General features: G+C 42.7%; 4 protein-coding genes across 10 annotated transcripts in view; all 4 read right to left on the bottom strand.

Annotated features, from left to right (window-relative positions):
• Window positions 1-9,678: 9,678 nt before the first annotated feature.
• LOC101938338 (acetylserotonin O-methyltransferase-like) lies at window positions 9,679-28,849 on the bottom strand. Of its 6 annotated transcripts, none has more exons than XM_065580753.1 (9): window positions 28,710-28,849; window positions 27,787-27,920; window positions 27,514-27,688; window positions 19,567-19,696; window positions 18,092-18,160; window positions 17,403-17,521; window positions 14,609-14,749; window positions 12,513-12,635; window positions 9,679-11,767 (listed from the first exon to the last, which is right to left on the bottom strand). In XM_065580753.1, the coding sequence occupies exons 2-9, from the start codon at window positions 27,856-27,858 to the stop codon at window positions 11,556-11,558; spliced, it is 1,041 nt and encodes a 346-aa protein (XP_065436825.1). In that variant the 5' UTR covers window positions 27,859-27,920; window positions 28,710-28,849; the 3' UTR covers window positions 9,679-11,555. The 6 variants fall into 6 exon arrangements, with proteins under 6 accessions (XP_065436825.1, XP_065436827.1, XP_065436824.1 ...); XM_065580755.1 differs by having other exon boundaries at window positions 28,715-28,846; XM_065580752.1 differs by having other exon boundaries at window positions 27,787-28,043; window positions 28,710-28,846.
• A 631-nt stretch (window positions 28,850-29,480) lies between these two features.
• On the bottom strand, window positions 29,481-41,909 carry LOC135980763 (acetylserotonin O-methyltransferase-like). 2 transcript variants are annotated; one of them, XM_065580750.1, is made up of 8 exons: window positions 40,724-41,909; window positions 38,941-39,115; window positions 36,612-36,741; window positions 35,385-35,453; window positions 34,706-34,824; window positions 32,194-32,334; window positions 30,844-30,966; window positions 29,481-30,199 (listed from the first exon to the last, which is right to left on the bottom strand). In XM_065580750.1, exons 1-8 carry the CDS (start codon window positions 40,835-40,837, stop codon window positions 29,988-29,990), a joined length of 1,083 nt encoding a protein of 360 aa, XP_065436822.1. In that variant the 5' UTR covers window positions 40,838-41,909; the 3' UTR covers window positions 29,481-29,987. The 2 variants fall into 2 exon arrangements, with proteins under 2 accessions (XP_065436822.1, XP_065436823.1); XM_065580751.1 differs by lacking the exon at window positions 35,385-35,453 and having other exon boundaries at window positions 40,724-41,908.
• Window positions 41,910-55,819: 13,910 nt separating this feature from the next.
• LOC135980764 (A-kinase anchor protein 17A-like) lies at window positions 55,820-59,828 on the bottom strand. The gene is made up of 2 exons (XM_065580759.1): window positions 59,549-59,828; window positions 55,820-57,832 (listed from the first exon to the last, which is right to left on the bottom strand). The coding sequence occupies exons 1-2, from the start codon at window positions 59,811-59,813 to the stop codon at window positions 56,919-56,921; spliced, it is 1,179 nt and encodes a 392-aa protein (XP_065436831.1). The 5' UTR covers window positions 59,814-59,828; the 3' UTR covers window positions 55,820-56,918.
• An 8,316-nt stretch (window positions 59,829-68,144) lies between these two features.
• The window catches only part of LOC135983961 (acetylserotonin O-methyltransferase-like), a 7,796-nt gene continuing 5,058 nt past the window's right edge, over window positions 68,145-70,882 (bottom strand). The window contains exon 3 of the mRNA XM_065597937.1: window positions 68,145-68,324. Within this exon, the coding sequence (XP_065454009.1) occupies window positions 68,191-68,324 (134 nt within the window). The 3' untranslated portion in view covers window positions 68,145-68,190. The remainder of the gene's footprint in view (window positions 68,325-70,882) is intronic.

The following is a 70,882-nucleotide window of genomic DNA, read 5'->3' on the forward strand; positions in this document are numbered from 1 at the left end:
CAGCTGCCAGCACCCAGATCGCCGATGAAGGCTACCAGTCTACTGCACCGTCTACCGCCAAAAGGCAGATAGACATATGGTGACGGTGAGCTGAGCGGGCTCCATGCTTGCCGTGGTATGTTGTCTGCACAGGTAACCCAGGTAAAAAGGCGCGAATCTATTGTCTGCCGTTGCTGTGACGGAGGGGGAGGGGCCTGACGACATGTACCCAGAACCTCCCGCGACACTGTTTTGCATCATCCGGGCATTGGGATCTCAACCCAGAATTCCAGTGGGCGGCGGAGACTGCGGGAACTGTGGGATAGCTGTGGGATAGCTACCCATAGTGCAATGCTCCGGAAGTCGACGCTAGCCTCGGTACTGTGGACGCGGTCCGCCGACTAGAGCACTTAGAGCATTTTATGTGGGGATACACACAATCGGCTGTATACAACCGATTTCTATAAAACCGGCTTCTATAAATTCGAACTAATTTCGTAGTGTAGACATACCCTTAGATTCCCTTACAGCTGCTTAGACTCAAATTCCCTTACACATGGGTAATTACTATTGCTTGTGAATTTGATCCAATGAGTTAAAGAGGTTATTAGGAGGGGTAGAAGTATGACTATGTATCTGTTTTACTCTCTTACTCACGTTCAGTTTTTGTAAATCTGCTGTTTTGAGATTTCTCAAACCACATTGTACCTCTTCCCTCATTCTGGCATTTTTGCTTGAAGTATTATAACTCCATCTCACACATACTCTTTAACGAGGCCTTAAAACCAACAGTGATTTAATTGTTAGTCTTCTCCCTTCCCAACAACATTACCTCCTTCACTTTTCATTTCAACTCCCAGGAGCTTTAATCCCACACAGGCATCAAGCAACCGTTCCATTCCGCTGATGCTGGTGCCCAACCGTTCAGCAATGGCATCTGAAGACAGGGGCCCTTCTGACTCCAGCAATAGATCAAACACTCCCAATTCACAGGCAGTAAACATAATCTGAAAGCAAATGGCGGTGGGGCAGTGCTGTAAGAGAAAGTGTCGATGCCCCCTGATGAGTTTTAATATAATTTCCAGGCATTATTTGTAATCTTACCTTTGAGACTAAAAACCCATTCTTGTATTGAAATAAGAGCTGAGGATAGTCAAGGTCTTGTGTGGAGCTCATTTTCCTTCAGCGCACTGTGAGAGATCCTCTTGCCTTTCTTGTTCAAATATGCTTTGTTTCTACTAGACACAGATCACACTGGGTAGTTCACTTAATCTGATTGGTAAGGCGTGTCCCTAGCCTCTTCCCCAGGGGGGTTGGGATGAGGTGTGTTGTTCTGTCCCATCTAGTGGCACAGAGAGCACTTAGAGGGAGAGAGAAAAATAGTCTCCTCTACAGCCTTAGCTATTAGGCAGTTGGCTTTTAACTCATGCACTACAGGCTCATGCACTAAACTCTAGAGGTCCCAGGTTCGATCCCATCTGCCAAAGACCGGGTTCTGTCAGCATTACATTCGGACAGTGCCAAATTATTGTTATGAATTACTGTGATTGATATGAATGAATGTGGTGAGCATGAGTTTGGTATGGCTTGGTACGTCTGAATTTGCTAGAGGATTCTGGGAGCAGGGTTCTCTTGGCATCAGACAGTTGGTACTGAAATTTACTGAGAGTGCTGAAATTGGTTAATCAGAGGCTCTATCCGTGTGTGTGTTTCAACTTGAAACTTTGGTCATATCAGCTGCTGGGCAGCTCGCAACCTAAAGAAAACGCAAAAGCTACGCAATCAGTGAGCTTGGAACATAATGAGCTGGATCAAAACAACCCTTTTGGATGGCACCACACTAATAGCTCAAATGAGTGATTGATGAGAGGGTAACCGTCAACTGACCTTTGGTCTCTGTCTGTTTTGCTGTCCCTTCTACGATATAATTAGAAATACCAGTAATGAAATGCCCACAGTGCATATTTCTGGGATGTGAGTCTTTTGAGAGCAAGGGACATAAGTACTAAGAATATCATACCTACAGCATTAGTTGCTTAGCTAGTTAGTTCCACAATTAAATCTGCAGAGGTCAGTGATGCTGTAAGACAGAGAGCCTTGGCGTAGCCAAAACCCTGCTTCAGGGGACATTTAACAAGACCAAGTACTTGAGAAGGAAAGAGAAGAGAAGAAAAAAAGTCTCCATCCAGGACTTGGAGCTATACCTGCTTTGTTTGCCAATCAGGATACTGTGTAAGGCCAACATAGTTACTGAGGGTTTATGCTTGGGGAATTGATGCTTATTAGGAAGAGGTATTGTTAGGGCCTTATCAAATTCACGGCCATGAAAAATGTGTCACAGACCATGAAATCTGCTCTCCCTGCATTAAATCTGATCTTTTGTGTGCTTTTACCCTATACTATTCAGATTTCACAGGCGAGACCAGCGTTTCTCAAATTGGGGGTGGCAATACCATAATATGCCATTCTTACTTCTGCACTGTTGACTTCAGAGCTGGGTGGCTGGAGAGTGGCAGCTGCTGACCGAGGACCCAGCTCTGTAGGCAGCAGTGCAGAAGTAAAGGTGGCAATACCATATCATGCTGCAACACCCCCACAATAACCTCGCGACCCTCCCCCCTACAAGCAGTGTTCCCTCTAATTTTTGATGTCCATTTGCAGAATGAATTTTGTTATGTGCACCAATATGGAGGTGATGGGTGACACAAAATGGGGGTGATGACTCTGGCTGGGGGTGTGATCTCTGGGATGGGGCTGGGGATGAGGGCTTTGGGGTGCAGGAGGAGTGCAGACAAAAAACTTGACTTGGGGCTCTCAGCACTATACAATATATACTTTTTAAATCATAAAATTAGCAATCAGGAAAGTCCATCTAAAATTTATGATTCAATGTGTATATGTATAAAACACATGCAGCCCATAGTTGTATAGAGATAATTATACTGAAGTTCTCTATTCCAGCATACAACATGCTGTCCTCAGAGCAGCACCTGGAGTCTTACGAGGACTCTTCCCAGCAACACCTAGATACCTTACTGAGGACCCTGCTCTATTGCAGAGTCTCCCACACCATGGTCCATGGAAAGTTTGCTGGTAGAAGAGTCAGCGCTATTTAACTTTATTTCCAGCTGCTTAATCACCTTAAGACAGTTCAGAGTAAATGAAATGCTTTTCCATTGTAAGCAACTGCTACAGTAGCCACAGGAGTGTTACATGATCACAAATGAGAAAGAGAATGGGGCATGTGATTCTGAATGAGAAGGGTCCACAAAACAACCTGTGAATTAAAAAGTGGCCTACACTGTGAAAGAGTTTAGGAACGCCTGGCTCACGCTTTTTGCAAAGTTCATTGAAATGTGCTTTTATAGTGGTGTATGTCAGCTGCTTTTGTAGTATTTGTATATCAGTCTAAAAAGGATCTGAGATAAGATACTTAATTAGGCTCCAGTCCTTCAAAGAGCTCTGCACAGGCATTATCAGAGCTTTAATTACAATCCTGATGTAGTGGTATGTAGTATAATACCCTGCTTTCAAGAAGACTCCATGTCATACTGAAATTACATACAAAAAGCTACATTAAGAAAATGGCAGGATTGCAAATCAAGTACTCAAAAGCTAGGAAATGCCAGAATTAAGGGGTTTTGTACTTCAGAGGAAGATCTAAGAAAACCTGCAGTAAGCATATATCAGAGACTTACCCAGGCCAGTGCCACTCTACTGCCCCAGTTTCCCCTCTTAACAGATATCAACATGCTTGTCGGCTGATGTGGGGTTCTTACGCACAACCATCACTGAGGCGACTTAGCCCTCCAGCTAAGACACAGAGCTCACTGCACTTCTGGAGTTAAATTAAATTCTAAAGGAAACAAGATGAGTTTTCTATCACAGACTCATTCTTGGCATAGCCCTTCTTCCCAGGACCTGCCATATTTGTCCTTCAGCCCTTTAACTCAGCTTTCCCACTTGGGCTCTTAACAATCCCGTCTTCCTTTTATAATAAGGAAGATTACACCATCTCAACAGGTAGTGAGAGGGGAAGGACAATTTGCACCCACCTTCTACTATCCGTCCAGCCACTGGACCCTACAAAATTGGGCTGATTGCCTCAAAACCCAAACTACCCTGACTTTTCTTCTTGGGACCTCTTCATATGCAACCAACCTAGACCACCTCCTTATTAGCCCTTTCCTGGCTAGGTCTTACTCATTAATGAAACACTTAGGCCCACGGCGAGTTTCTCTGCAATCTCTCTCTTGACTAAACCCAGCAGACCTGGTTCTTAGTCACATGATCCCCAACACATGACTTCTGTACTCATTGCCTTCATCTGAGGAGGCAGACTAAAGTGCCAAACCCCACCCCGACCCACCCCACCCCACCCCACCCAAAAGGGTTAACTCAGCCCAGGCCAAGATATTTGAGGGATGACATCCTTCCAGAAAAATTATCTTCCTAACTTCCAATACTCAGAGATCAGTTGATACTCAGCTGGAATAAGAGCTTTTGCGAACAGGGGAGTTTCGCAAGGGAGTTTGGAAGGGGAGCAGGAAGGGAGCGAGGGTCGCTTGCTGGTTCTATCTTATACCCTTTATTCCCCTTAAAACCTATAGCCCAAACTACATTCAAAACTTCTTGCTTTAAACAACCCCTTCATTAACTAGGAGAAAATGCAGGCAGAAGCCCAGCTGCAGAGTGGGGGCTATCCAGTTTATTGCACTGAGTGTAGCATGTATGATTACCTGCCCTGTGGGCGGGTGGCGTATGTGTGCATTCGGTGCAAGGAGCTCCTGGCCCTCGGAGACCACGTACAGACTCTAGAGGCAAGGGTGGCAGAACTGGAGGAGCTAAGGGAGGCAGAGAGGTATGTTGATGAGGCTTTCCGGGACACTGTAGAATTGTCCCACCTCCGGTCAGACAGCCCCTGTGCTGTTGAGGAGGATGAAAGGCCCAGGGAAGCAGAGCAGTCAACGGGAGCAGAGGGAAACCTTCCCATAGTTGGGACCCTCCTTCCAGACGGTGCTGGGGTTGCCTCTCGCACTGAGGTTACCTCTCTGTGGGAGGGAACTCCAGTTGCTAGGAAAAGGCAGGTATTAGTATTGGGAGATTCGATCATTAGAAACATAGATAGCTGGGTTTGTGATGACCGGGAGAACCGTATGGTGACTTGCCTGCCTGGTGCGAAGGTTGCGGATCTCTCAAGGCATCTAGACAGACTTATGTGTAGTGCTGGGGAGGAGCCGGTGGTCGTGGTACATGTAGGTACCAATGACCTAGGGAAGGGTAGGAGAGATGTCCTGGAGGCCAAATTTTGGCTGTTAGGGAAGAGACTGAAATCCAGGACCTCTATGGTGGCATTCTCAGAAATGCTCCCAGTTCCGCGCGCAGGGCCAGGTAGGCAGGCAGAGCTTCAGAGACTCAATGCGTGGATGAGATGATGGTGTAGAGAGGAGGGGTTTACATTCATTAGGAACTGGGGAAACTTCTGGAATGGGGGGAGCCTATACAGGAAGGATGGGCTCCACTTAAACCAAAGTGGATCCAGACTGCTGGCACTAAACATTAAAAAGGTTGCAGAGCAGTTTTTAAACTAGGCGATGGGGGAAAGCTGACTGCTGCAGAGGAGCATGTGGCTCGGACAGAGACTTCTCTTAGGGGAGAGTCTAATGATAGAGAATCTCCAGGTTATAGTCAGGAGCAGAGGATGGAAGAGGATAAAAAAGAATCTGATACATCAGAAAAGGGCAGACAAATAAACAGTGACAAGTTTTTAAAGTGCTTGTACACAAATGCTAGAAGTCTAAATAATAAGATGGGTGAACTAGAGTGCCTTGTGATAAAGGAGGATATTGATATAATAGGCATCACAGAAACCTGGTGGACTGAGAGCAATCAATGGGACACAATCATTCCGGGGTACAAAATATATCGGAAGGACAGAACAGGTCGTGCAGGGGGGGGAGTGGCACTATATGTGAAAGAAAATGTACAATCAAATGAAGTAAAAATCTTAAGCAAATCCACATGTTCCATAGAATCTCTATGGATAGAAATTTCATGCTCTAATAAGAATATAACATTAGGGATCTATTAACGACCACCTGACCAGGACGGTGATAGTGATGATGAAGTGCTAAGGGAAATTAGAACGGCTATCAAAATTAAGAACTCAATAATAGTGGGGGATTTCAATTATCCCCATATTGACTGGGAACATTTCACTTCAGGACGAAATGCAGAGATAAAATTTCTCGATACTTTAAATGACTGCTTCATGGAGCAGCTGGTACGGGAACCCACAAGGGGAGAGGCAACTCTAGATTTAGTCCTGAGTGGAGCGCAGGAGCTGGTCCAAGAGGTAACTATAGCAGGACCGCTTGGAAATAGTGACCATAATACAATATCGTTCAACATCCCTGTGGTGGGAAGAACATCTCAACAGCCCAACACTGTGGCATTTAATTTCAAAAGGGGGAACTATGCAAAAATGAGGGGGTTAGTTAAACAGAAGTTAAAAGGTACAGTGACTAAAGTGAAATCCCTGCAAGCTACATGGGCGCTTTTTAAAGACTCCATAATAGAGGCCCAACTTCAATGTATACCCCAAATTAAGAAACACAGTAAAAGAACTAAAAAAGAGCCACCGTGGCTTAACAACCATGTAAAAGAAGCAGTGAGAGATAAAAAGACTTCCTTTAAAAAGTGGAAGTCAAATCCTAGTGAGGCAAATAGAAAGGAGCATAAACGCTGCCAAATTAAGTGCAAGAATGTAATAAGAAAAGCCAAAGAGGAGTTTGAAGAACGGCTAGCCAAAAACTCCAAAGGTAATAACAAAATGTTTTTTAAGTACATCAGAAGCAGGAAGCCTGCTAAACAACCAGTGGGGCCCCTTGATGATCGAGATACAAAAGGAGCGCTTAAAGACGATAAAGTCATTGCGGAGAAACTAAATGGATTCTTTGCTTCAGTCTTCATGGCTGAGGATGTTAGGGAGATTCCCAAACCTGAGCTGGCTTTTGTAGGTGACAAATCTGAGGAACTGTCACGGATTGAAGTGTCACGAGAGGAGGTTTTGGAATTAATTGATAAACTTAACATTAACAAGTCACCGGGACCAGATGGCATTCACCCAAGAGTTCTGAAAGAACTCAAATGTGAAGTTGCGGAACTGTTAACTAAGGTTTGTAACCTGTCCTTTAAATCGGCTTCTGTACCCAATGACTGGAAGTTAGCTAATGTAACGCCAATATTTAAAAAGGACTCTAGAGGTGATCCCGGCAATTACAGACCGGTAAGTCTAACGTCTGTACCGGGCAAATTAGTCGAAACAATAGTTAAGAATAAAATTGTCCAACACATAGAAAAACATAAACTGTTGAGCAATAGTCAACATGGTTTCTGTAAAGGGAAATCGTGTCTTACTAATCTATTAGAATTCTTTGAAGGGGTCAACAAACATGTGGACAAGGGGGATCCAGTGGACATAGTGTACTTAGATTTCCAGAAAGCCTTTGACAAGGTCCCTCACCAAAGGCTCTTGTGTAAATTAGGCTGCCATGGGATAAAAGGTAAGGTCCTTTCATGGATTGAGAACTGGTTAAAAGACAGGGAACAAAGGGTAGGAATAAATGGTAAATTCTCAGAATGGAGAGGGGTAACTAGTGATGTTCCCCAAGGGTCAGTCCTCGGACCGATCCTATTCAACTTATTCATAAATGATCTGGAGAAAGGGGTAAACAGTGAGGTGGCAAAGTTTGCAGATGATACTAAACTGCTAAAGATAGTTAAGTCCAAAGCAGACTGTGAAGAACTTCAGAAAGATCTCACAAAACTAAGTGATTGGGCAACAAAATGGCAAATGAAATTTAATGTGGATAAATGTAAAGTAATGCACATTGGAAAAAATAACCCCAACTATACATACAATCTGATGGGGGCTAATTTAGCTACAACAAGTCAGGAAAAAGATCTTGGAGTCATCGTGGATAGTTCTCTGAAAATGTCCACGCAGTGTGCAGAGGTGGTCAAAAAAGCAAACAGGATGTTAGGAATCATTAAAAAGGGGATAGAGAATAAGACTGAGAATATATTATTGCCCTTATATAAATCGATGGTACGCCCTCATCTCAAATACTGCGTACAGATGTGGTCTCCTCATCTCAAAAAAGATATACTGGCACTAGAAAAGGTTCAGAAAAGGGCAACTAAAATGATTAGGGGTTTGGAACGGGTCCCATATGAGGAGAGATTAAAGAGGCTAGACTCTTCAGCTTGGAAAAGAGGAGACTAAGGGGGGATATGATAGAGGTATATAAAATCATGAGTGATGTGGAGAAAGTGGATAAGGAAAAGTTATTTACTTATTCCCATAACACAAGAACTAGGGGTCATCAAATGAAATTAATAGGCAGCAGGTTTAAAACAAATAAAAGGAAGTTGTTCTTCACGCAGCGCACAGTCAACTTGTGGAACTCCTTACCTGAGAAGGTTGTGAAGGCTAGGACTATAACAGAGTTTAAAAGAGAACTGGATAAATTCATGGTGGTTAAGTCCATTAATGGCTATTAGCCAGGATGGGTAAGGAATGGTGTCCCTAGCCTCTGTCTGTCAGAGGATGGAGATGGATGGCAGGAGAGAGATCACTTGATCATTGCCTGTTAGGTTCACTCCCTCTGGGGCACCTGGCATTGGCCACTGTTGGTAGACAGGATACTGGGCTAGATGGACCTTTGGTCTGACCCGGTACGTCCTTTCTTATGTTCTTATTTCTTCCAAAACTCCTTCCCCCCCCCCCTTGTTAATGCTTACTACAGCAACTTTGGTTAGTATAATGATCAGTCCTGACAGCACCTCCACCAACATATGGTGCTGCATTTCTGTTTTAGGGTGAAGCTGTAGTCTTGTATGTTATGTGTTGTGTCTGATCGGGGGGGTTAATGGGCAGTCAAGTCCTGCCTGTATGTGCTAGAGTTGTTACTTTCAGTGTTCCAGGAATTCCTTTGCTTTGTATAAGTGAGTATTACAATACTCTTATCTATATAAAAGTCGACTCCTTTTCTGGATCCTGCTAAGCTCCTGGCCTCAGTGGTATCCTGTAGCAATGAGTCCCACAGGCAGTGTGGGGGAAAGTACTTCAGGTGATTAGTTTTGAATTTGATACCTTTCGTTATACTGACTGTCTTCTTGTTGCTGTGGTTTGAGACTGAATTAAGAAACATTTGAAGAAACTGAAAGATGGCAAATCCTGACATGAGAGTTCACTTCCTTTACACTGTAGAAACTTTCATAGAATCACAGTGCATCCAACGGTGATGTGCAGTTTATATTTGCAAGAAGAAAGCTGAGTACAAACCAGGCCAGTCAGACGTTATGTTAAACATGCAAAGTAAGCGGGGGAATGGTCCCACTATTGTGGGGAACTTTCCTGACTTCTGCACTACCCCGGTGAGGTGGGCTAGCGAAAGGATCTGAGTCCTCGCTCCCACTCCCTTTACCCAGAGGCCTCCCTGCCCTTGAGCACTCACCTTCCACTCTCCTGTCTGGCTGAGTCCTCGTAACCCCAACAAGGCTGGGCCCAGGATTCCTGGGGGGCTCGACCCCCAACCCTGCTGTGGTCACCTAGGACAGGGGCTAGGGTGTCCCCACTCCGGGGTACTCTCTCTGCACTGGGCACCTCCCTGACCCACTGATTATTCCATACAATTTAAAGCAAATACAAGTTGTTTAATTAACAATTAATCTAAAGAAAAGAACAAGGAAAAATGGGAAAGGTTAAAGGAAAACACATCACCCCGCTCTGTGGCAGGGAACATCACAAACAGTGTCTCTGGAACATCAGGGCAGGTCACAGTCTGCTCCTTGTAGGTCCCAGGCCTCCTTCTCAGGCCCTGGCTGTGCTGCAGAGACGCTGCGGGTTGGACACTTGCAATGGTGGTGGCCACACACCTCCGGGCTTTGAGTGGTGGGACCCTTCTTCCCAGCATCAGCCCCCCATAGGGTTAAGGTCCCCCTCCCGGTCTGGCCTGTAAGGGCCCTTGTCTGGGGGTGTCTTTCTGTGCTGGGCCCTTTGCCCAAGGTCCCCCCTTGGCTGGCCCCACTTTCTCACCACACCTGGCTCTGTGGCTGCAGCTCTGCTCCCAGCACAGGATCTGCTCTCCCTCGGCTGCGTCTCTGGCTCTGTGGCTGCGCCTCTGGCCCCTCTGGATCTGGCACGGTTCTGCTCTTCAGCTCAGCTTGGGTCCCTGCTCTCTCCTTAGCTTGGCCCCACTCAGTCTGACCCAGGTAATTCCAACTCACACGGAGGACGGGACCCACCCTGGCCTCCTGTCATGCTGATTAGCCTGCCCGCCCTGTCAATCAAGCTTACCTGGAGCATTGGCCTCTCGCCATTGTTCCTGGGGACTGTCAGTCTCATGGTCCTGATTTCCCATCGACCCCTCCCCTTTTAGTGCTGGGAGCTAGCCAACCAAAACACCCCCACTGAATTTTAGTAAGGGGGCAACAGTCCCCTTACACAAAGAATGGAAAAGTACAAAGTCTGACAGCATAGAAACAATGTATAATGCAAGGAGTATAAGATTTCCACATGCTATTTCTTGTGAAACGTGTGTTAATTACTTTAGTCCCCCATTTAGAGTCAAGAGCCAAACAAGAGTCACATTCAAACTAGCAGATCGTCAGTCCCTGCAGCAGTCGTGGTCCCTGCAGCAAACGTACTGACCCTCTGAGCCACATAACACAATCTTCAGAAGTTCGAGAGCCAGGGTTCACCAGCCGAGCCTTGGAGCTTCAGCCCTGTGGGATGCGAGGTCTCAGGGCTTCTGCCTTGGAGGAGGCGCCTGCCAGGGCTTCAGGCCGACTCCTGTTGAAGTGCTGAGCCCCAGCAAGCACACCCCTGGGGGCTGCAGCCCCGAGACCCCCCCTCCCTGCTGGGCAGAAGTCAGAGTCAATGCATGGGAGGGGCACCGGGGGGTCATATGCCCACCCAAATTTTTGCCAGGGTTTGCTGGCCCCACGCAGTCACATGATGTCACCAGGGCTCCTCCCTGCATGGCAGCTGATGGAGCCAGCAAGCTGGAAGCTGCAGCCATGGGAGAGGCAGCAGCGAACAGCTGGGAGCTGCAGGGAGAGTGCTGCTTTTGCTGCTTTCTCTCCCTGCAGAGCTAAAGCAGCGGCCCCTCCCTGTTATCACCTGGGAGGTGCAGGTGGGGTATGGTAGGTGGAGAATGGGCGTGGGGGCTAGGGTGACTAGACAGCAAGTCTGAAAAATCAGGACGCGGGTGGAGGGTAATAGGAGCCTATATAAGAAAAAGATCAAAAAATTGGGACTGTGCCTATAAAATCGGGACATCTGTCACCCTAGGGGGGGCCTACATGAGCCGCACTTTACTGTAAAAGAGCTGCATGTGGCCTGCATGTAGGCTCAACATACATAATGAGTGAATGTTCTAGCAGTGTATTGTTGTACAAAGAAAGTGACAAGGTTAACTATGAGCAGGGTTCATTGCTGCAGTCTAGTAAAAGCTGATCTCTTCACTGCATGTACACATCTAACAACAGGCAAGAAAGAAGAGACAGAATTATTTTCTTCCTAAAATGGCATCATAGAGCTTTCCTGTTTTCTTGACCTGAATCTCTCTGAAACCAGCTGCAGTGAAGAGCTTGCTGTACTCGGCTGGCGTTCGTACTCTTCCTTCAGTTTGAACCAACATTATCAGATTGAAGAGCTGGGCATCTACAGACCCAGTTTTGTCTTCATTCAAAAGTGTTTCAACCAACAGCACGCCGCCGCCTGGTGGGATAAAGAGATTTAAAAACATGTTGGTTTGTCAGAGAAGGACACTAAAGCTGATTTTTCAACCGCCTTTTTAGGTATTTCCATAACCTTAGAGATCCCCTTTATATTAAAAGAAAAATCATGTTATATTGCTTCAGTAGTTAATGAAATAGCAAGAGGGATTCTATGCATCAATTAGCTATTATTTCCTGTACTTCAAAGTAGAGAGTGAAGGGGAACCTAGTAGCTGTGATTGAAACATTTATTTACTCCAGCAGAAATGCACCAGAGATGTGGCTGCTCGGCATCTCTGAAAATCAAGCCCCATGGCTAGAGTTTTAAAATAATTTAGGCATCTAAAAATGCACATTGGCAATTTTCAAAATTTGAATGGGTGCCTATCAACATCATAGGCACCTGAATAACTTTAAAAATGTGGCCTTGCATGTCTAAAGTGTATGCCCAAACCTAGAAGCTAGAGTTGCCAAATTTGGATGGATGTATTCATGGAGGTTTTGTCAGATGTCATAATCTTTAATAAAGATGAATCTTTAATTCCTGGAGATGCCAGGACAATTCTGGAAACTCGGCAATATTGCTAGAAGCAAATTTTCAAGTTGGCCATTCTTACTGATGGGGTCTGGATGCAAATCACTAATGTAAAAGGAGAAAGTCTTTCATTGAAATGGCGCTTTAAAAAAACCCCTGTCCAAACCAAATGATATCTATAAGTCTGTATTTTGCAAAGAGGAAAACATACCAGGCTTGCAAGCCTTGTGGATTTTTGTTAGTAGATGCATACACTTGTCATCTGCCCAGTCATGCAGGATCCTCGCCAAAATGTACAGGTCAGCTTCTGGTATTGGATCTTTAAAAAAATCTCCTGTAACAAAAAGAAAAAGAATGCAAAAAATAGGCCTGAATAAGCAAACATTTCCAATCTGGTACTGGGAAAAGTACATGCTAGCTCCAAAACTGTTTGAGAGACTTGCTGGGAAGCTACACTCTTCTGGCTTGTCATGCTGCGTATTCACATCCCACTTAGGGGGCAAATCTCCCAGTATTGGATAATTGGTGATGTGCTCTTTATCCATCCACTTGTATGCCGATTTCATTTCTCTCTCTCTCTCTTTCTCTCCGTTTCCTCTCTGCTTCAGCCATATAAACCAGCTGTCACACTTCTCTGTCTTTGCTTTTAGGTCATCCCCCGTCCCCTCCCCTTCTTCCCCTTCTTCACTGCTGGGTCCCCTTTCTCTATCTCTCCCCTCCTCTCCTGACCCCCACCCTCCAAAATTGACCATTTCTTTCTATTTAAATAGTAAAACTAGACACCTAAAACCAACATACCCCTACACTGGTGTGATGGATGATGCTATATGATTGAGGATAACTATATTTATTATAGCTGGTATCACCATTATACAATTGCAACAAACTTTGTACAAAGTATGTCATGTAAGATAACAATGGAAAAGATACATGCTAACAAATCCTGTTTAAATCTATGTATCATCACTGTATGTGAAGTTATGATATTGGCTATGTATTTGTATCTCAAATGTGTTTGTTCTTGGAGTGACGCCCACAAGGATGTTTACATCCGGTCTCGACAACCCGTTGTGAATGTACTATCCAAGTGTGGAAGGGCTATTAGAAAGAATCATCTTTCCAGATAGCCTCTTCCTGAGGATGCCTCAGATAGCAAGGAGCCAATGGTGTCTAATGTGATTCAGCAAAACATGTATGGACATGTGGTGAGGACATGTGACCTAAGAATCCATGTTGGCCAGTAACTCTCCATGTACCTGTATGATGGCCTTGGCTTGGGACAGTAAATTTCCAGGCACATGAGAGAGGGCATAAATTACAGCGGAGAAAACTCCATCTTGCCTCATTCCTGCTCCAAACTTCTCTGCACTGTAGATTTATAACAAAAGAAGTATTCTAAGCTAGGGACTGAGGCCCTTCCAAGCTTTTGGAAGTTTGCCAGAGAGACTTCTGCAAATCAACAGACTATTACATCAAAGCTACAAACCTGATCTCAGGATGTAGCAATTTTTTTTTGTAATGTATATATCTTTTACCTATTTTAGAACTTTCTTCTTTATTTTTAATACATTCTTAGTTAGTTTACTAAGCATTGACTGGCAGCGTGATTTTGGTAAGATCTGAAATATTTATTGACCTGGGACCTGTGGCTAATCCTTTGAGATTGAGAAACCTTAATGTACAGGGAATTGGGTCACACTCAGTAACATTTCACTGTACAAGATCTATTTGTCTGGATTGCGAACTAGGGGCTGGAATGCTTAAGGGGACTGCATGTTTTGGCTTCTTGTTAAGCAGTGTGGTATGAGAGGAGCTCTTTTGTTACTGGGTTGGTGAATCTAATTAAAGAGGAAATCACCCGGCAGTGGGTCACATGTATATTGTAACATGACCCAACAGCATTTATCCCTTCAAATGTAACATGGAGATCTTTATGGTCCTTTGTGCCCAGTCACATTGCACTAATCTACACAACGTACTGTTTTCAACAATTTAGCCTGCTTTGGACTGCCCACAATTGTGCAGTGAAGCCACATCCTCCCTCCCGCCAGGGTGACACCTGGAAGGGCTAGGAAGGCCACTGCATGGAGTGAGTTTGTTTTTCTTTTTACATTGCTGTTTAATAGGGATTATGCTCAAGGACTTGGAATATATTTGCATCCTTGGCACCTAATAGCTCAGCTTCATCAGATGAGTAAACAAGTTCAAAGGGTATACATTGCTCATGAGATTCTGTTATAATGAAACACGGTCCCTTCAGCACATTTTTCTTTGCATATGAGCATACACAAAATGAACCAAGTTTACCTTCATGGAAAGTGATCCGACGTTCTTCTGGGGGTACAAAACGCTCCTTTGCCACTTGCACTACTTTAGGTAGGTCATAAATTGTGACGGTAGAATTTGGGTACAAAGAAATACATTCCTGGGCCAAACCACCTGCACATCCTTATAGTGAAAGTGAAATACAGGGTAAATGCTCAAATATAACAATATTGGTCATTTTTATAACATCTTGCATCTAAGAAACTTTCATAGATTCTAGGACTGGAAGGGACCTCGAGAGGTCATCGAGTCCAGTCCCCTGCCCGCATGGCAGGACCAAATACTGTCTAGACCATCCCTGATAGACATTTATCTAACCTACTCTTAAATATCTCCAGAGATGGAGATTCCACAACCTCCCTAGGCAATTTATTCCAGTGTTTAACCACCCTGACAGTTAGGAACTTTTTCCTAATGTCCAACCTAGACCTCCCTTGCTGCAGTTTAAACCCATTGCTTCTGGTTCTATCCTTAGAGGCTAAGGTGAACAAGTTTTCTCCCTCCTCCTTATGACACCCTTTTAAATACCTGAAAACTGCTATCATGTCCCCTCTCAGTCTTCTCTTTTCCAAACTAAACAAACCCAATTCTTTCAGCCTTCCTTCATAGGTCATATTCTCAAGACCTTTAATCATTCTTGTTGCTCTTCTCTGGACCCTTTCCAATTTCTCCACATCTTTTTTAAAATGCGGTGCCCAGAACTGGACACAATACTCCAGCTGAGGCCTAACCAGAGCAGAGTAGAGCGGAAGAATGACTTCTCGTGTCTTGCTCACAACACACCTGTTAATACATCCCAGAATCATGTTTGCTTTTTTTGCAACAGCATCACACTGTTGACTCATATTTAGCTTGTGGTCCACTATAACCCCTAGATCCCTTTCTGCCGTACTCCTTCCTAGACAGTCTCTTCCCATTCTGTATGTGTGAAACTGATTTTTTAACTTAGACTGCAATGAACTCAGATTCATGCCGCCTTGCGAGATAGGTTAATGTTAGTATCCATTTTTATAGAAGGAGACACTGAAGTACAAAAAAGGTAAGTGATTTGTTCATGGTCTCCCAGCCTATCTCCGAAATAAGACCCAATTCTTCTGTTTCCCAGTCCTGTGATCTAATCACTGGACCATAAAGGGTATTGCTTTAAAACAACATAGTATGGTGCAACTACAGCCGGCTGGAAATTTTCAAAGGAAGAGTGTTTTCTTTCAAAGAAATGGCCATTCTGAATATGAAATTTTTGTGCAATATTGATTTTATCTAAATTTTAGTTTTCATGAAATTTTTATGATTTTTTTTTAAATAAAATATATAACTAGAAGTATTTTTCACTAAAAGCCTGTATTTTGGAAAAGAGGAAATGGAGATCACCATTTTATTGTTTTCCATCAAACATGAGAATTTAAACAAATAAAATTGGGTCTGTTTTGAACACTGGAAAACAAAAACCTCAATTTTTTGGTGAAAATATTCTGAAATTTTTTCCACCCGCATTAGATTAAACTAAAAGCCAAAGTACAAGTGACCTACTACAACAGATAGTCCCCTTAGCTAAAACTGACGGACCATTCCTCTGTTTTAAAGCTCCCATCTTCAGTCATTAGGATGGCATGTAGCATAATAATAATACTTAGCCTCTTATATAGTGCTATTAAACTAGCACCTGGCCTTAAAGTCTATAGTGCTTTTAATCTATGAATATCAAAGCACTTCACAAAGAAGGCACATATCATAATCTCCATTGTACAGATGGGACAACAGAGGCCCACAGAGGGGAAATGACTTGCCTAAGGTCATCCAGCAGGCCAGGGGCAGAGCTGGGATAGAACACAAGTCTCCTGTGTCCCAGCATAGTCACAATCAGCACAGTCACTGTAGCAATGCATTAGAACTCTAGGCACCCTTCCCTACAAGCTGGATTTCAAAAGCCCTTACCTCCTCCCATTAGGTTTACACCAAAGCCAGGTCTTGGTATATAGAAAATGCCACACTGAGACATGAGCAAAATAACTGAACTCTTAAAAATGGAAAAGATTCACATCCAGCATCCAGTATTCACCATTCAAAACATTACCATACAGTTAATGTCCAGGGTGGGTTTTGTTTGTATTGTAAAAACAAAGCCCAGAGGGGGAAAGAAACTGGTGAGGAGCGTGACTTGAGTTATTTTACATTAAAAGGACAGCATATGTTAAGGTGATTTTTCCCATGATATTAAATTCATGTTTTTCTGGAGATGAGAAGTGAAAATGGCCAGAGCAGATTAGCCAGACTTCATTTCTGCTTTCTGTGTTTTAGAAACTTGGGAGAGCAAAACAGCAGGGGAGACGTAGTAATGGAGATTGCATGGTGCTATAAATCCTGACAGGATTGAAATACAGAGACAACGGTAAAGCTGTTTAGGGGTAAGAAGTATGCAGTCAATTCACCAACCTAAAGTCACAGAATGAAGTGAAGAGTAGCCTGGAAGCTGTTCTGGTAGAATTTCTTAAGCAATGGCAGAAGAAAAACCTACCCAACCAGTGAGAAGGAAAATAAGCAGCTACTTAGATCTATGGGGTTCTTTAGACTCAGGAAAACATTCTGCTTTCTAATGCTTTTATCATTTTCAAGTTTGTATACGACTTTGGCTCAAAATGTAAAATGCTTCCTTTGTGATTGATCCTGGCCATGTAGTCTGCCCTGTTTTTCCATTACTCACACAGGTCGTAGAACAAGTGCAGTATTTATCCATAGCTTACCAAAGAAAACAGTTCAACGTTCTGATGACACTTACCTCCCAGATCATAAATGACGGTGAAAGGTGAAAGGTCAAATGCACCAATCACATCTCTGCCATACATCTTCCAAAAATCATTCAAGAAATACATAAATTTGATCATCTCTTCTTCTGATCTAGTGATTTGAAAGAACATTATTTGTAGCACAAGGAAATTATGACACATTCATTGATGGCTAGCATCATATAACTCTTGTGCTTTTAGCTGAAATACTATATTAAACCCTGTTTCTCTGCCAGCATGCACAATCGTCTCTTTTGATCACTATTAAAATAAACGTACTTTAGCAGACATTCAAAATATTAAGAATAAATCCACCCTGTTTCATATCCTACATTTTAATGAGACTTACTGTAAGTTACACTTATCATCTAGCAGTGCGCTATGATGCTAGGCCTAAGGGTCGCCAGCTGTTTTTCATTGAACAGAATTTTCCATTCTACCAAATATTCTACATAGCAAATTGTTCATGATAGGCTGCCAGTAAGAACTTGATGCTTAGATACCAAGGTGATGAGCACCTTAGACATACCAGAGACTCAGCACTGGATGCCATTGAAATGACGGGGTTTTCATGTGAATGAGACTAATCACCATATTTCACAGTCAAAGTGGTAATACAAAATAGAAAAGTCATCCACATAAAAGAAAAGCATAAAACTCCCAACACTAAATTGATTATTACCTGTAGAGAGCCCCATAGAGGTCTTCTGAGGAAATACCAAATGGTCGATCATACTGGTTTTTCCCATCCCTTAAAGAAAAATAAATATGGGATATTTCTGCTTTAGCACCTTACTGCATTGGTGACAATTTTGGCTTATTAAGGTACTCATTTTATTCTACTTATTAAGGTATAAGTGTTACCCTTTATATTATTGCTTTGATCAGGGATTCTGAAATGCGGCCACCAACCGCTTTTCCTCCAGCCACGGGGATGCCTGCAGCAGGTACTTCGTCCCTGGGGTGGCAGGGCTTCAGAGGCCCCAGCGCTTCAGGAGTCAGGGCACAGGGTCCCCTGGGGCAGCCAAGCTCCCAACCCACATCCATGGGGAAGCGAGGCCCCCAGGACAGTGGCAGCTGCGAGATTCCCATCCCCCATGTGGTGGCAGCGGGGTCCCCTTGGGTAGCCGGGCTTCCAGCCCCTGGCCCTCAGGCTATCGGACTCCAGCCCCCATTACTGGGACAGCGGGGCTCTCAGGGCAATGGGGCTTCAGGGGCCCAATGCTTCGGCAGGTGGTGCAGTACGACCCCTTTGGGGCAGCCTAGGTCCTGGCCCCTATCCATGGGGGAAGTGGAGCCCCCAAGGGTAGAGAGGGCAGCTGGGCTCCCAGTCCCAGGGCACCTGGGATCCCAGTCCAGGGCCCCCAGTGGGACTTCAGGCCCCTGGTGGCCATGGAGCTCCTGGCCCACAGGGCAGCATGGCCACCATCATCAGTTGGCTGCATCCCGAGGCCTCAAATAAAACTGAGTGTGGGGAGAACCCCTGGCTTGTTCATTCTGAACGTTGTCTGTGCCACACCAGAAGATTCAGAAAGGAAATCAGTCTCTTCTTTGTTATTATTTTATGTTCATTATTGGACACCACGAAGAGGAAGGAAACACAACTGCTATTTGATATACCAGAGACAGGGTTCAGATCCTCAGCTGGTGTAAATTGACACAGCTCCATAAAGAGCTGTGCTGAGTTGTACAGGCTGAGATTCTGACCCAATATACACTGACTTCCTTCCTCACTTTCTTCTGCCTTTGGCAACACAACCAATTAGGATCCCTGCAAGCATCCCTCAGTCACTATTCATCATCATTTGCCTGGCCGAGGGCTTCCCTCCACAGAAACTATTATCATGATTAAATGTTCCCCGTGAGACACACCAAATAATCATAGTATAGAAGTCTGTTTCCTGACTCTGCAGTGAATTTATCCACTGAAGCACTAGGAAACATAAGTTCGTGTAGTAGTAGTTCAACATGCTTCCCAAACAATTACCAGTCAGTGTCACCCAGGAGGTGTGTGGGTTACATATGTCTTCATTTTCTATTGTTTCCCCGGAGACACGCCTCTTCCCGAGCAGGTTCACAAATGTAGCAAAGTGCTTTATTGCAATGGATGTTGGCACATGAATTTTGTACAAACGACATAAGATTTCATCTCCTTACCTCACAGCATCTGTCAGGTAGTGCCAGCAAAAATAGATGGTTTTGGAGTAGTACATCAAACAATGATACTGAGACTTGGGACTTGATTTTGTAAGGTAGAGGTTGGAAAGCTCTGTGTTCCTGTAAAAGGCTAAAGGGAAAAAGAAGGTAAGTTAACATTTACAAACTTCTCATTGTGCAAAGCCTGTTTTACAGCATAATCTGTGTAACAAGAACAAGCTGTAGGAATGCAACCAAAGCAACAAGGAAACTGCAGGAGATTCCCCACTCTAGATAGACCAGAGATAGAGGAAGGTCTGGGAGCACGCATGCATAGCATACCATAGCTACCCATCAGATTCTGCAAGATCTGGAATGAAGGATTCCAGGATATAAAAAGCACACCCCAGCACCATCACCATTTCTTTGTGAAACTGTATAAGCCAAACGCCTGTAGTGACATCTCTTTCCACTATGCTTTTTAGTGTAGGTGCTCAAAAGCATCTTATTTCAGCAATAATACCTAACATACCAGTCTTTTTTCACCTGATGAGGAAACCAAGAGGGAGACTTAAGTCCCCAGGACATAAAACCACCCATTATCCCTAACTTGAGTAGCTCACACACTTCTGAGGCCATGTACTCCTACTGAATTTCAATATTCTCACTGGCTGATTATGGGAGTCATCTGACAGATGCAAAGTTTTGGGCTCTTACTATGCTTAATATATGTCTTTCGTGGACAGATATATGGGCTGGTATAGAATGTGTTCTCTCTCTTACAGCACAGGCAAACTCCCACTGAATTCAATGAGAGCCAGATTAGGCTTTAAATCTGTTTCTCAACTGTGTGTGATGGGAGGACTGGGGTATGGGCAGTTCCAGGAGAGTCGCTGTGTGGGCTCTACACCCAGGCGGCTGCCACAGCGGAGAAAAGTTCCTCTGAAGCATCCAGCTGAACTTCTATTAGCAGGGTGGATGCTGCCTCATTTGTGCTCCTGCAGCTGGCCTGGTTGCCATGGAAAGGGTGTAGGTGGTTTCAGAAGAGGCCACAGATTTCTAAATGCTTGTCTACATGGTGAAATGGACTGGAATAGCTGTTTGGTAAAAGCTCCCCATGTTGACAGCTTAGTTTAATCCACTTTGGAAGTGGATCAAGCTAAACTGGAACAAGCCAACTCTTATTCTACTGTGGAATGGCTATAGCACTTTAAATTCCCCCTTCCTTATTCCAGAATAACTTCCCCTTATAGATGCGGCCTAAGAGAAGAGAAGGTATGTGTAAAAAGGCCACTCTTCTTGGATGTGGAGTACCTTAGAGACTAACAAACGTATTTGAGCATAAGCTTTCGTGGGCTAAGACCCACTTCATTGGATGCATGCAGTGGAAAACACAGTAGTGTCACCGAAACATCGGGTCCACCTAGCTGAGAGCCAATTACAGCCAGACAGGGATAAGGAAGAGTTGCTTTATTCTGCAGAAGAAAGGAGAACCTTGCACCTTGGTACAAAGACTCTAGGGTTACCATACGTCCGGATTTTCCCGGACATGTCCGGCTTTTTGGACTCCAAATCCCCGTCCGGGGGGAAATCCCAAAAAGCCGGACATGTCCGGGAAAATCGGACATCTGGCCGGGGGCTCGGGGGCCTGGCCGGCGGTGCCGGGCCGGGGGCTCGGCCGGCGGTGCTCGGGGGGGCCCGGGGCCGGGCGGCTCGGCCGGCGGCTCGGGTGCCGGGGCGGGGGCTCGGCCGGCGGTGCTCGGGGGGGGGCCCGGGGCCGGGCGGCTCGGCCGGCGGCTCGGGTGCCGGGTGCCGGGCCGGGGGCTCGGCCGGCGGTGCTCGGGGGGGGCCCGGGGCCGGGCGGCTCGGCCGGCGGTGCTCGGGGGGGGCCCGGGGCCGGGCGGCTCGGCCGGCGGTGCTCGGGGGGGGGCCGGGGCCGGGCGGCTCGGCCGGCGGTGCTCGGGGGGGGGGCCCGGGGCCGGGCGGCTCGGCCGGCGGTGCTCGGGGGGGGGGCCCGGGGCCGGGCGGCTCGGCCGGCGGTGCTCGGGGGGGGGGCCGGGGCCGGGCGGCTCGGCCGGCGGTGCTCGGGGGGGGGGCCGGGGCCGGGCGGCTCGGCCGGCGGTGCTCGGGGGGGGGCCCGGGGCCGGGCGGCTCGGCCGGCGGTGCTCGGGGGGGGGGCCCGGGGCCGGGCGGCTCGGCCGGCGGTGCTCGGGGGGGGGGCCCGGGGCCGGGCGGCTCGGCCGGCGGTGCTCGGGGGGGGGGGGCCGGGGCCGGGCGGCTCGGCCGGCGGTGCTTGGGGGGGGGGCCGGGGCCGGGCGGCTCGGCCGGCGGTGCCGGGGGGGGGCCCGGGCGGCTCGGCCGGCGGCTCGGGTGCCGGGTGCCGGGCCGGGGGCTCGGCCGGCGGTGCTCGGGGGGGGGCCCGGGGCCGGGCGGCTCGGCCGGCGGCTCGGGTGCCGGGTGCCGGGCCGGGGGCTCGGCCGGCGGTGCTGGGGGGGCCCGGTGCCGGACCGGGCCGGGGGGCTCGGCCGGCGGCTCGGGTGCCGGGCCGGGTGCCGGCGGTGCTCGGGGGGGCCCGGTGCCGGGCCGGGCCGGGGGGCTCGGCCGGCGGCTCGTGTGCCGGGTGCCGGGCCGGGTGCCGGCGGTGCTCGGGGGGGCCGGGTGCCGGGCCGGGAGCTCGGCCGGCGGTGCCGGGCCGGGGGCTCGGGGGACGGGCTGGGGACCTGCGGTGCCGGGGGTGGGCCGCGCCTCCTCGTCCCCCCCCCCCCCCCCCCCCCCCCCCCCCCCCCCCACACACACCCTTACCTGCTTCAGGCTTCCCGCGACTCAAATGTTCGCGGGAAGCAGGGGAGGGGGCGGAGACTTTGGGGAGGGGGCGGGGTTGGGGCGAGGCTGGGGGCGGGGCTGGGGCCCCTTTAAAGTGTCCTCCTTTTGGAGGCACTAAATATGGTAACCCTAAAAGACTCTGTCTTACACACATTTTACCATTCCTTTATACACATTCAGACAAAGGCCCTTGCCGTGTTAACATTTGATTGGTGGTTTTCAGACCCGTGCTTTTGCTATCTGGTCAGTGAAAACCGGCTTGGGACCAGCTTCAACTACCTTAAGGCCTTGAAAGGGAAGACAGTTGAAAAGTTCAGGCTACTGTGTATTTAAGGTGTTTGCTTTTATCTAATGGCCGCTGGCTGACATAACGGCAATTCGGGCCTGACAAGTTTAAAACTTGTCAGGCCCGTTATGCAATTTGCGATTAAGCTGGAGGGACAGATACTGGGTTTTTTTATGGACAGCAGAGCTTTTGATTATAGCATTACACAGGCATTTGGCACATTGTATTATTATTTAAATAACACATAGAAAGAAAAGAAAGAAAATAATTTATTTAACAATTGTTTGAAAGAGCCCCATAAACTATGACCTAAGGTTTGGAAGGAGGTTTTTAAAATTAAAGGTGTGATTAAGAGATACAGCATGGAAAATAACAGCAGCATTTTTAATGGCGTGTAAATTTTGCTTAATTAAGCTGGAATGATTAACATAGAAATAACATTTTTTTTAATGTGAGCATAAACCCCCCCCCCCCCCCCAATTGGTTTATATGCTTGGAAGGAGCATTGAGAACGTTTGCATTTTTACTTAGAAAGTTTTTAAGTATGTTTTTATGGCCACAGATTAGATAGTATTTTTGATGTGTTTGTAAGGGCAGTGGGCCAAGCCTGAATATGCTAGATTTTATTGCAATGCTTTTTTAGCTTTAGTGATATTTAATACCATTTTTGTTAGCAATTTTTGGGTTATAGAACTAAGGGCGAAGATAACATGTAACTTACTAATTTTAGCTTGTACTTGGGTTAGCTGGGCTCCAATTTTTTATTATGTTTTTGGTTTTTAAAAATATTTTAAACTGCTGCTGCATTATTGGCCCCATCCCAAAGGGATTCGGTTAAGTTTTTTTTTTTTTTTTTAGAGGAAATAACCTAAGCTTTTTGTTGTGCTAATTTAATGGCAGCCCCCTGTGAGCAATTTGGGTATGTAGAGGTGATCTGGAAACTGGATAAGGGTAATAAAAAATTAACAGTTTTTAGTGTAGTGTTAATTACAGTTAATTGATATTTTAATACATTTTTTTTGGTGTAGCATTATACCATATTATTAAGCATGGGTTTTATAAAGGTTTTTTTTGCTAGTGTATAATTTTTTGTTTTTTTATTAGGGTTAGTTTTTAATGTTTTTTGTAGGCAGGAATTTCTGGATTTTGGTGGTTTTAATGAAGCAAGTGTTTTTTTGTTTTGTTTTGTTTTTTGAAACAGTTATGGTTTAGTATTATATAGGGGAGAGGTTACTAGCACATTATTCTAATGGCTTTGCGTTTTTTGAAAAAATTTAAAGGCACAGTAGGTTTGTCAGTGGACAAGGGAGAAGTTACTAGCACTTTACCTTGGTTTTTTTTGTTTTGTTTTTTTGCTGTTTAAAAGGCACAGCAGAGCTAGAAGGAGAAATAGGCTTATTAGTTGGAGAGTTTTTTTGAGGTGGAGGGGTCTTTTTACAGTGAGAAGCATGGGTTTAGGTAGGCAGTTTTTGGCACTTTACAGCAGTGTTGGTGGTTAACGGGACTTGGAAAGGGCCTTTTTAGCATGGAGCCAAAGCAGTTTTTTGTTGGTGGATTTTTACATAGATTTAGTTTTTTTGTTTTAATGAACGGCAGGGCTGCTAGGGTTTTTGGGTAGCATTTCTTTTATTTGTGAGACAAGAAACCTAACTATTTTATTAATGCCTGGCAGTGTTTTGCAGATTTTATAGTTGCTTGGGCACATTTAGACCCCCCTTTTCTTGGCTGTTAGCCAAGTTTTAGCTGTGGACAGTGTTTTTGAATGGGGCCAGCATTTTATTTTTGGACTGAACTTGCTAGCGATTTTTTTTTAATTTGTTTTGGTTTTTTTTTTTTTTTTTTTTTTGGCTTTTTTTAATTTACAAAGGAAATTTTTATTTTTTACTTATATACTTTTTTTTAATAATGAACACATACATATTGCTATTATACAGTACACTAGTTTTACTACTTAATGTATGCTATGTATACCCTTTTAGTAAAATTTCTTTATTATAGAGCTTTGGAGCAACAAACCAGGACAAGCACACCCACTTTTGAGGAGTCCACTCGGTACAACCTTTGGTGTTTAATAGCTTTTTTTTTTTTTTTTTAGCCCTTTGGCTAGAAATTTGAGGTAGCCAGAAGTATCCCATGGGCAATATGGGGAGTGGGTTAATTTTTTATGTTTTTGCATTTAAAGACTGTTGGTATGCAAATTTTAACAATAATTTTGGCCATGGAACACAAAAATAATTTTTATTGCGCCAGTAAATGCATGGTACATTGAATGCTATTTAGCTGGCATTTGTTTTTGTTTTTTGATGATTTGAAAGACAAAAGAACAGAGGTTTACTGTTTTGGGGCACTTAGTTATTGCTTAAAATATTTTTTTATATACATATATTTTTGTTGATTTTAGACAAAACAGAGGAATTACTTTATATTTTTTGTATTTGTTTTATAGGCAGCTCAGGTTTTAGTGGCTTTTGCCTTATTAGTTAGAAAATTGCATTAATATAGATGCTTTTTGGCTTGCTTTTAGATTTAAAGCTATTTATAGCTTAAAATTTTTTACTTAAAAAGGGACACAATTAACTTTTTTAGATTTTTGATTGCCTTTTACAGTTGAAGACAGTTGAAAAGTTCAGGCTACTGTGTATTTAAGGTGTTTGCTTTTTTCTAATGGCCGCTGGCTGACAGAACGGCTACTAGCTATTAAGGGGGGTCACTAGTAACTTTCACAGTAGGAAGATATATATATATACAGAGGACATGAAAAAATGGGTGTTACCATACTAACTATAATGAGAGTAATCAGTTAAGGTGGGCTATTATCAGCAGAAGGAAAAAAACTTTTGTAGCGATAATCAGGATGGCTCATTTCCAACCGTTGACAAGAAGGTGTGAGTAACAGTATGGGGAAAATTAACATGGACAAATAGTTTTTACTTTGTATAATGACCCATCCACTCCCAGTCTTTATTCAAGCCTAATTTAATGGTGTCCAGTTTGCAAATTAATTCCAATTCTGCAGTTTCTCGTTGGAGTCTGTTTTTGAAACTTCAAACACTGCTTGATTTCCATGGAAGGAATGGGGAGAGGATCTCCTGAGAGCTTGATAGCTGGGAGGGCGTGTACGTGTGTGTGATCTATGAGGAGCAGTCTGAGGTTGCAAGTAAGTTAGGGTTACCATACGTCCTCTTTTTCCCGGACATGTCCAGCTTTTCGGCACTCAAACCCCCGTCCGGGGGGAATTGCCAAAATGCCGAACATGTCCGGGAAAATGGCAGCTCTGCTCCTCCCCTGACTCTTCGGCTCTGTTTAAGAGCTGAGCTGCCCGAGCGCTATGGGCTTCAGGCAGCCCCCTTGCCTCCGGACCCCAGCCGCCGGCCGGGCACTTCCCCTTCCGGGCTCCGGCGGCGCAGGGTCCGGAGGCATGGGGGCTGCCCGAAGCCGGTAGCGCTGGGGCAGCTCGGCTCTTAAACAGAGCCAAAGAGTCAGGGGAGGAGCAGAGCCTCCGGCCGCGGAGCCAGGGCCCGTGGAGGGTCCTCTTTTTTTATTTATTAGATATGGTAACCCTAAGTAAGTACAACAACTGTAAAGAGGTTTGTATGCACGGGGCCTGGCATGAACGCTGAATACATTTGTCATTCACTAATTTAAATTGCTCATTTGGAACTGCGGATTTTTGAAATTATCCAAAGACAATGTTACAAGTTATGTATTGTTTGAAAACCCTACTCACAACAACATTTGTATGCTTCCTGTGTTTAATTCAAATTTTTTAAAAAAAAAAACAATGTTCTTGTTTGTTTAAAGCATGCTACTGCTGCTTCCGTCAGCAAAATGTGTGAGTGGAATTTACGGAAAGATCTACCAGCGTTTGCTGCATATGGAATACAACAGATCAGGAAGAGTAGATGTATCTGGTACAGTCTTTTCCTGCTCTCTGTGGGGTTTTCTCCTTATTTGTGCCTGCTAAATAGTGTACTGAGGGCACAATTCAGGCTGAAAGCAGAGAACACACACCAAAGAAGTTTCTTTGTATACATAAGATTTTCGATCAGGGTTACTTTGTCTGAACACATCTCTTTCTACGCTATCTTTAATATTTCTAAAGTACACTTCACACTGCAGAGCTCCATACCTTCAACAGCGTAAACAGGCATAACTCTGGCAATTTCAATGGAGTTCCACCCATTTATACCAGCTGAGGATCTGACCTCTTATCTTTAGCTCAAGAAATCTGAAACTACACTTTATGTAATAAAGATAATTAATATAAAGATATAAAGACAATTGGCCAAGTTAGCGGGAGATCTTAAAGAAGTCTAAATTAGTGTAACTAATACCATCCTCTGGCCTCCAGACTATATATTCATTACACATCTTACAACGTGCTCTTAGAGATTCCCTTACAGCTGCTTAGACTCAAATTCCCTTACACATGGGTAATTACTATTGTTTGTGAATTTGGTCCAATGAGTTAAATAGGTTCTTAGGAGAAGTAGAAAAGTGACTATGCATCTGTTTTACTCTCTTACTCCTATCCAAGTTCAGTTTTTGTAAATCTGCTGCTTTGAGATTTCTCAAATCATATTGTACCTTTTCCCTCATTCTGGCATTTTTGCTTTTAATATTATAATTCAGTCACACACATACTATTTAATGAGGCCTTAAAACCAACAGTGATTTAATGACTTACTTGCATCTGAAGAAGTGAGGTTCTTACCCACGAAAGCTTATGCTCCCAGTACTTCTGTTAGTCTCAAAGGTGCCACAGGACCCTCTGTTGCTTTTTACAGATTCAGACTAACACGGCTACCCCTCTGATAAGTGATTTAATTGTTAGTCTTCTCCTTTCCCGACAACATTACCTCCTTCACTTTTCATTTCGACTCCCAGGAGCTTTAATCCCACACAGGCATCAAGCAACCGTTCCATTCCGCTGGCACTGGTGCCCAACCGTTCAGCAATGGCATCTGAAGACAGGGGCCCTTCTGACTCCAGCAATAGATCAAACACTCCCAATTCACAGGCAGTAAACATAATCTGAAAGCAAATGGCGGTGGATACAGTGGAGTAAGAGAAAGTGCAGATGCTCCCTGATGAGTTTTAATATAATTTCCAGGCATTATTTGTAATCTTACCTTTGAGACTAAAAACCCATTCTTGTATTGAAATAAGAGCTGAGGATAGTCAAGGTCTTGTGTGGAGCTCATTTTCCTTCAGCGCACTGTGAGAGATCCTCTTGCCTTTCTTGTTCAAATAACCTTCGTTTCTACTAGATACAGATCACACTGGGCAGTTCACTTAATCTGATTGGTCAGGAGTGTCCCTAGCCTCTTCCCCAGGGGAGTTGGGATGGAGGTGTGTTGTTCTGTCCCATCTAGTGGCACAGAGAGCACTTAGAGGGAGAGAGAAAATTAGTCCACGCTACAGCCTTATCTATTAGGCAGTTGGCTTTTAACTCATGCAGTAGAGGCTCATGCACTAAACCAAGGGTCGGCAACATTTGGCACGCGGCTCGCCGGGGTCAGCAGATGTTGACTGGGTACCCAGCTCTGAAGGTGGCGCCCAGCAGCAGTACAGAAGTACAGGTGGTAATATAATAATATGCCATTCTTACTTCTGCACTGTTGACTTCAGAGCTGGGTGCTGGAGAGTAGCAGCTGCTGACTGAGGACCCAGCTCTACAGGCAGCAGTGCAGAAGTAAAGGTGGCAGTACCATATCATGCTCAGGGCTGGAGCAGAGGGTTGGGTGTAGGGGGCGAGGGCTCTGGCTAGGGGTGAAGGCTCTGGGGTGGGGCCGGGGATGTGGGGTTTGGAGTACAGGAGGAGGCTCAGGGCTGAGGCAGAGGGTTGGGGTGCAGGGCAGGTGCAATTGGACCCACATCTGCTTTCCCTGAAGTCTCTCTCTTGACTAAACCCAGGCTGCCCTTATATCTCCCAGTAAGCCTGGTTCTTAGTCACATGGTCTCCAACACATGACTTCTGTACTCATTGCCTTCAGCTGGTGAGGCAAACTACAGTGCCACAGATGAGGCTGAGTCCCAAACCCACTCCGCTTACCTCACCTCAAAAAGTCAACTCAGTCCAGGTTAAGGTGTCTGAGGGATGACTTGCTTCCAGAAAAATTATCCTCCTATCTCCCAATACCCAGGGATCAGTGTTAATATATAGGTCTGTTTGTTAGCCTGGAATAGAATTTTGGAGTTGACTTTTTGATACTCTTATACTAATCTGTGTAAACAAGGGACAAGGACACTGTGATGTTGCTTCTGTCTAGTCAGCTGGATTTGTTAGTACAATGGGAACAGAATAGAGCAGTTAAAGTGTTACTCAGAGCACACTTTAAGATTGCCTCAACCACTATCTCAAGGCAAAATCAAACAATCGGTTGGGAGGGGCAAAGGTGTGGGGGACAGGGAGGTATAAAACACTAAAAGACCAAAGAAATACTGACAAGAGCACAACCTCACTCCTTACCCCACCCATGGGGTACAAAAGGGGTGGGATGAAGACCCCAGGCCCAAAATGGAACATGACCCTAAGCTGTAAGGGGTGGGACTGTGGGAGTGCATTGCAGGCATATTTGGGCCTGCTAAGAAGGAGGAGGGAACAGGAGGAATAGTCTTATCTATATAAAAGTTGACCACTTTTCTGGATCCAGCTAAGCTCCTGGCCTCAGTGGTATCCTGTAGCAATGAGTGCCACAGACAGTGTGGGGGGAAACACTTCATTTGATCAGTTTTGAATCTCATACTTTTCATTATACTGACTGTCCTCTTGTTGTTCTGATGTGAGACTGAATTAAGAAACATTTGAAGAAACTGAAAGATGGCAAATCCTGACAAGAGAGAGTTCACTCCCTTTACACTGTATACATTTTCATAGAATCTCAGTGCATCCAATAGTAATCAGTACAGTGATGTACAGTTTATATTTACAAGAAGAAAGCTGAGTACAAACCCAGACGGGTCAGACATTATGTTAAATATGCAAAAAGTGAGGAAAGTACAAAGTCTGACAGAATAGAAAAAAACGTATAATGCAAAGAGTATAAGCTTTCCATAGTGTTGCTTTCACATGCTATTTCTTGTTAAACATGTGTTAATTACTTTATTCCCACAGTTAGAGTCCAGAACCAAACAGGAGTCACATTCAAGCTGGCACTGTCAATCCCTGTAGGCTCAACATACATAATGAATGAATGTTCTAGCAGTGTATTGTTGTACAAACAAAGTGACAAGGTTAACTATGAGCAGGGTTCACTGCTGCAGTCTAGTAAAAGATGGTCACTTCACTGCATTTACACATCTAACAATAGGCAAGAAAGAAGAGACAGAATTATTTTCTTCCTAAAATGGCATCATAGAGCTTTCCTGTTTTCTTGACCTGAATCTCTCTGAAACCAGCTGCAGCGAGGAGCTTGCTGTACTCGGCTGGCGTTCGTTCTTTTCCTTCAGCCTGAACCAACATGTTCATAGAGTAAAGCTGGGTTTCCAAAGGCCCAGTTTTGTCTTCATTCAAAAGTGTTTCAACCAGCAGCACTCCTCCCCCTGATGGGATAAAGAGATTTAAAAACAAACACGTTAATTTGTCAGAGGAGGACGCTAAAGCTTATTTTTCAACTGCATTTTTAGGTATTTCCAAAACCTTAGTGATCTCCCTTAAATGAAAAGAAAAATCATGTTATATTGCTACAGTATTTAATGAAATAGGAAGAGGGATTCTGTGCATCAATTAACTTATTTCCTGTACTTCAAAAGTAGAGAGTGAAGGGGAACCTATTAGCTGGGATTGAAACATTTATTTACACCAGCAGAAATGAACCCCAGAGGTGTGGTTGCTCAGCCTCTCTGAAAATCAAACCCCATGGCACCTAGAAACGCAGATTAACAATTTTCAGAAATTGAAGAGGTGCCTGTCAACATCATTAGGCACCTAAATAACTTTAAATATCTGGCCTTCCATGTCTAAAGTGAAGTGCCCAAACCTAGAAACCAATTGTGAAAAATGTCACATTGGCCATTATTACTCACGTGGCCTGGATGCAAATCACTGACTGAAAAGGAGAAAGGTTTTCAGTGTATGTTTCTTTACTTAATCTTTCATTCAAATGGACCTTTTAAAAAAAGCACAAAACCCCTGTCCAAACCAAATGATATCTATAAGTCTGTGTTTTGCAAAGAGGAAAACATACCAGGCTTGCAAGCCTTGTGGATTTTTGCTAGTAGCTGCATACACTTGTCATCTGCCCAGTCATGCAGGATCCTCGCCAGAATGTACAGGTCAGCTTCTGGTATTGGATCTTTAAAAAAATCTCCTGTAACAAAAAAGAAAAAACAATGCAAAAAACAGGCCTGAATAAGCAAACATTTTAAATTTGGTGTTGCAAAAAGCACAAGCTAGCTCCAAAACTACTCAAAAGACTTGCTGGGAAACTACACTCTTCTGGCTCGTCATGCTCACGGCTAATGCTAAGCAGTGACTAAGAGTGTATGGCAAAAATTCTCAATGCTGTGTGGCAGTGTGAAGGGGGTTTGTTCGTGTTAAGAGTGGAAGAGGCCTGAAAAATGTAAGCAGCCAAACATTTAAGAGACATATCTGATTCTTTGGAAAAATTTTAGTGCTTCACAATTTCTCCGAAGAGACAGAAATGAACGTACACGTAATGCAGTAAAAAGAAAGGGATGGCGAGAGTTCTCTAAACAAACCAAAAAAAGTTATTTTTCACCTTCTTCTACACCAATTACATTTAAAAAAACTCCTCCAATCTAGGTGAGACCACAATACAAATAAAGAAGATTCACAGCCCACTTAGGGAGCAAATCTCCCAGTATTGAATAATTGCTGGTGTGCTCTTTATCCATCCAATTGAATGCCAATTTCGTTTCTCTCTCTCTTTCTCTTTCCTGTCTGCTTCACCCATATAAACCGTCTGTCACACTTCTCTGTCTTTGCTTTTAGGTCATCACCCCCCTCCACTTTTTCCCCTTCTTCACTGCTGGATCCCCTTTCTCTGTCTCTCCCCTCCTCCTCCGACCCCCACTTCCCCAAAACTGACCATTTATTTTTATTTAAACGGTAAAAATAGACATCTAAAAGCAAGATGTCTCAACACTCAATTTATATCGTAACAGGACCCCAACAGCATTTATCCCTTCAAATGTAACATGGACTTCCTTAGGGGCCTTTGTTGCTAGTCACATTGCACTAATCTACACAACCTACTGTTTTCAACAATTTTGCACACTTTGGACCTCCCCACAATTGTTCAGTAAAGCCACATCCCCACCGCGTGACACCGAAGGGCTAGGAGGCACACAGCATGGAGTTTGTTTTTTAATTTTTACGTTGCTGTTTAATTGGGATGATGTTCAAGGCCTTGGAATATACTTGCATCCTTGGCAATTAATAGCTCAGCTTCTCCCAGGTGAGTAACCAAGCTCAAATGGCGTACATTGCTCATTACACTCTATTATAATGAAACACGGTCCCTTCAGCACATTTTTCTTTGCATATGAGCACACACAAAATGAACCAAGTTTACCTTCATGGAAAGTGATCCGACGTTCTTCTGGGGGTACAAAACGCTCCTTTGCCACTTGTACTACTTTAGGTAGGTCATAAATTGTGACTGTAGAATTTGGGTACAAAGAAATACATTCCTGGGCCAAACCACCTGCACATCCTTATAGTGAAAGTGAAATACAGGGTAAATGCTCAAATATAACAATATTGGTCATTTTTATATCTTCCATCTAAGAAACTTAGACTGCAATAAACTCAGACACATGATGCCTTGTGAGGTAGGTTAATGTTACTATCCATTTTTACAGAAGTAGAAACTGAAGTACAAAAGAGATAAGTGATTTGTTCATGGTCTCCCATCCTATCTGTCTGCTCTGAAATAGGACCCAATTTTCCCTGCTCCCAGTCCTGTGATCTAACCACCAGCCTGTAAAGGATATTGTTTTAACAACACAGTGTGATGCAGCTATAGCTGGCTGGAAATTTTCAAATGAAGAGTTTTCTCTTTCAAAAAATGACCAGTTTGATTATGAAAACTTTATGAAATATTGACTTTTTCTAAGTTTTCGTTTTCATTAATTTTTTAGGACTTTTTTTTTTAATGGAAGTTTATTTCACTGAAACCCTCTATTTTGTTAAACAGGAATGGAGATAACCATTTCAGTGTTTGCCATAAAACATGAGGTGTTAAACCAATAAAATCTGTTTTGAACACTGGAAAACAGAAACCTCAATTTTTTATGAAAACATTCTGAAAAAATTTCAACCGGCATTGCATGAAACTAAAAGCTTCCCCTTATCTAAAATCGATGAACCATTCTTCTGTTTTAAAGCTCCCATCTTCAATATTTAGGAATGCATATAGCAAATAATAATACTTAGCCTCTTACATAGTGCTATTAAACTAGATGAGCACAGTGGTCCCTTCCAGCCTTAAAGTCTATGAGTCTATAGTGCTTTTAATCTGTGCATATCAAAGCACTTCATAAAGAAGGCACATATCATAATCTCCTTTGTACAGATGGGACAACAGAGGCCCACAGAGGGGAAATGACTTGCCTAAGGTCATCCAGCAGGCCAGGGGCAGAGCTGGGATAGAACACAAGTCTCCTGTGTCCCAGCATAGTCACAATCAGCACAGTCGCTGCAGCAATGCATTAGAACTCTAGGCACCCTTCCCTACAAACTGGATTTCAAAAGCCCTTACCTCCTCCCATTAGGGTTACACCAAAGCCAGGTCTTGGTATATAGAAAATGCCACACTGAGACATGAACAAAATAACTGAATTGTTAAAAATCTGAAAGATTCACATCCAGTATTCACCATTCAAAACATTACCATACAGTTAATGTTCAGGATGGGTTTTGTTTGTATTGTAAAAACAAAGCCCAGAGGGGGAAAGAAATTGGTGAGGAGCATGAGTTGAGTTAGTTTACCTTAAAAGGACAGCATATGTTGAGGTTATTTTTCCCATGATATTTAAATTCATGTTTTTCTCACTGTTTACAACAGTGAACTGAAAACTGATCTGGTTTCTCTGCTTCGGCTGCTATTGCTCCATCCCACACACACATGCATTTGTTCCTGCAGAGCTATTCATTTGCATAAGACTGCGGGCAGTGAGCATTCAACAATGGCCTATAAGTCTATAATATATAACTAAACTAGTGTTGTATGTAAAGTAAATAAGGTTTTTAAAATGTTTAAGAAACTTTATTTAAAATTACATTAAAATGCAGAACTCCCCAGACCGGTGGCCAGGACCCGGGCAGTGTGAGTGCCACTGAAAATCAGCTCACGTGCCACCTTCAGCACGTGTGCCATAGGTTGCCTATATTTCCTGCCATAAGAGAACTACATTGGCAGAGGCTGGTCTAATGCTATGAATGGCTCGAGGAAAAATTTGTCATCAATATTAGTCAGAAAATCATAGGTAAGGCCACTGCAAAGAAGAATAAGACACAGTTGAGGCATACTGAATGGCTTTAGAGGATGAGAAATGAAAATGGCCAGAGCAGATTAGCCAGACTTCATTTCTGCTTTCTGTGTTTTAGAAACTTGGGAGAGCAAAACAGCAGGGGAGACGTAGTAATGGAGATTGCATGGTGCTATAAATCCTAACAGGATCGAAATACAGAGACAACGGTAAAGCTGTTTGGGGGTAAGAAGTATGTAGGCAGTTCATCAACCTAAAGTCACAGAATGAAGTGAAGAGTAGCCTGGAAGCTGTTCCGGTAGAATTTCTTAAGCAATGGCAGAAGAAAAACCTACCCAATCAATGAGAAGGAAAATAAGTTGCTGCTTAGATCTATGGGGTTCCTTAGACTGACAAAAACATTCCACTTTATAATGCTTTTATCATTTTCATAATTTTATATGACTTTGGCTCAAAATGTAAAATGCTTCCCTTGTGATTGATCCTGGCCTTGAAGTCTGTCCTGTTTTTCTATTGCTCACACAGGTCATAGTATAAGTGCTATTTATCCACAGCTTACAAAAAAAGGCAGTTAAAAGTTCTGATGACACTTACCTCCCAGATCGTAAATGATGGTGAAAGGTGAAAGGTCAAATGCACCAATCACATCTCTGCCACATATACTCCAAATTGCATTTAAACCATACATGAATTTGATCATCTCTTCTTCTGATCTAGTGATTTCAAAGAACATTATTTGTAGCACAAGTAAATTATGACACATTCATTGATGGCTAGCATAATATTACTCTTTCACTAACCTTTATCTCAAATACTATATTATTAATTATTATTAATACTTCTCAGCCAGCATGCACAATAGACTAGACCACTAGTAAAAAGAACTTACACTAGTAGCTATTCAAAACATTAAAAATATATCCACCCTGTTTCCTACACTTTTATGAGACTTACTGGAAGAAAAACATGTTACACTTATCATCTAGCAGTGTGTTATGATGCTAAACCTAAGGGTCCCCAGATGTTTCTCATTTAACAGAATTTTCCATTATACCAACTATGGTACATAACAAACTTTTCATGATAGGTTGCAAGTAAGAATTTTTTGCTTTGATACCAAATGACAAGCATATTTGAAATACCAGATATTTCTCAACACTGGATACCATTGAAATGACAGGGTTTTCATGTGAATAGGACTAATCATCATATTTCACCATTGAAGTAGTAATACAAAATAGAAAAGTTATCCCAACACTAAATTGATTATTACCTGTAGAGAGCCTCAAAGAGGTCTTTTGATGAAACGCCAAATGCTCGCTCATACTGGTTTTTCCCATCTCTTAAAAAAAATTACAAAATTGTGAGCATATTTTTGGTTTAACACCTTGCTGCATTGGTGGCAATTGTATTAAGGTACCTATTTAATTAAACTTATTCAGGAAAAAGGGAATCACCTTTGGCATGACAAGGGTTACTCTTTGATTGCTTGAATCATTCTGAAAACTGTCTGTGCCACACCAAAAGATTCAAAAAGGAAATCAGTCTCTACTTTGTTATTATTTAAAGTTCATTATTGGACACCACTAAGAGGAAGGAAACACAACTGCTATTTGATGTACCAGAGACAGGGCTCAGATCCTCAGCTGGTGTAAATTGACACAGCTCCATAAAGAGCTGTGCTGACTTGTATCGGCTGAGATTCTGGCCCAATATACATTGACTTCCTTCCTCACTTTCTTCTGCCTTTGGCAACACAACCAATTAGGATCCCTGCAAGCATCCCTCAGTCACTATTCATCATCATTTGCCTGGCCGAGGGCTTCCCTCCACAGAAACTATTATCATGATTAAATGTTCCCCTTGGGATACAACAAAGAAGCATAGTATAAAAGTCTGTTTCCTGACTCTGCAGTGAATTCATTCACTGAAGCACTAGCAAACATAAGCTCATGTAATAATAGTGATACTTTGCACTTCAACATGCTTCTGAAACAATTACCAGTCAATACACCTCTACCGTGATATAACGCTGTCCTTGGGGGCCAAAAAATCTTACTGCGTTATAGGTGAAACCGCTTTATATCAAACTTGCTTTGATCCACCAGAGTGCGCAACCCCCCCCGGAGCACTGCTTTACCGTGTTATATCCAATTTAAATGTTATATCAGGTCACGTTATATCGGGGTAGAGGTGTATGTATCATCAGCAGGCAGGATTGAACCTGGGACTTCTGGAGCTAAATGCATGCCCCTCAAGCCACATGGCTGTTAGCTAACACTGTAGCACATTCATTAATCTCCAAGTGGTCTCAGTGCTACTACATGGGACAGAGCACCACACCCAGGAAGTGTGTGGGTTACATATCTCTTCATTTTCTATTGTTTCTCCAAAGACATGCCTCTTCCTGAGCAGGTTCACAAATGTAGCAAAGTGCTTTATTGTAATGGATGTTGGCACATGAGTTTTGTACAAACTACATAAGTTTTCATCTCCTTACCTCACAGCATCTGTCAGGTAGTGCCAGCACAAATAGACAGTTTTGGAGTAGTACATCAAATTATGATACTGAGACTTGGGACTTGATTTTGTAAGGTAGAGGTTGGAAAGCTCTGTGTTCCTGTAAAAGGCTAAAGGGAAAAAGAAGGTAAGTTAACATTTACAAACTTCTCATTGTGCAAAGCCTGTTTTACAGCATAATCCGTGTAACAAGAACAAGCTGTAGGAATGCAACCAAAGCAACAAGGAAACTGCAGGAGATTCCCCACTCTAGATAGACCAGAGATGGAGGAAGGTCTGGGAGCACGAATGCATAGCATACCATAGCTACCCATCAGATTCTGCAAGGTCTGGAATGAAGGATTCCAGGATGTAAAAAGCACACCCCAGCACCATCACCATTTCTTTGTGAAAGTGTATAAGCCAAACGCCTGTGGTGACATCTCTTTCCACTATGCTTTTTAGTGTAGGTGCTCAAAAGCATCTTATTTCAGCAATAATACCTAACATACCAGTCTTTTTTCGTCTGCTGAGGAAACCAATAGGGAGAGTTAAGTCCGCAGGACATAAAACTACCCATAATCCCTAACTTGAAAAGCTCAGACACTTCTGAGGTCATCTAGTGCTACAGAATTTCAATATTCTCACTGGCTGATTATGGGAGTCATCTGACAGATGCAAAGTTTTGGGCTCTTACTATGCTTACAATATTTCTTTTATGGACAGATATATGGGCTGTTGTAGAATGTGTTCTCTCTCTTACAGCACAGGCAAACTCCCACTGAATTCAATGAGAGCCAGGTTAGGCTTTAAATCTATTCTTCAACTCTGTGTGATGGGAAGACTGGGGTCTGGGCAGCTCCAGGAGAGTCGCTGTGTGGGCTCTACACCCAGGCAGCTGCCACAGAGGTGAAAAAGTTCCTCTGAAGCATCCACCTGAATTTCCATTAGTAGGGTGGATGCTGCCTCATTTATGCTCCTGCAGCTGGGCTGGTTGCCATGGAAAGGGTGTAGGTGGCTTCTGAAGTGGCCACAGATTTCTAAAGGCTTGTCTACATGGTGAAATGGACTGAAATAGCTGTTTGGTAAGAGTTCCCCATGCTGACACTATTATTGTGGAATATCAGTATCTTCTTCCAATTTAGATTAATCCATTTTGGAAGTGGATCAAGCAAAACTGGAATAAGCCAACTCTTATTCCAGAATAAGAGTATCCACACGGGGAGCTACTGTGGAATGGCTATAGCGCTTTAAATTCCCCCTTCCTTACTCCAAAATAACTTCCCCATGTAGACGTGGCCTCAGAGCAGAGAACGTACTTGTAAAAAGGCCACTCTTCTGGGTGTTTATCATAGCAGTCCCTGGGTACCAATGGGTTTATATTAATCCTTAGAACACTGCTTGATTCCCAAGGGGAGAACACCTACTGCAGCTTCTGTCAGCAAAATGTGTGAGTGGCATTTACAGAGAGATCCAGCAATGTTTGCTGCATATGGAATACAACAGATCAGGAAGAGTAGATGTATCTGGTACAGTCTTTTCCTGCTCTCTGTGGGCTTTTCTCCTCATTTCTGCCTGCTAAATCATGTACTGAGAGCACAATTCAGGCTGAAAGCAGAGAACACACAGCAAAGAAGTTTCTTTGTATACATAGGATTTTCAGTCAGGGTTACTTTGTCTGAACACATCTCTTTCTAAGCTATCCCTAAATATTTCAAAAGTACACTTCACACGGCAGAGGTTCAGACCTTCAACAACATAAACAGGCATAGCTCTGTCAATTTCAATGGAGTTTCACCCATTTATACCAGCTGAGGATCTGACCTCTTGTCTTTAGCTCAGGAAATCTGAAACTGCACTTTATGTAATAAAGATAATTAATATAAAGATATAAAGACAATTGGCCAAGTTAGCGGGAGATCTTAAAGAAGTCTAAATTAGTGTAACTAATACCTTCTTCTGGCCTCCAGACTATATATTCATTAGACATCTTACAACGTGCTCTTAGAGATTCCCTTACAGCTGCTTAAATTCAAATTCCCTTACACCTGGGTAATTACTATTGCTTGTGAATTTGGTCCAATGAGTTAAATAGGTTCTTAGGACAGGTAGAAAAGTGACTATGTATCTGTTTTACTCTCTTACTCCTACCCACGTTCAGTTTTTGTAAATCTGATGCATTGAGATTTCTCAAACCACATTGTACCTCTTCCCTCATTCTGGCATTTTTGCTTTTAATATTATAATTCAGTCACACACATTCTATTTAATGAGGCCTTAAAACCAACAGTGATTTAATTGTTAGTCTTCTCCCTTCCCGACAACATTACCTCCTTCACTTTTCATTTCGACTCCCAGGAGCTTTAATCCCACACAGGCATCAAGCAACCGTTCCATTCCGCTGGCGCTGGTGCCCAACCGTTCAGCAATGGCATCTGAAGACAGGGGCCCTTCTGACTCCAGCAATAGATCAAACACTCCCAATTCACAGGCAGTAAACATAATCTGAAAGCAAATGGCGGTGGATACAGTGGAGTAAGAAAAAGTGCAGATGCCCCCTGATGAGCAGCTCCTTAGGTGAAAATTTTTTACAAGAATTGTAAAAACCACCATTAAAGTGTTTTTCAACCATCAAAACGCTGCAGTTGCTTTTAGCACTGAGACCGTTGCTTAAGTTGCTCTGCTTCTTTCATTTCTGTTCCCTGCTGAACTACCCATTAAATGATCACATATTAAGGCCAGGTATTGTGTATGCATTTTTTTTTTTTGCCTTTATAGGTTTAGAACAGACCCTTACAATACCACATTTTAAAGGCTCTGTGCTATGATTAAGGGACTGATGATGTGACATATTGTTTAAAAAAACAATAAAAGTCTCATGCATCAAAGCCAGAAACAATCCTAAAAGCTTTGGAGCCCTTAGATAGATCTAATAGCCTATCCCCAAATTGTAACAAATGTCTTTCTATCTAGCATGGAACGCATAATGCTAGATTGCATATTTTATTGTTGTCATAGAAAAAGTTCACGAAAATGCCAGATGTGGCAGTTCTAATCTCCTTCTTGCCATGATCCTTTGTAAACCTTCACAGAGTTCCCCCTCTCCCTCTCGGAGATAAGATAACACTATCCAGCAGAATCAAAATTATCTTCAGATTATCTTTCAAAAATATATTTTAAGAGTGCGAATTTGAAAAATGTTGGCCATCCACTGCGTCTCTGAGTGCTTAAAAAACTGTTATTGTTTGAACTACCCTATATTCTCTCCACAGTGGAAAGGAGACTCATTGGGCATTTAATTCCCCCCACACACACCCTCCACACACACCTATGAATGGTATTTCTTGTTTTGCTGTGTTGGATTTTGACAGAGCAGGAATATTAAATACTAATTGGAACACATGGTTTGTAAAAAAAATCTTCAAAGAGGGAAATGAAATCTCTGGGTTTCCACCTTGCCTTACTACCATTCTGTTTCTTGAAAGACAGTCATTAAACTAGATCTGTTCCCCCCCTCCCCCAACAGATATAATTTGCCAAAATATAACTAAGCCACTGTGTTCTCTTTTGCAGCACAAGGTAAGTACAGATATGCAAAATTCACTGCATTTGAAAATATTTTTGCAAAACTGTGTTATCTGGGTTTGGATTTTTCAAAATCAAAACCAAGGGTCATTTGGATCTGTGGTCTGTTTATCTGAAAAACCCAAAATGTAGAGGAATGTGGAGATATTCTATTAGCAAAACAGACTGGCACGATTGTGGGTGATTTTAATTTAGCAAAACATCATTTGGAAGACTTTATAATAATACAACTTCGTTCAGATCTGGGTTCCCTTTACCCAAAGCCCCTAAATTCCAGGAGTTGGATAAATTATCTCAGAGTTGGCCCATCCTTGAAGGTCTCTTACAGGGTTTTTTTCCTGCAAACTTTCATCATGTCTATTTCAAGTTAAAATCTGACAAATTACTAGGAGATTGAGATTAAAATTGGGACCCCTTGTATTGAGTCTGTTCCTTTCTCGAGATTTAAAATAACCATCTAAATTGAGTTTGGAAATTTCTACCTACCTAGTTTTAATATAATTTCCAGGCATTATTTGTAATTCTTACCTTTGAGACTAAAAACCCATTGTTGTATTGAAATAAGATCTGAGGATAGTCAAGGTCTTCTGTGGAGCTCATTTTCCTTCTGCGCACTGTGAGAGATCCTCTTGCGTTCATCATTTAAATAAGCCTCTTTTCCACTAGATACAGATCACAGTGGGTAGTTCACTTAACCTTATTAGTTGTGAGAAAGACGTTATTAAAAACACACACATATTGGTTGAAGAATTTGAATCAGCTAGTTACTTCTATTAGGTTTCTTGCTGTTCTTTGGCTCTCTGTCCATAAAGTACATGCTGGAGAATTACTATGAATTTATGTATTTCATCAGCCAAAATGGCGTTTAAAAAGCTAATGAGAAATTATAGAAAGCAAAATAAAAATGTTTAGATGATAGTGTTTACAATGTCGAAAACCTGAACAGGGGATGTTACAGTTTATAAAGACATAATAAATCAGTTACATTAATTCAAGGTCTAATCACAACCATGGTACAACGACAAACTTTTATCCTAGTTCTATGCTATTCTGAGCAGTGATTTTGGCACCAGTGTGGAACTATAGGATCCTTAAATATAGATCCTTATTTATCTCTAAGCAAGTTTATTAGCCAGTGGAATTATGGAATTGCTTGTGTCAGTTCAACCATACAATTCTAAAGTAGAGTTTAAAAATTCGGGAAAATGAATTATCAAACAATCCCCAAACAGCTTGAAATTACCTTTTCCAGGTATATATAGCCAAGCTTTGCCACCTATACCAGCACAAGACTATCTCCCATTATACACAAAATACAATATGCAGGTGTCATTTTGAAACTATTTTAATTTTTCTGGAATTTCACCAGTATTGTAAGCCTTATTTTAAGTAAAGGTACAAGTGATGGGAAAATCTTTAGTTTACAAGCCAGTTCAAAGCTTCTTCCTTTTTGCTTTTTTTCTCTCTAAGAACTATCAATTCTCTTGATCATGAAAAAGATATGTGATTTCTAAGCTAAACTCTTTGAAACACTCAGGGTTTTTCATTGTTCACTTTTGCTGTAGATAAGCACAGTTTCCTATAACAAATAGTACTAGCAGGCTTAGTTAATGTAATTAGTTTCTCCAGCCTCAGTACTCTCAACTACTTACTGATTTAACATAATTTCTAGACAAGACTAAACTTGTAAGTGAAATACAGCTCACAAAACATCATGCATTTTAGTCACTTGGGCCTTGTCTACACAAGGAAATTGACCAGCGTAGCTATTGCAGAATAAGCGTTTCCTCAATAGTGCCTTATGTGGAGAACTCTATTCCAAAATAAAAGTATACCCCAATTATCCAAAGGTTGTTGGAGACACTCGGCCTAAATTTAGGCCTAAATTATTACAAGCATTCTGGCCTACGTGTGGATGTACAGAATGTTATTATTTAAAATGCCATATTTTCTCTGTCTTCACTACATAGTGCCACTACAAACATGTTACATGCACTTACATTACCAGTGTACTGTATTCTCTGAGCACGTCTGCCATGAAACAGAGAAACCGTCCACCAGCATGGAAAGGGTTAAGGAGAGCCTTTGGGCCCAGCTAGCCCTGCCCCATTATACCTGCAGCCAGTGTCAGGCCCAGAGGAGAGAGAAAAAGAGAGAACCTGGCTCAGTTTGGGGCTGATTGGCAAAGAGGCAGGAGCTGGCTGCCTCCCTACCTGAGGGGAAGTGTCACTATCCTGGCAGCGAAGGCAGACACCAGGAAAGAATCAAGGGAGTCTGAGGAAGAGGCTGAGGATCACCCAGCCTAAGAGAAACCCAGCTGACCGAAGCACAGAGACCTTGTGGGGGTCTGACCCTGCCAAACTTATGACTGCCCTGCCCAGAGGAACCTGGGACCATGGCAGGGTGCCACTCATGGTCCATGAGGGGGCACTACTAGAGACAAGCCACCACAGTGGCTTGGACTATAGGGGTCACACCCCAAATTGAAGGGACAGTGGTAGGAAGTAGCCCTGGGCAGTGGATTTAGGGAGGTCCTCTACTCAGGAGTTGACTTACACAGGGCCCTGGATTGGGACCCAGTGAAGTGGGAAGGGCTGGAATCCCCGGTCCCAGCCCCCACCTCCACCCTGCCTTAAAGACTGAGGCACCTCGACCAAGTAGGATGCTGCAAATCAAGAGCCCCAATCAAGAACTCCAAGCAACCCAGCCCTCCAGTGTCTGTCTTTACAGGCATGTGCTGCCTCTTTGGCTGAAGTCTAAGGAGGGTAGATGAACCCCCTGAAAAGGTCAAAGCCAGAAGTCAGCATTGAGAGAGGGGGGTTTACATTGCACTGTCCTTCTTTAAGAGAATGCTATGCTTCACCATTCAGAAGTCATGGTATGACTATTGCAGATGCACTCACAACCTTAAGTCTGCTCATTGTGTGTATGTACGACGCAAACTCTAATTACATACACCTCTACCCCGATATAACACGACCCGATATAACACAAATTTGGATATAACGCGGTAAAGCAGTGCTCCGGGGGGGGAGGGGCTGCGCACTCTGGTGGATCAAAGCAAGTTCGATATAACGCGGTTTCACCTATAACGCGGTAAGATTTTTTGGCTCCCGAGGACAGCGTTATATCACGGTAGAGGTGTAATGAGCTGTTATTTCTCAGTAGCACAGTATATCATACAGTTTTTTTTACAGTGTTAGATACACATATCATCTTCTGCATAGTGTACCACACTGTGTATGCCAGATTCCCTACAAGTAATTTATGTCCAAGATATTGTAGAATCTTTCCCTCAATCATAGAGTGATAAAGTTTAAACCCAGAAGGGACCACTAAACCATCTACTGTGACCCATGTATACCACAGGCCACCAGCATCACTTAGCACACTTACACACTAAACACAACCACTAAAGTTAGATCAAAGCATTACAGCCCAACAGAAACTACACTATTATGCATCACAGGCAGAAACTAGGAGGGACCTCGCATTTAATGAGCCAGGTTTCTATGGTGCACTGCCCACATTCAGTTCACACTATTATAGAGGACAAACCTGAACAATATTTTTAATCAAGGGCAGAGCACAGCCTACTTGCCTTTGCAAGATTGGGGGATTATAACTTAAATAAACAAACGTTGGCATGTGCAGCAAGTGTGATTTGGAAAGACATAACTTGCCAAATGGCTTCTTTAATAAGTTATTTCCTTCCCAAATGTCATTTAATTCTGTCACCACCTGTCAAGTGTTATTCACTCCATTGGTATTAGAGTTGTTCAAAAGAAGTCATATGATTTTTTTTCAGTGGGGAAAAGGATTTACTCCTGCCCCCTACTCTCTGTCTATTCAAATCAGATCCACCATTGTTGCTCAAATTGCATTTCCTCTCGGTCGAGCCTACCTCTCGCCAGGTACGCCGAGGAGGACTGGCCAAGCCTGCCCCGGGCCCGCTACCCCGAGGAGGAGCCAAGCATGCCCCGTGCCAGCTACCCTGGTGGAGAGCTGCCGGACTTGCTCCCAAGCCCCGCACCAGAGGAACCGATGCTGCTGGACTGGCCCGAACCCAGCGTCACCAACGAGGTAGGCCCCGAGGGGGAACACAGAAGTAGCCCGGGGGTAGCCGACCCCGGTCAGGCTGTAGACACATGTGAGCCGATGTCAGTGTGTTTTGGTCAGGACACCCCACTGACCAGCAGCGGCAGTAACCGCTGCTAGGGTCCCGGGCTGGGATGCAGTGGAGTTGGTGGGCCTGCGTCCCCCCCCTGCCACCCCCCGCTCATGGGTGGCAGGCTTCCCCCTCACCCAATGCTCAGGTAGGAACCTGGGCCCCCCCCAAGTGTATTGTTGCTCAGCCCCTGCACCAGAGGGCCTGATCCCCTTAACTGGCGGTTGCTCAGCCCCTGCACCAGAGGGCCTGAGCCCCTTAGCTGAGTGTTTGCTCAGCCCTGCCTGAGGGCCTGAGCTCCCTGAACTGTGGGTCGCTCAGCCCCTGCGTAAAGGGGCCTGAGCTTTGACTGTCTGTGCTGTAGTGAGTCGGTGTGGCGCCCCTCCGTCCCGGAGGGTAGAGCCCCGGTGCGAACCTACTACAATCATGCTCTCAAAATTCCATCCTGGTGTTGGGGTTACTAGGCCTGCCTGAGCCAAAGTTCTTCCATGTTTAAACTCTGTCCTTCCATGTTTAACAATAATCGACCTCAAAAGCCAAGGAATTGGAATGTGTAAACAGCCATTTAGCAATTACGACCTTGCTCAAACCAGGTACCAAACGATAATGATGAGGTTTGCATGTTTCTAGCTGGGGAAGGGGTAATAAACTAAGGGTAAACAGAACCAAATAACAGTTCAGGGAGAAGTTAGTAACAAGCTAGATTTATACCACTGTTGCTGTCCTCGGGCCCCTGTGCCGGCAACACTGGACCTGAGAAACTTAACATTTAAACTGAGTTGTTCCACAGAAGGTTTTGGTTTTGATGAATTTGCATTTTCTGATAAAAACAACATTTTGGCTAAAATTTCCCAACCTGCTCTACTTCCAGCATTGTGGCACAGACTTCTGCCACTTGAACTAAAAACAATAATTCCATTAGCTGGCAGCTATTATCCTCCAGCTTGCAGGCTGCTTGCCTCCATCCGGGTAGAGCAGTCTCTAGAGGTGAATGACACCTTAGTATGAATTACACTTTGGTTAAAGGTTCACCACTGTGAAAATGTTTTTTGATGTTTTATTCTTGCTGTAGCTTTGGCTGCATAGCCAGACATTTAAGGGCATAATAACTAACTAAACTGCTGTGTTGCCACAAGACAGACAGACATTTTATTTCAGTCCCAGCAAAGGACAGAAAAGACCTGGGTAATAAAAAGGCCATACAGTTGATTAAGCCCACTTGGAGAGCTTTTGTACCATGGCTACCAAGATTATTTTGAAGGACACCAGAGATAATCATCTTAGAAGATTACTAGAAGCAAGGAGACCGAGGAGTGATGATGAGGTTTGCAGATAACTGCACTAGCCTGATAGTGTTTTAAACTCTAAGCTCCTGTTAAGATATGAAGGAACTCTAAAAAATAAAATTAAGGATGCTTTCATTCTCTGGAAGCACCATCAGACATATTAGCACAATGCCAAATAACATGTGCTATGTAAAGCTGTTACTTTGTTAAATCTGCAAGGAGTTGTCCATGCGCTTTTGATTAATGAATCTCTCTTCCCACAAATCACTTGCTGTAGACAAAGATTACAACACAAAATAATGACAGCCACAAAAAAGTCATGCAGAATAGGAGAGATTTTTAAAAAATGATATGACTGAATCAGATTTGAGAATAAAATGTGATTACATATGAAAAAACAACAAAGCCGCCCATGAAAAATGAGGACTGATACCAATTTACCATGTAATATATACACTTGATAAGGATAGATATGTTACTAGTATGGAAGTGACTAGGCTAGTGAGATGATGTAATGCTAGTATGGCAGTAACTATGCAACTGTGGGTATGAAGGTACAGAGCACACTCAATATAAAATAGATGTCTTTAGAAGCCTGAGCAGACGCAGAGTGAGCTGAGGGCTTATGAAGATAACAAAGTGCTGTGCTTTTTTGCCTGACTCCTGAGTGCTTATTGAACATTGCACTGTATGTCTGTTTGAAGGAATATGCAATATTGATATGCAACAAGTTTTCTTTCCTTGTGTATTGTCTTTAGCTTCTAGACACTGCAAAATAAATCCAGTTCCCATCTGCATTTAGCAAACTTTTTGCACAACACACCAGAAATGGTGACCAAAATGAGTTTCCCTGCTTATGTTAGATTAACTATTAGCAGACACTTGGAGTATATGGAGCTCCAGAGATTCCCACCACCTCCATCTCCAAACAAAAAATCCACAGTTTCAATCTTCCTCACAGCTCTAGGAGGTCTTTAAGAAATAAGCCTTTTAAGAAGAGAGCTGGGGACCAGAAGCCATTGTTGCTCCATTCAGTTTTGCAGAGACACTGTCTGTCAATAACCCACTTGAACTCAGACCTTGCTACCAAAATGAAGCCCCAGAAAAAAAAAATTGCTTTGTGAGGCCTGACAGATTCAGAGCATGAAGCAGTGCAGCTGAAACTGAAACAAAGGAGAGAGTCAAAAAGGGGAAATAAAGGGGATAGTGACTGGTGCAGGCGTGGCTGTAGGGAATGGCTTGCTCCAACCCTCATCACAAATGTAGTAGGTGAACACATGCCTACTGGCTACCCCATGCAGATCTTGCCATTACCTGACCTTCTCTCTCCCTGTCTGCTGTACAAACTAATCTTCAGCAAAAACTCTAGCTACAGCTTCATCTTGATGTTGTAGAACCACTGGAGTCTTCTGTTTTGGGGTCCTTCACTCTGTGTGAGTGGGGAAATTGTATATAGAGGGGAAAAGACTCAGAATGGTGGACCTTGAACGCCTGTACTCACTCTCTCGGGAGAAGCACCTCTTCTTGCTGAGAACTGCTTTCCATGTCACCTGTTGAGGGTTAAGGCAAGCAGGCATAAATGAAGTTATAGATTGAAATAAAGATGGTCTCTATCTACAACAAGGCTTGTGGTAGCACCTCCTAGGGTGGTCATTTTTTTGACAGGTGGGAGGAGGAGGAGAAGAAAGGGGCACTTTTCCTCCCTCAGCTATCTGGTTGGAAGAGGTTGGGGGAAGAACCATTCCCAGTCCCCCAAAGAGTGTTGAAGAGACTGATGGTGAGGTTGGAAGGGAGAAGAGACAGATGGAAGTATAGCAGGCTTCACTTCATGAAGAGCAAGCGGAAACTCAGTCAGCTGGCTCCACCGCACATGACTAGCCCTTCTGTTCTGATTACCCCTCCCAGCACCAGATGCCCTAGATGGTTGGAGCTGGAGCAGAGAAACTCCTCTCTCATCACTCTGCTCCAGTAGAATTATGCTACCCTGTGCCACTGATAACTCTGCCTAGTTTTACTAGACACACTACATTCAAGCACCCTCATATTTCTGGATTCTGCAGGAGCTGAAGAAGTGTGTCTGTCCCCTGTTCGCATGTTCCTATTCTCATTGGAGGACTTTATAATAATTTTCAGAGGAATCAGAGAATTTTTTTTAATGGTCGATGTGAAGTATTTGCCCTGTGGTATCAAGAGTTGTATTTCGGGAGTGGAGGAAGGCAGTGCCTGACTTCGTAAAATCTCAGCTCCTTTGCCTGTATTGGCTCTAGTGACTATATTTCCCAAAGGGAAAATGGGACACCATGTGGGGCTTACCCAACCTTCCCTGGAGCTGGCCTGAACTGCTCACCTGAAACCCCCCATCTTGCACAGGGCTGGCCTTAAAGGGTCCCCCTTCCCATGTGTGGGGCAGGCCTGAGTTGCCTGATGTCACTGCTAGCTTGAGCCCCACTGCATGGGGCATTGCTGCTCACTCACCCCTCACCGCAAGAAAGGGACAATACTGTTGTACCATGGATTCTTCTAACACTGTATCTTACCTGCTCTGTTCTTTTTTTAGATGACTTTTCTTAAGAGGAGCATATCACATAGGAACACTTTAACTGAGTTTTCCCGGCAATAAGAATGGTTGTCATTAGCCTTTCCGTGTATTTTTACTAATTTTGCTTCTTGCTGCTGTAGGTATGCTTCACACACAACATACAGTTTGGAGACTAAATTAGTCTGTTACCCTCAAATTAGGTAAAACCTCCAGAGAAAGTCTGCAACTGTTAGTCACAAGATTTTTGGCAGGGGATGAGGGCAGGGGAGTACAGTGAGAGATCAAACAGCATTCCTGAAGTGGAGTCAGTTATCTGGGCATGTGGCCAGGAATACCTCAATTACTCAGGATCCCCTTGTCTTTAACTGTAAAGGGTGCTTTTCCCCACCTCTACCCAGTACATCCAACATTGCCGTGAATTAACTGAGATATATATGCTAGCATCCAGGCAACCTCAACTAGTCAAATACCAGATTGGAACAGGAAAAGATACAGTTCTTTGTCTAGCTGGATCCTTCATTCTCCAGCTACTTATCTTCTATATAGACATTGCTAGCTATTTACAAATGGATGACAGATGGAAACAGGGAGACAAATAAGTCCTGGAAAGTGGGTTCAGGGCACAAACTAAGGCCATGTCCACACTGGCATATGTACAGGCATACGTGAGCTTTGTTGTGCCATACCCCTCCCTCTCCTCCTCCCACTGTCAACATCTGAACCCCTGAAACACGTGTGAAGTAGAGCGCCTGGTGAGAAAGCTAGCATGCCTGAGAGGTGTATGTACACGCCTCTGCTGTGGCATGGGTCTGTACCCATGTTACCATGCAGTGTGGACGGGGGCAAGGAACATGCACTAGGTCCTGAGTTTCAATAGTCCTCCAGGCCCATTCCCACAATGCATTGAAGCCTTTCCTATCTGACCCTTACCCATTGTATGTCCCTCCCCCCCCCCCCCCATCGTCAGTGGTAGTACTGCACTGCCCACTTCAGAACACTTTTCTACTATCCTCTGGCCAGTACAGGTTAACGTGAATCATGTTCCAAGAGCCGCTACCTGATCCACCAAACACATCCAGGTACTCTTCAGTGGGTTCGGAGTACACCATCCTCCACAACTTCACCCAGGTCAGCAGGAACATTCAGCGGTACTGGAAGATTTCCTGGAGGCTGGAGGAGGCATGCATTTACTGAACTCCATCCCAGTGCTGGGAACCTGAGGCTCCTATGCTGGAGGGTGAAGGCCTCCAACAGTTGCTCTCCAGCAGTCCCAGACCCTGAAGTGATGCATGACTCCTCCTCATCCTCAACCCTGCTGGCCTCATTATACAACAGGATGCTGATGAGGGCCAAGAAGAGCATATAATTTTGCACCACTACCTAGCACAGCTGGTTCAGCAGCATTCTCTCCCTCTGCCCCCGAGGAGGACTCTGACTCATGGCTGGAACCAGAATCTAAGGCTGGAAAGTTTTACAATTTATCCTCTCTGTCCCCACCAGTACCCCTTCCTGCTTTGTTGTTACATGCCTGAAACCTTGCCCTCCTGCCACTCCATCCCAAAATGCTCCAGCAGCAAGATACGTCTACAGAACAATTTTATTGAAAACCCATGAACCACTGTTACACATTCTGTGGAAGCAATAACACAGATCATTAATGAACTATCATTGTGACCCTGTGTCTGTGTATTTCCCAGTGAGCATGCTGGATGTGGTAGTCCCAGGGCCATACAGGAGGTGGGGATGGATTTGGCCAGGGACTGGTTTTGGGGATAGGACAGTTTTAGAAAATGTAGTTGTTCAAAGACCCCACAGCCTTGCCTTCCCCCCTTTTCCCCATCCCCTTATAAATGGGAGCCACACAGAAGTTAGGGGAGGAGGGTACATGAGTGGGTTAGGAATGGGCCCACTTAGGTTTGGGAAGGGAAAAGGAACCCTTTGCTCACATCAGCTCTTTCATTGGAAGTATTTTATACCATTCCCAATCCCTGGTGTCTGACCGCTCCCTGTTCTGTGGTCCATAGGTGTAGACTTTGGCTACAGGGGATCAAAACCCAAAGATACACAGGCACACAAGTAAGAGCCAATGTCAGCCCACGCTTTTCTTGCAGCAGCATAGGGGGATATGTCCCTTGGCATAGAATCAGAAGTTACCCTCTGGTTCCCTTCTGTTCCAGGATGCATGAGCATATGGCATCCCAGATTTCTCTTGCCCACTGAGAACTAGGACAGGGTGCACACAGCTGAGCTCCAGCTGTCTGTACAAGCTTTGCAAACCCATTCTGTCCTGTGCCCACTTGGTACAGAAGTACTCTGCTTTTTCTTCACAAACATTGTGGATGGCACAGTAAGCCACTATAAACTGAACCACACTGGCCCCAGTGGAAGCTAGATGGGTGCGCAGGCATTGCCAATGAGCGTTAAGCCATCCAAACATGTACTCAACAACCATTCTGAAGCTACTCAGGGTATGTCTACACTACCCGCTGGATCAGCAGGCAGTGATCGATCCAACGGGGGTCAATTTATCATGTCTAGTCTAGATGCGATAAATTGATCCAAGTGCTCTCCCATCGACTCCTGTACTCCACCACCGTGAGGGGGCAGATGGAGTCAACGGGGGGGGGGGGGCAGCAGCAGTCAACTCACCGCAGTAAAGGCGCCACGGTAAGTCGATCTAAGTATGTCGACTTCAGCTACTTTATTCACATAGCTGAAGTTGCGTAACTTAGATCGATCCCCCCGCCCGCAGTGTAGACCAGGCCTTAGTCTGTAGTTGAATTTTTGTCTGGGTCGCTGCTGTCAGGGTACAGCTTCATAAGCCAAGTTAGAATCGGGCTGGCAAGGTCCCCTACAATAATTGTTGCCCTGAGACGCTGTGCAGAGCTATGTTGTTTTTTGGGGAATATAGAATCATAGAATGTCAGGGTTGGAAGGGACCTCAGGAGGTCATCTAGTCCAACTCCCTGCTCAAAGCAGGGCCAATCCCCAGACAGATTTTTGCCCCAGATTCCCTAAATGGCCCCCTCAAGGATTGAACTGACAACCCTGGGTTTAGCAGGCCAATGCTCAAACCACTGAGCTATCCCTCCCAGAGTCCCTTTTTCCTTCTGCGAGTACAATCCCAATCTCCTGAGCACCCTGGCGTCATGAACCTTTCTTGTGTGTCGGAACAGAACCATATCATTCATGACCTGGTCCATGTCTTCGGGCAGAAGGGAGAGGTGAGTGGGAGCTGCCATCACTGATGTGTGAAGGCAGAGACCAGTTCCAACCATATGAATCAAAGCTATTCCTAGAACATCTCCTGTGATGCACGAAACTCTGGGATATGCATACCACCTTTGAAAACGCAGTGTTAACATCTCATACCAACAAGGAGCAGTGACCTACAGGCCATGTCCTGTATGTTAAGCTAAGGCTATATTAGCAAATCTATGTCTGGAACCTTTCACCCAGATAGACATATGTGTGGGTGCTGACTTTGCTAAGACATTTCACCTAGATAGATAGATAATGGTAGAATGGCATAGGGGGTTTCCAAGTCTGTACCCTCAGACTTAACAGGTACACCACAAAAAAAGAACCAAAATAACCGGGAGAACAAAAATAACACCTGTGTATAATCTAATGTCATTAATATGTATGTACATATCATCAATACATACAAACATACTAGCCTATGAAGTAAGTGTAACCTAACATTTTTGTGGGTGAAAAATAAAGTTTGGGCATATAAAAAAAGATTTCAGGCACCTGTGCCCTATAAAAGAGGTAACCCATCTTGCTAGAGTAAATTAGGAGGCTGTACTTGTTTTTCTTAAACTTTCTAAGTTCCAAGGGAACTAGGCTAAGCTTGGTTTCCCTAAGCTTTTCTTAGTTTTATTAAGTTTTAATTTTAAGGTTAAGTTCGTTAAGTAAACTCTAAGTTACCTTTGGTAGCTCTTAGCTCTAGCTTCTCCTAAGCTTTGCACCTCTCACTCAAAAATTAAGCAACCTAAATCACCAAAGGCGAGGCCAGTCCTGTCTCTCTCACCAGCGGGTTATCAAGGAAGGGTGTGAGTATATTAACCAAAGCTTTGTAGCATATAATTCCATAATATCATATGTATCTTTTAAATAGCAGCAATACAATTGTAACTTTGTAATGCTAATTATTTTACCATTTAATTACTACTTCATTTATTTTAATAAAAAGTCTTTAACGCTATACCTGTCTCAGTATAAGCTTCCTGTCATACCCCGTAGGGTCCTTTCTGTGAAGGAAAAGGTAAATTCTGTGAAGCCTAATTCGGAACAAAAAACTCATCTTCCAATCAAACAAATTGGCAAGCCCCCCATACTATCCAAATTAATACGATTAACATCCTAAATCAGGCAACAGTTTACAGTTTGCTTTATTGCAGTAATGCATCTCTTTGACATTGAAACTCCCTGTCCCAAAGTAGTAAGTTATTTATATTTTAAATTTAAATTGTTTCAAAACTGATTTGCAACTACTTGTTAATTTACAGACATACCTGTAGTGAAAGCTAAAAAGATCCATTACTCTTGGCATTCTTGACATACCAGTACCTCCCCCAGCAATGTTCATTTCACATTTTAAATGGAAAAAACCAACAACAGTGCTATGGAGTGTAAGCAGTACATGTTAATTAGGCTAAGAGCCCGTTGATCAGAGAGATTAAACCTCAGTGAACAGGAGTATCTGTTTTAAAGCCACTACAGATGGCAAAGGATAATAGATTAAACAAATATCTTTCTGATTATATGACCATGAAGTCACTCGCCAAGGCTACATTAATTCAGTAGAAAATCACAGAAATAGTACCAGATTTTAATCAGACTGCTCTTGGAAGTCAGTCTTGCCTGTTAAAGTGATGAGATTGTCAGTGATTTATTTTTTAAGAAATCTGTAAGATTTCACATAGAACAACTTATCTATTGCCACCAAAACACTTTTAGTGGATGCAAAAAATTAGTCAAGTTTTTAAAATTCAGGTACATGATTTCCAGAACCTGTTTTAGTTTCCATTGGGATCCAATGACATCTGGTTTGAAAGCTAAAGACACTACGTCACCAACAAACGTGTTTGATACACAACGGATTCTGAGCAAAGAAGAGTTACTTATTCTCTAGTAAATGTGTTTATTCAAGATGTTATAGTCAATGTGGATCCCAATGTAGATGTGCATGTGCCTTATGCGCATGAGATTGGCATCTTTTGAAAAGCAGTCTCCTCAGGACCACACATTTACCCCGTCTCCTCATACGCTTGTAAGAGGGTATAATGGGGAAGCTGCAACACTTACAGGGACCACAGGAGTAGTTTGGCAAGCGGTGTCACAGATATACACATTGACCTGTAGCCTAGTAGATGGAGGCAAGTATTCAACATCATAGTCAGACTTGACTTTAGATCATTTTTTAGTGGCTGGAGAGACTGGAACTTGTCCTCTGGGAGGTAGGCTTTCACTGACAGAGTTGATCATGGTCCCTCTGAACTCTTATTTGTGATGGGGTGAGAATTTTTCACAGCACACAAGGAGACCTAGCTGGTGAACAAGGAGAGGACATACTCTAGGGCTGTCTGTCTCCTGCTGGGACCTGCCTCAGATCAACCAATCATCTACGTATGGGTAAACAGTGCTACCACTGCTAGGCCTTTTGTGAAAACGCTTGCTGATGTGGAGAATCTGAATGGCTTGTATCCTGTACTGGTCATAACTACCTCAGGTACTGTGAACCTCAGATACTTCCTGCGGCTAGATGGATGGTTATATGGAAGTACGCATCCTGGAAGTCGAGAGCCATGAAACCGTCCTGAGCTTGAAGTGACAGAATAATGGGAGGGAAGGGGTACCATCCTGAACCTGAGAAGTTGTATGTAGTTTGCTCAGATCTAGAATAAGATGAAGACATAAGGAAATCAGGAAGTAGAAGCCTCTTTCCTTGTATTCAATTGGCACCCCTTTTATGGCTCCTAGATGAAGCAACAAAGCTTCAGACAGATTACTTCAGACAGTGGGGCAATGCTTTTGTTTCTACTCATGTCTTTGCCAAGCATCAACTATTGTTATCTTTCACTAGTGCTAATCAGGAGTTGGATAGTAGTTAATCTGACAAGAACTGCAACATTTACTTTGATAGTTGGGGAAGCGAAAAAGCTAACCAGAGCTGAGCATATATTTTTTTGGACAAAACTTCTTTCACCAAAATATGCAGATTTGGGTCAACTGAAACATTTTGGGAATCTGTATCTATTTTGGTGAATTGTTTCAGATAAAACTTTTTTTTTTTTTTTTTTTTGGAGATGTCAAAATGAATCTTTTTTTTTTTTAAGCTAGCCTCACAAGGGGATGTAGGCATCGGTCACAAAACCACTGGTAATTGTAGCAGCACCACTGCCCCCCTTTTAATGTTTAGCCCACGCATCTGCAATGTTGAAGATTCAGGCTCGAATTTCTGCTTAGGAGCAGGCACTTGAATCCAAATCTCCCCTGACACTACCACCACCATCACACACATAGATTAACCTAATCCCCACCCACCCACCCTTTTGAGTACCCTACTCACCAGGCTATAAGAGATTCTGGAACGGTCTTTCTCGACCTCCTGTTCAAGCTGTTCCACTCTGTATAAATAAATATTCTTTGGCACAGGAACTGGAACCCAGGTGTTCCCCCCTCCCACCTAAGTGACCTAACCACCAGAATCACACACACACACACACACTCTCTCTCTCTGCTCCTATCACTATTGAAGTATTTTATGCAAAGTGGAACTGCTTCAACAGGAGAGATCGAGAGACTCACCCCAGAATAACCAATAGCCTGGAAGTCAAGGTGCTCATCTGGGAGAGGGAGACTTGGGTTCAAATCCTGCTCCGGAGCAGGGATTCCAATCTCCCCCAACATCCTTGGTGAGTGCCCTATCCACTGGGCTATAGGTTATAAGGGGGGCACCACTGCTACCACTGTTTTTGAATCTAGGCCATTTTTTTTTTGCTTAAAAAAAAAAAACCACACCTTTTTAAAATGCCCCAAAACAAAATGTTTCATTCAACCTATGTGACATTTTTTCGATCCACCCAAAATTAAAAAAAAAAAAAAAAATCCGTTTCTGAGTCTGAACTAATTTTTATTTTATTTTTCAGAACTCCCAGAGAATGAAAAATAAAATCAATTATTTTCCCAGCTTTAAAAACAGGAGCTATTCAGAGGGAAGGAAGTCTTAAAAACCCTAGGGGTGGGGTACAGTAGCCACATGCAGAGGGTTGGGGAAATGCTCCTTTTTCAGCAGCTAGAACTGAGGGGAAGGTGAAAAGTTTTCAGCAGACTCAGGCTATAAGAAAATCTTACCCCTTACACAGAGATCGGCAACAGCAGGTTGGTAGAAACCACCAGTTGGGGGAAGTCATTGGGCTGCACACCAGTGTCCTCATTTTTTGTACTGACTTCGGGAAGTAGCCATATATCATAAATTCTGACCCAAAATGAACACTACAACGTTAGTGATCTCATTAAATATAGTGGGGAATTACAGGGATATCTCAAAAGATGGGTCAATTTCATTAATGAACCACAACTTCAAACATTTTTTTCAAAACAAATGTCACAAACAAAGCAAGTTTTAATATAGTACTTTTGCAAATTTTTAATGTACTGACATATGAAAACAGCAATTTGGGTTCTCTGGAAATAGATTTTTCAAGTTTACCATAAAAATGAAAACTACACTGTTCTTTCACCTTCATGTTACAAGCTGTTTAAGATTCCTGAGCTTCAGTTTTAGAAGCAAAATGTTATAAAAAATTATTTAACTAGATAAATTGCATCCTTGAATCTGAACATTGCAAGTAAAATATAATTTAGCAAGAAGGCCCCTTTTCAAAAAACAACATATCTGTATGTACTTGAAACATAAATTTAACTGTTTCCATACCACTTTAAATAATTAGAAACAGCCAAAACATTTTAAAGACATGACAGAGCAGCTTTGTGGCCATTTTTGAATATTTCCTGGTGTTCTAAAAGCACAACAGTGCACCTATTCTGAAATAGAAAAGAATTCTGAAATATACAAGTGGCATTAGATGCCATGATCATTTGGGCCCCGTGGTTTTCCACAAAGTAAATACACCTCAAAGAACAATGGAGGCATTGCAGCACACTTTAAAAGATATTCTGTAAATATTATGGTCACTTCCAAATTTGATACAAAAATACTGCCCCCTGGCTCAATTAGCAAAAATTCTGCTTTGCTACATGTTTTTTCATTGAGTGCATAAGGAAAGGTTTGTAGTCAAATATTTTGTACACAATAACTTGCCAAGACTGGAATCCTGATAACTGACACCTATATCTCTCCTAATTCAGAGGATGTTATGATTGCAGACATTAGAAACTAAGTGATCTAATCAAAAGATTCAGAAAATGGAAACTAATGAAAACCAAGTTAGGCTGGTTATCAGCACTGTAGAAACTCAAGCACGTATGGTTATATCTACAGCACTGTCGTAATGTAAAAAAGGAGACAAAACAGATCATAAAGAAACATTAAAATCTAGTTATCCGTATCTTGGGTCCATGAACTAGATTCAAGTTAGATAATTCACCAAACAGCAACTTCATTTTTCCCCCACAGTAGTCACACAGATGAGATCTACTTCAGAACTTTCTGGCCTTGATCTGTCCTGTAACAGCCTTTTTTGAAGGCAAATTCCTTTATTACCTACTCCAAGGACTTCTTTGCTTATTCAACGATCTCTTTCGGTGCTTTCGTTTCTTGCCCAAGCTTTTGTGACCATGACTTCTCTCTTTCTTATCTTGTCTGCTCTCAACACTCAAGGCCCGCTTATGCTGGGTGCGATCTGGGCTTAAGCTTCTTCGGTGAGGGCTGCGACTTTTGCTAGGGTATTTATGGAGTCTGCTTTCTTTCCTATACTTTTCATCTTGACTACTCAAGTCTCTTCTGTGTTTGCTCCTTTCCTTTTTATCTTTGCTATTATCAATACTTGTGTCACTACATGAATGGCTCCTCCCCTTACTTGGCTCTCTGTTACACTTGCCTTGCTCAGAGGATAAGTCCTTCCTGCACGCATTCTGGTCATAGCTTGGCGTACTCTTGTGTTGCTGGTTATTGGCAGGAATACAAGAAAGCACACCTGAACTCCTTTTATCAGAAGAACTTTCAGTGCTATTGAAATTAAGTGTCTTGCTTTCCTTAACATTAGCTTCCTTGTGAAGGTTTCCATTTAAATACTTGGATTGAGAGTTCACACTTTCAGTGGCTATTACTTCCCTCTGATAGACCTGATTTGGTTTACCCATCATGGACTGTACCGAGGTAGATGTTATACAGCTGGATGACACAATCTGTGGACCAGCCACAATAGTTTTCAACAGGCCAGACTGAGATGCCTTAGTTTCCTCCTTACTCTGATGTGTGTCATCTGTTTTCTTGCTCAGGAGATTGCTTAATAGCTTCTCCCTTAGCTCCTTCTCTTTTCTTTGCAGTCCAAGTGCTCTCTCTTTTTCCTCCTCTACACGTCTGAGTTCAGCCTCTTGCAGCCTTCGTCTCTCCTCCAACTCCTGAAGACGGACTCTTTCTTCATTATGTTCCTGCTCCAGAAGCTTTACTGCCTGAAAGACATTGAGGGGGAGGGAGGAAATGGATGAGAAAGAAAGTTTATAGATGTGCTTATGTCTCCCCAAAATCCCTCTGTTAAAGAAATCAGAATTTGTCATATACAAGGGAAGCCTGTAAAAAAGGAAACCATTTCCAAAAAATAATTTACATAACTCTGTGCGCTAAGGCTATTGGTCAACAAATAATGCTGAAATGAAAAAGCAGCCAGCTCAGTTTAAGGAACTGGTAATGGGAGTTGGTATGTTTCGTCTCCAAGTTACTCGTCAGAACCCAATAGGAGCAAAAATCATTACTAGCCAACGACTATTCAGGAATCTATATCAAATGAGTTGAGCTCAGTCCAGTTCCCAGTGGACAGGTGTCAACGTTACAGTAACCAGCATTAGGATTAGTGTTTTTGTTGGCAGTCACAAAACTCAAGGATTGAATGGGTTTAAGATACTTCAGGTAAGTTAAAAAAAAATTGAAGTTTTTATTCTGTTAAGTATGTAAAATGTCTAATACAATCAGCAAACTATTGTGTTATTTAAATATTACATTTACCTTGCTTTGCCGCTAAACAAAAGAGGCTTAGTTCAGTCCTTTGCAAGTTTTACCCTAGGCATGAAGGGAAAGACAGCTATCCACAGAAAATGGTGCAATAATTGATATTCTCAGGTATTGCTTCAGTGCACAACACAGTAGTATCTAAACAACTTTTTATACCACAATGATGAACATACTATAAGAATCTAGATTTTTTTTTTTAGGAAAATCTATAAAAATTCTCTAAGCATTATTTTCCTTGGAGTGAGAGTATTTAATTAGACTCTACTCAATGGGGATCAAGAACTCAGGAATTACTAGGGTGATGTACATATGACGATGTGATGGATAGAAAGGCATGCTGTGTTAAAATATTATCACTACATTTAATATACAGATTAAAACACCCCGATGCACGATGGCAGCAAGAGACAAAGCTGTGCATTGCCACGGACGGTTGCATTACTGCTTACTTAAAACAGTTACTAAACATTAGCCATTAATCCAAAATACCTGCGATTAAGACTTTTTCAAGAAACAAGAAAATATTGTGTCCTGTTTAGGGAACATATGGAAACAATGTTGACGACTGTAGACTCAGACATGTTTTGACACGTCACCATCACTGTCAGTGGATAACAGATATTTGTATTTTTGTAATATTGTTACACCTGCTTTTTCAAAAGTACTTTTCAAACATTAGCAAAAGAAACCACAATAATCCCCACTTAATAAATGGGAAAGAGAACAGTTAAGTGAACCGCTCAAGGCCACAACTGATGGAGTGGCAAGCCAAAATTCAAACTTGGAATCCTCTGTCTTAGTCCCTTGCTCAGTTCTCTATGCCATGTTTTCCGCACATTTCTTTCTTGGATCTCAAAGTAGTGTGCAGGCCTCTTTTCTCAACTCATGCATAATGTTATTCAAGTCAATAATTTCAGGCTCTCTTTTTACTCCACTCCTGCCTTCCTAGGGAACAGATGCCTAGGCAAACATCCTATGGCTTCAAGACAGGCGCTCTTATGAGTTCACAATCCATACTATTCAGAGGGCTGACTGTTGGCACATGTAACAGCTAAGTGGTCTGGCTTATGAACACATAAGTCACTTAAAATTTTACTCTACCAGTTTTCATTTTTGTTAGCTCTTGAAATAATACAAAAAAGACAGCTTTCCAAAGTTCCCTTTGCTCTGCTAAGCAGTTCTGCAATTAGTCTAACGGACTGAAGATTTCTTTGCGCTAACAGGAGCTTCCTCTCTTCTAGTCTTATTTTCTCTTGCAGTTTTTTCTGCTCTTCTGCTTGCATTTTTTCAAGTTTCTTTTTGTTTCTACGCACTTCACGATCCTTCTGTTTCTGTTCTCTTTTGCGTAACTTCTCTTCTCTTTTTCTCTCTTTTTCAAGTTCTTCAAGTTCTTCCTGTTTCCTAACAGCAATTAATTTGTACATTAGCCATGACAGGAACAATTTTGGATTTTGACTTCTATTACAATTTAAGTTAAAAATACAGGATTTTGTTATTTTTTTCAAGAAAGACAGGTCTTATTGATTGCTGACATAGACAGAAGCAGGAAACATCACATATGCATTCAGTGAACACCTTTAAACATTTCCCTTCCCACACAAAACTAAACTGATATCAGATAGACTGTTCTACGGATAAGCAAAAATTTAAATATGAGATGTTTTAGGAACCAACACAAGTAAGATCATAGAGCATTTTACTGATCAAATTAGAAATACAGTCATTCTGAGTCGGTTGGCTGGGCAATCCATCCTCCAGAAGAAAAACGTTGAGCAGATATTAATTTAAAAATGTGCAGATAGTAGCAAAGGCCAAGATTTTCAAGAGAATACGTGCCTAAACAGTGGCATGATTTTCAGAAATACTGAACAGGCAGCAGCTTCCACTGAAGAATTCCACTTTAACCACACAAAAGTAAATGGATCTAGACAACCTAGCTTCCTTACTCAGGAAAAAATTCTGTTCAAGTCAATAGTTTTGCTTCATTAAGGAGTGAAGAACAGTGCTCTTGGAGAGTTATTTATCATCTAAATGATAAAAGAGGATCACTGATGCACGGGCTCCAGTTTCTTTAACATACAATTACTGAAATGATTTGCTATCCTCAGATTTATGTTCCATATATACCTGGCATCCCTGAGATATTGTATGTATACACATACTTTTTTCCTAGTAATACATTCTAAAACTTATAGCCCATCCCTGAAAAAAACCTATCTTTGTTAAAGCAGAACCATTTCAATAAAATGATTTACTTGTACAATTAGCACATGGTCTTCCAATTTTCTATCTAGAAAACAGATTTTAAAAACTTCATGATCCAAGTTAAACCAAATCATTGTAGTTTAAACATTTCAACTATCCAGTTCTAGGAAGCACATTTCCACCAAAATATCAAACTAGCTCATTTTATTTTGTGTCGCTCACTGCCTGAACCTGCCTTCCTCAGAACTAATGCATAGTTATCATTCTGGTCAGCTATCTTCTAGGAACAACAGCAGCACAACAACTGGGGCTTAGAGGAATGACTGCGTCTAGCACTAACATGTAAAATCCACCACAACTGAAAATCTTGTTGGTGGCCTCAGAAGCACTAAGGACTGGATTGGCCATGGAAACTGAACTACTCTCACCCCTAGAGGTGTCCCTCCAGGTCAGAGTTGAGGCACCTTGGTGGGACGATGTGGGGAAGCTTGCCCAGGCTGTACTTTTCTGTGGATAGAAGACTTAAGTCTTCACTGCTGTTAATCCGGAACAAGCAGCACTAACCTCACTTTAAAAAAAAAGAAAAGAAAAGAAAAGAAAATTGTATCAAACTAGATACAAGTGTCATGATATTTTGTCATTTAGAGCCGACAAGTTTCTGTGAGATCTGTGTCATCAGAACAGTTAGTTTGCTTTCTAATACTGTCAGTAGTTGGGAAACATTGAAGTCTGAACTACCTGGGCAGTAGAGTAACGAAAACCACAGCTTCTATCATCTTGTTTGTAAAGAATCTCAAAGCAAGGGAAAATAAGCAGACTGAACACGCAACACAAATAAGAAAGTCATTTCCACTCTATGTAAGACTGCAGTAATACAGTTTATAAGCAAAACGGAAATTCACAAAAGAAGTCTAACAAATTAGCCGGTTCTTGTAATAAACACTGGACAGAAATTAAGTTAGCTGAATTTAAAGTGAAGAGATGCTCTAATGGGATCAACCATGCAAAGCAAAAATCAAACATAACACATTACCTTATCACTGTTAATTGCCCATGTAGTACTTTTGATGTGAATGAGGATTTTCAAAGGTGAAGATGTTTACCCACTATCTTTAATAGTAAAAGCTTATATGTCTGTTACCAGCATTGGTATACATTTTACCAAAATCATCCATTTTAGTTTAAACACTTTTTAAAATAGTCCAGAAACAATAATTTTGTGTAGAATTATAAGAAATTATAGGTATTATAATAAATTTACCAAACTTTCAACTTCAGTGATGGTCATCTCAGCTCCAGATTGCATTGCACAGGATCAAAAATTAAAATCTGCAAGTACAGTAAGGATCTGCCATAGTTTCTACCAGTTGAAGATAATTTATAGGGAAACTGGTCTTAAAACAAAAGATTTGCAAAACGTAACTAACTCTTGAAACAACTGAAAAACTCTGCCTTTTATTACTAAGGTATTTCAAAATTAGAAGAGCATTAAGAATTTGGAATCTGATTTGCTCACACCACTAATGTAAGTGATCAAAACATGTTTAATAGTAGAGAGTTGCATGATAAAAAAAAAGAATATATATATATATAGAGAGAGAGAGAGAGAGACCTATCTCAAAGAACTGGAAGGGACCCCAAAGGGTCATCAAGTCCAGGCCCTTGCCTTCACTAGCAGGACCAAGTATTGGCCCCCTCAAGGAATGAACTCACAACCCTGGGTTTAGCAGGCCAATGCTCAAACCACTGAGCTATCCCTCCCCCCAAAGGGGATTTTAATATTATGTTTGGAGAATTCTGTGAAAAATAGGATTCTGATTTAGAAGACTGAATAGGCTTAAAGCTAACAATATATTTTGAGTCAACTAACAGACTTAAAGACCATTTAATATCTTCACTGAACTAGTTAAAACACTTTGTAACTGATTGCGTATGTCAGTTTTAATATAAGATTGGATTTTTGTTTCTATATGTGGAAAGAACTTGCCCATCAAATTAACTTTTTCTGGGTTAGAAATATGATTGCTAGTGCATGAGGGGGGGGAAAAAAAGTACAGTAAAACCTCAGAGTTATGAACACCGTGAAAAATGGAGGTTGTTCGTAACTCTGAACAAAACGTTATGGTTGTTCTTTCAAAAGTTTACAACTGCACATTGACTTAATACAGCTTTGAAACTTTATTATGCACAAGAAAAATGCTGCTTTCCCTTTATTTTTGTAGTAGTTTACATTTAGCACAGTATTGTACTGTATTTGCCTTTTTGGAGGAGGTCGGTGGCGGTGGGGGAGGGGGAACTGCTGCTGCCTGATTGGGTACTTCTGGTTCCAAATGAGGTGTGTGTTTGATTGGTCAGTTTGTAACTCTGAAGTTCTACTGTATATGAAAGTGAAGTTAAAATATAATCAAATTAAACATTGCTAATTTTGAATGGAATGACGAAATGTGGGGACCCAAAGTTTTAGCCCTGCAAGAGACTGAGATTTAGTCAAATTGCTCATTCATTCCTAATGTGAGGGAGATAAGGGGAAGGAAATGCAGTTTCTTGTATTTTATCATCGTTATTAAAATTAAAAAAATTTAGATATAAGTTAGATCTACCTTTCCTCCTCCTTTTTTTCTCTTCTGCTTCTTTCTCTCTGCGTTTTTGTTCCTCTCTTTGTTGTTCAAGCTCTTGAAGTTTTTGACGTTCAAGCTGCCATTTCTTAATTGATGCATCACTCAGGTGTTTTGTTGAGTCAAAGGAAACCTTTACAGAGCACAGTTAAGAAACAATGAGTTTAAGAGGTCAAAAAACAATTCTAATCTAGTACATTTAAGTGTCAGCTTTGCATTCACTTCATCCCGACTTTTGGATTTTTTTATGCTTGCTCTTGCAAGTCTTGTCATGTGAGAAAAAGTAAAATTATTTTACTCATGAGTCCGGGGATTTATCCAGTAACAAGTATATAAATAATTTAACGTGTAGCTCCAACACATTCAAACTTTCCCCCTGAACCTTAAAGGATACTTTCTGAACTGCACAGTGTTGACTGACTTCCTTTTCATAACAAAGCCCACGTTGTACTCAATTAACAAATGGTAAGTGCATGACTTAAAACATGTCAAAGCAAATCTTACTAAGCCAAATTAAAAAAAGAAAACTAATATTTTCTTGTGCTCCACTAATTTAGATTCTGTCTGAAATTGAACTTATTCATGTTTTTCTATTCAAAAGTAGTACTGGTATTTGTGATTTGAAAAAGTGAATCCTAGAGAGCTTAACCTAAAATAATAAATTTTAGGTACTCCTACATGATTTTCAATTTTAAATACTCTTATGAACATAAATCCCCAATAACTGCAAAGTAGGAGAATATTATACTTCATTATATAGCCATCAGATTAATGTTTAAAACACTGGCCCTAGTCTCTATAGACATCATACACCCATGATACAACTGTTATCTGATATTGTGGCCTATCAAATTTGTTATAATAGACTTGTTATTCTAACTGAGGAGCAGTGGCTGCAAAATCTTAAGCCTTTTATCATGACAGAAGCAGTAAGATATGTATGCCAGATTTTCAGGTATTATGGAAATGTATTTTTATTAAATTTTCAAGTACTGTTTAAAAATGGGTTGAGATCACACAATGCAACAAATTTATCATAAATTTTGGTTATATCTGCACTTCAAATACAATTCAGATGTCTGCTCAGTTGTATAAATTGAATTTATTTTCATTCTACAGGTGTTTGCTGATTTTTTTTTAATTTTAATGTTGTATCTTGTTACCCCTCTAAAAAAGGAACTCTCTCTCTCTTAAAAGTTTAATTTTGTTTAGTTTTCTTATGAATGTGTTGAACAAATATATAGTCTAGGTTCAGCATGGGACTTATATTCGTAAATATATACACACACACAAATATACTGGCGGTGTGGTCTTAAAAAGTTTTATCAGTAAATCTGAGATGTACAGGCAGCACAGACACAAAGAAATTAGATGATCAGAGCTAATCTGAAGAAGAGAAAGGTGTTCTGTCTTGTGATGGGGTATGCTCCCCACACTCATGTTGAATAGGTTAACGTAGGCCAGAGGGGACAATTAATCTATTAGGCTGCAAGATGGGGGAATTCAGGCTGAGCGGAAACTCAGTTGTGGAGGAACAGGCAGGGCATTTATAATGCCAGGGAGTTGATAGCGGAAAGAGGCTGCAGGGAAATTGTCTGCAGTCACTCCCTGGGACAAGGGAGGTGTGTTTGGGACTACAGAAATTAGTTTGCAGTTACTCAGTGGAAGAAGGGAGAGTGTGCTAGCAAATCCAGAGATGGGGGAGCTGTTAGGATATACATATTCAGGCCGGTCTGTAAAGGCCTATACTTTAAAAATTTAGGTGTATTCTTATCACTTAGCTAGTTATAGAGGTATAAAAGAAAGAATCAAAATCACTCTCTGTCTGTGTAAGGGACAGTCTGAGGCTCTGTTCTTAGGCTAAGTAAGGCCTTTGGCTAAGCAGCAGAGGCAGCCATAAACTGAGAAGTGAACGGTCACATCCTCACATCCCAAACTAGTGACATGGAAATAAGGGGCTATTGGGCTGTTACGAATACAATCCTGTCCTGATACTCCTATCACCTCTAGAGAAAGAAAAGGAAACCTAGAACATGTAAAAGGAAATTTAGTTTAATAGTTTTCTGTCTGGTAAAAACTTACTTATCAATAAACACAGCTAGAAAACCCTTACGTCTGTATAAATGTAGTTGTAAAATCCTCATTTCTGTATTGTTTTGTATGTTTAGTTGCATGGTCTCTGGTTCTGTAATTGTTTCTGTCTGCTGTATAATTAATTTTGCTGGGTATAAACTAATTAAGGTGGTAAAATATAATTGGTTAAATAACCATGTTACAGTTTGTTAGAATTGGTTAGTTAAATTTCAATAAAATAATTGGTTAAAATAATAAAAGGTATAGCTAAGCAAAACTCAAGTTTTACTATATAGTCTGCAGTCAATCAGGAAGTAAGGTATGAATGGGAGCAGGAAATGGGAACTGGGATGGCTCTGTGGTGTCAAAGCTGGGAAGGGAAACAAACAAACACTAAAATCATGCTTGCTAAAAGTTCACCCCAATAAACATCAAATTGTTTGCGCCTTTGAACTTTGGGCATTGTTGCTCTCTGTTCATGCAAAAAGAACCAGGAAAGTAAAAAGGTAAAAAAATAAGCCCCCTAACAGGAGCCAGGATTAGGAAAGCTTCAGGGAAAAAGCAGAAAGGTTCAGGATGATGCAGACTTTGGCTGTTGATTAGAGGATCCCTCAGCTGGAACCCAGAGTGGAGGGTGGACCTGGGTTCCCCTACCAGCCACATGGAAGTGGCACCATAGGGGCATTGAAAAAGAAGACTGCCTAAAACTGCTGGTAAGGAAAGTGATATTCCAGAGGGGAAAACATGCACAGTGGTCTGGCCAGAGACCCACATCACAAAAAGGGAGCACCCTGGGTTGCACAGAGTGAGAGAGAGCAAAAGAGCGGCAGCAGGGCAGGCAGCGAGCAGCAGAAGGGGGCCTCAGACCTGGAAAGAGCTAATCCGCACAGCAGCCAGAAAGAGGCACCATATGTGGTGAGTTGACCCCAGCACATATCTGCTGGCTGCTAAGATACGGGATGTGGACCTTAGGCTAAAAGGGATCATAATGGGAGCAGGAAAGAATCCACTCATTGTCCTTCACATGGGAACAAATTATAATGCTAGATTCTCACTGGAATGCATCAAAGGAGACTATGATAGGCTGGGGGAAGACTATGATAGACTTAAAGAAATGGAGGCTGAGGTGATCTTCAGTAGGATTCTGCCTGTCCCTAGAAGAGGAGAACGAAGGCAAGACAAGATTATGATGATCAACAGATGGCTCAGGCCGTGCTATAAGGAGGGCTTTGGAATGTTGAACCACTGGGAGTCATTCACGGAGAGAGGACTGTTCTCGTGGAACGCCCTCTACTTGACTAGGCAGGGAAATGGATTTCTGGGGTGGAGGCTGGCACAACTGATTAAAAGATTTAAACTAGGAATCTGGGGATATAGTTGGGAGATGCTCATGTAATATCCATGCCTAATACTAATATTGAGCAGGAGGAAAATCAAGAAAGAGGATACAGCAATGGAGAGAGAGTAGGAGAACGGACATCAAGAGAAAAGATAATGCCAATACCAATGACGATAGTATCGCCTATCTGCTGACAGTAGAATGACTGTACCCAATCGGGTGAGGAATCTGGGCGTAGACAAGCAGAAACAACTTAAGATGTTTGTACACCAATGCAAGGAGCCTGGGTAACAAAATGGAGGTATTAGAATTAATGGTGCAGGAAGTGAAACCAGATATTATAGGGATAATAGAAACATGGTAGAATTGTAGTCATGACTGGAGTACAGAAATTGAAGGGAATGTGCTGTTTAGGAAAGACAGAAATAAAGATAAAGGTGGTGAAGTAGCATTATATATTACTTATGAGTAGACTGTAAAGAAATTAGAAATGATGGAATGGATAAAACAAGAGTCCGTTTGAGCCAAAACCACTTTGGGGAAGAAAGTGACCAGATGGTTCCCAGGGACAGCACTTGGGGTATGCTACACACCCCCAGGATCCAATTTGGATATGAATAGAGACCTCCTTAATATTTTTAATGAAATGAATACTACTGGGAATTGTGTGATTATGGGAGACTAATTTCCCAGATATATATTGGAGGACAAATGCTACTAATAAACAATAAACTAATACAACAAAGAAGCATAGTATAAAAGTCTGTTTCCTGACTCTGCAGTGAATTCATTCACTGAAGCACTAGCAAACATAAGCTCATGTAATAATAGTGATTCTTTGCACTTCAACATGCTTCTGAAACAATTACCAGTCAATACACCTCTACCGTGATATAACGCTGTCCTTGGGAGCCAAAAAATCGTGTTATATCGAACTTAATAATAAATGGAGATATCCTATCCCCTAGAACTGGAAGGGACCTTGAAAGGTCATCAAGTCCAGCCCCCTGCCTTCACTGGCAGGACCAAGTACTGATTTTGCCACAGACCTCTAAGTGGCCCCCTCAAGGATTGAACTCACAACCCTGGGTTTAGGAGGCCAATGCTCAAACCACTGAGCTATCCCTCCTCCCCAATGAACTATCCCTCCTCCCCAGGAGCACTGCTTTGATCCACCAGAGTGCGCAGCCCCACCCCCCGGAGCACTGCTTTACCGTGTTATATCTGAATTCATGTTATATCAGGTCACATTATATCGGGGTAGAGGTGTATGTATCATCAGCAGGCAGGATTGAACCTGAGACTTCTGGAGCTAAATGCATGCCCCTCAGGCCACATGGCTGTTAGCTAACACTGTAGCACATTCATTAATCTCCAAGTGGTCTCAGTGCTACTACATGGGACAGAGCACCACACCCAGGAAGTGTGTGGGTTACATATGTCTTCATTTTCTATTGTTTCTCCAAAGACACGCCTCTTCCTGAGCAGGTTCACAAATGTAGCAAAGTGCTTTATTGCAATGGATGTTTGCACATGAGTTTTGTACAAACGACATAAGATTTCATCTCCTTACCTCACAGCATCTGTCAGGTAGTGCCAGCACAAATAGACAGTTTTGGAGTAGTACATCAAATTATGATACTGAGACTTGGGACTTGATTTTGTAAGGTAGAGGTTGGAAAGCTCTGTGTTCCTGTAAAAGGCTAAAGGGAAAAAGAAGGTAAGTTAACATTTACAAACTTCTCATTGTGCAAAGCCTGTTTTACAGCATAATCTGTGTAACAAGAACAAGCTGTAGGAATGCAACCAAAGCAACAAGGAAACTGCAGGAGATTCCCCACTCTAGATAGACCAGAGATGGAGGAAGGTCTGGGAGCACGAATGCATAGCATACCATAGCTACCCATCAGATTCTGCAAGATCTGGAATGAAGGATTCCAGGATGTAAAAAGCACACCCCAGCACCATCACCATTGCTTTGTGAAAGTGTATAAGCCAAACGCCTGTGGTGACATCTCTTTCCACTATGCTTTTTAGTGTAGGTGCTCAAAAGCATCTTATTTCAGCAATAATACCTAACATACCAGACTTTTTTCGTCTGGTGAGGAAACCAATAGGGAGAGTTAAGTCCCCAGGACATAATACCACCCATAATCCCTAACTTGAAAAGCTCAGACACTTCTGAGGTCATCTAGTGCTACAGAATTTCAATATTCTCACTGGCTGATTATGGGAGTCATCTGACAGATGCAAAAGCTTTGGGCTCTTACTATGCTTACAATATTTCTTTTATGGGCAGATATATGGGCTGGAATAGAATGTGTTCTCTCTCTTACAGCACAGGCAAACTCCCACGGAATTCAATGAGAGCCAGGTTAGGCTCTAAACCTATTCTTCAACTCTGTGTGATGGGAAGACTGGGGTCTGGGCAGCTCCAGGAGAGTCGCTGTGTGGGCTCTACACCCAGGCAGCTGCCACGGAGGTGAAAAGTTCCTCTGAAGCATCCACCTGAATTTCCACTAGTAGGGTGGATGCTGCCTCATTTATGCTCCTGCAGCTGGGCTGGTTGCCATGGAAAGAGTGTAGGTGGCTTCTGAAGTGGCCACAGATTTCTAAGGGCTTGTCTACATGGTGAAATGGAGTGGAATAGCTGTTTGGTAAGAGCTCCCCATGCTGACACTATTATTGTGGAAGATCAGTATCTTCTTCCAATTTAGATTAATCCATTTTGGAAGTGGATCAAGCAAAACCGGAATAAGCCAACTCTTATTCCAGAATAAGAGTATCCACACGGGGAGCTACTGTGGAATGGCTATAGCGCTTTAAATTCCCCCTTCCTTACTCCAAAATAACTTCCCCATGTAGACGTGGCCTCAGAGCAGAGAACGTACTTTTAAAAAGGTCACTCTTCTGGGTGTTTATCATAGCAGTCCCTGTGTACCAATGGGTTTATATTAATCCTTAGAACACTGCTTGATTCCCAAGGGGAGAATACCTACTGCAGCTTCTGTCAGCAAAATGTGTGAGTGGCATTTACAGAGAGATCCACCAATGTTTGCTGCATATGGAATACAACAGATTAGGAAGAGTAGATAGATATTGTATCTGGTACAGTCTTTTCCTGCTCTCTGTGGGCTTTTCTCCTCATTTCTGCCTGCTAAATTGTGTACTGAGAGAACAATTCAGGCTGAAAGCAGAGAACACACAGCAAAGAAGTTTCTTTGTATACATAAGATTTTCGATCAGGGTTACTTTGTCTGAACACATCTCTTTCTAAGCTATCTCTAAATTTTTCTAAAGTACACTTCACACTGCAGAGCTCCATACCTTCAACAGCGTAAACAGGCATAGCTCTGTCAATTTCAATGGAGTTCCACCCATTTATACCAGCTCAGGAGCTGACCTCTTGTCTTTAGCTCCGGAAGTCTGAAACTGCACTTTATGTAATAAAGATAATTAATATAAAGATATAAAGACAATTGGCCAAGTTAGCGGGAGATCTTAAAGAAGTCTAAATTAGTGTAACTAATACCATCCTCTGGCCTCCAGACTATATATTCATTACACATCTTACAACGTGCTCTTAGGCCTGGTCTGGTCTACACTATGCGTTTAGGTCGACTTTAGCAGCGTTAAATCGAATTAAGCCTGGACACGTCCACACAACGAAGCCCTTTCTTTCGACTTAAAGGGCCTTTTAAACCGGTTTCTTTACACCACCTTCGACGAGGGGATTAGCGATAAAATTGGCCTTTGCGGGTCGGAATTGGGGTAGTGTGGACGGAATTCGACGTTATTGGCCTCCGGGAGCTATCCCACAGTGCTTCATTGTGACCGCTCTGGACAGCACTCTCAACTCAGATGCACTGACCAGGTAGACAGGAAAAGACCCGCGAACGTTTGAATTTCATTTCCTGTTTGCCCAGCGTGGAGAGCACAGGTGACCACGCAGAGCTCATCAGCACAGGTAACCGTGATGGAGTCCCAGGATCGCAAAAGAGCTCCAGCATGGACCGAACGGGAGGTACGGGATCTGCTCGCCATATGGGGAGATGAATCAGTGCTAGCTGAACTCCGTAGCAGTAAAAGAAATGGCAAAGTATTAGAAAAGGTCTCCAAGGCCATGAAGGACCGCGGCCATAACAGGGACACACAGCAGTGCCGCGTGAAAATTAAGGGGCTACGGCAAGCCTACCACAAAGCCAGAGAAGCAAATGGAAGGTCCGGGGCAGAGCCGCAAACTTGCCGCTTCTACGCGGAG

This window comes from Chrysemys picta, chromosome 1, assembly GCF_011386835.1.
Source record: "Chrysemys picta bellii isolate R12L10 chromosome 1, ASM1138683v2, whole genome shotgun sequence".
NCBI classification, from domain to species: domain Eukaryota; kingdom Metazoa; phylum Chordata; order Testudines; family Emydidae; genus Chrysemys; species Chrysemys picta.

What these genes read in the sequence shown, in the direction of transcription:
- LOC135980764 (XM_065580759.1), bottom strand. Translation starts at nt 59,813, where the DNA reads ATGTACAAATTAATTGCTGTTAGGAAACAGGAAGAACTTGAAGAACTT. An exon ending in ACTGCTTAGCAGAGCAAAGG is followed by an intron (nt 57,833 to 59,548) that starts GAACTTTGGAAA and finishes ATGTCTTTCAGG; the next exon opens with CAGTAAAGCTTCTGGAGCAG.
- LOC101938338 (XM_065580753.1), bottom strand. Translation starts at nt 27,858, where the DNA reads ATGAGCTCCACACAAGACCTTGACTATCCTCAGCTCTTATTTCAATAC. An exon ending in CGTCATTTATGATCTGGGAG is followed by an intron (nt 14,750 to 17,402) that starts GTAAGTGTCATC and finishes TTTCACTATAAG; the next exon opens with GATGTGCAGGTGGTTTGGCC. An exon ending in CCACAAGGCTTGCAAGCCTG is followed by an intron (nt 11,768 to 12,512) that starts GTATGTTTTCCT and finishes TTATCCCACCAG; the next exon opens with GCGGCGGCGTGCTGTTGGTT.
- LOC135980763 (XM_065580750.1), bottom strand. Translation starts at nt 40,837, where the DNA reads ATGATGAACGCAAGAGGATCTCTCACAGTGCGCAGAAGGAAAATGAGC. An exon ending in CATCATTTACGATCTGGGAG is followed by an intron (nt 32,335 to 34,705) that starts GTAAGTGTCATC and finishes TTTCACTATAAG; the next exon opens with GATGTGCAGGTGGTTTGGCC. An exon ending in TCGGATCACTTTCCATGAAG is followed by an intron (nt 30,967 to 32,193) that starts GTAAACTTGGTT and finishes TTTTTGTTACAG; the next exon opens with GAGATTTTTTTAAAGATCCA.